This window comes from Apium graveolens, chromosome 5 (genome assembly GCF_009905375.1).
Source record: "Apium graveolens cultivar Ventura chromosome 5, ASM990537v1, whole genome shotgun sequence".
Classification (NCBI taxonomy): Eukaryota; Viridiplantae; Streptophyta; class Magnoliopsida; order Apiales; family Apiaceae; genus Apium; species Apium graveolens.
Genome location: NC_133651.1, coordinates 54,525,191 through 54,597,279, shown reverse-complemented (window position 1 = coordinate 54,597,279; position 72,089 = coordinate 54,525,191). Strand labels below are relative to the sequence as shown.

Here is a 72,089-nt window from a genome sequence, read left to right as displayed (position 1 = left end):
GAAATGGGAACATTTAGCGATGGATTTTGTGGTAGGATTACCGAGGATTAGGGCACATCATGATGCTATATGGGTGATCGTGGATAGACTCACGAAGTCAGCACATTTTCTACCGATTAACGAAAGATTTTCGCTCGACAAGCTAGTGCACTTGTATCTCAAGGAAATTGTGATGCGACATGGAGTTCCAATATCTATCGTGTCTGATCGAGATCCTCGTTTTAACTCAAGATTTTGAAGATAATTTCAAGAATGTCTTGAAACAAAGTTAAATATGAGTACCGCTTATCATCCGCAAACCGATGGACAAAGTGAAAGAACTATCCAAACGATTGAAGACATGCTACGAGTTTGTGCGATCGATTTCGAAGGCAGTTGGGATGAGCATTTACCTTTGGTGGAATTTTCTTATAATAACAGCTATCACGCAAGCATTGGAATGCCACCGTACGAAGCATTATACGGGAGAAAATGCAGATCACCAGTATATTGGGATGAAGTTGGGGAACGCAAGATTTTGGGTCCAGAAATAATCCAACAAACTAAAGAAAAGATTGAACTCATTCGGAAACGACTCGATGCAGCACAAAACCGGCAACGCAAATATGCAGACCAAGCAAGGAAGGATATGGACTATCAGGAAGGAGAAAACGTATTACTTAAAATATCGCCATGGAAAGGATTGACCAGATTTGGTAATAAGGGTAAATTGAAGCCACGATACGTCGGACCGTTTGAAATTTTGAAGAAAGTAGGAAAAGTTGCATACGAATTAGCTTTACCGCCTCATATGCAACATATTCACAATGTGTTTCACGTGTCGATGCTTAAGCGATATAATCCTGATTCTAGGCATATAATAGAGTATGAACCGATAGATATCCAACCTGATTTATCTTTTGTAGAACAGTCGGTAAGGATTTTAGATCGGCGAGAGAAAGTATTGAAAAATAAGTCTGTATATTTAGTGCGAGTGTTGTGGAGAAATCTTATGGTTGAAGAATCAACCTGGGAACTTGAAAGTGAAATGTTGGAGAAATACCCTCATTTGTTTTCGTAGAAGATTCTGAGGACAGAATCCTATTAAGGGGGGAAGGATGTAACGACTGGGAAATTTACGTTGTATAATATCATAGTTATAATAAATTATGTTTATTAATATGTCATTTATGTGTGGTTATCTGTTAAACCCTGATTGTTATGTGTAACGTGCATTCCGTGTCATTTCTGTATTTTTAAGGTATTTTCCAGATGTTTTATTTCGCATTCATAGGTTTCATTTCAAACGTTTTATGACCTAAACCATGATTTTAAAGCCAGTATTTCAAATAAAATAATGGGCCTTATTTTTCATCAAACGGCTTTTACCATCGCCTTATTCTGAACATCTAGATATTTTATAAATTTTTCTCGTTTTACGAAAAATAACTTTTCCGGGCCCCATTGGGTGTTAAAAACCCCACAAAAATCACATTTTTATTTTTATAAAATTATAGGACTTTTATTTATACCATTTCTTTGTATTTTTGCATTATTCACAATTTTTGGGAAATTTTGGCATATATATTGCATATATAAAATATTTATAAATTAAATTTTAATACTCAAAAATTATAAAAATTAGGGCCAAATATTTTTATTAGATGTATAATTGGCCCCTTAATTTTATTTAGGAGTATTAATTTTACTACTATAAATAGCCTAATTATTAATTAATTATAATTAATAAATCATTAAAAATCAGAATTTTCTCTGAAATTCGGATCGGGAAGAACTTGAATCGGGTCGAGAATCAAACCGTGATTTCCAGCTGATTTCTTTATCAAATCGTGTGATTCCAGTAACCAAATCAAAGGTTTTGATCTGTTCTTTCCATTTCTAGCATCAATTTCACGTTTTAATTCTTAGTTTTTGAATTTCGATTTCTAGGGTTTATGTTCGAATTAGGCCTTTTTGATTTCAAGGTTATTTTGATGTTTTGATGATTGATATAGCTTTGTTAGATGATTTACAGTCGATTCATGGTGCTTAATTGATTAAACGATGTCTGTATAGTGATTCACGATTTCTAGGGTTTATACTGAATTTTCAAATTACAACTCGATGTTTTCTGTGAATCTTTGGTTCTTGAAAGGTTAGGGCTTTGATTGTATATGTTCTTAGCTTTGATTTGCACTATAGAACGTTGGGTTTGGTTTACAGAATCAAAAGATAGGTTTTTGGCCGGAGTTGAAGTCGGTTTTGATCGGAGAATGATATCCAGGGATGTTTCCGATTGACTTTGGCCTGAATTAGGTTGGGGAAGTGATTTGCAGTGATTTGGGATTGAAAACGATTTCAGACGATGTGTTTTTGACCCCAAATCAGACTCGCCGGAGTCCGGTGAAGTCGCCGGATTCTGGGTTTAAACCCAGATTCCGGTGGTGTTCTTCACTGACCCGGAATCCAACCCGGTTGACCCGTTTGGTTAACCCGGTTTTGATCTGTTTTGTCAGATAGTTGGTTTCTGACAAATGTTTCTGGATTTTTAATTATTTAATTATATTTTTATAAAATAAAATTAGTTTTATTAATTCTGAAAATCAATTAAAAATTAGTTTTAAATTCTGTAAAATATTATTAGTAATTCCTAAATTATTTTCTTAATTTTTAAATTTGAATTTAGTGATTTAATTAAGTATTTAATTATTTATTTAATCATTTATCTATTTATTATTTAGTAATTAAGTAATTACTTAATAAATAAGAATTAAAAAAATTAATCGAATATTATGATTAAAGATTCGATAATTAGGGGAATAAAACGAATAACTCGTAATTATACGGATGATTGAACGATAAGTTCGATTATTATTATTATTATTATTATTATTATTATTATTATCATTCAGACGATAGTTAATTATTCGTAAAATATCGTAATAATTACTCGTAGCGGGTAATTAAATACAGATAATTAATTTAAGTCGCATAAATTGTAATAATAACCATAATGTTTCGATGATTATGCGAGAAATGCGGATAACTCGTAGAAATACGAGTAGTGGATCGTTGAGTTGAATTCTGATGCGGATAATAGTTTATTTATTCGATAGTTATCGTATCAGTTGATTGTATCGATTATTTATTTGTAAATAATCGATCTAATCAAATAAATTATAATAAATTGTAAATATTTGCAATAAATTGTGATTAATCCTAATAATTAGGGATTAATTATTTTAAATTATTAAATAATTACTTATTAATTATTTATTATATTTATTTATTAAATCTTTAAAAGTGATTAATTATTCCGATAATTAATCAAATAACTTTCAATAAATCATAACTTATTCATTTTAACTCCAAAAATTATAGAAAAATTATTTTTGACTTTGATTTTTCTTAAATAATTATTTTAAGATTTAAAACTTTGTAATAATTATTTATATTGAATAATAAATTGAATTAACAGTGTTTAATTGATAATAATTCAACCGTTAGTCCGATTCGAGTGAAACGAAAGCCCTTTGACTCAGAAAAATAAATTCTTTTCATTAAAAATAATATTAAAGCTTAATTTCTTCCAGAAATTAGTTGAATTTATTAATTGCCTAATTATCAATCGAAATGCGTACCGGGACGAGTCCGAAAAATTCCGGAAAAATGGGAAATGAGGCAGAAGGTGATCAGTGGAGCAATCAGCGAGTCGATTTTGATTCTAAAAATTATTTTAACTATAAAAAAATGATTATGTGCTTATGTGCTTATGAGTATTATGTGGTTAATCGAGTCTTACTTCTTATATGTAATATACGCGTCAGTCATAAGCGTATGGGTAGATAATAGGAACGAAATGAAGTCGATTCAAGATGCAATTGAAGTACAAAATGACTTAACCAGTCCATTTTGCTAACAGAAGCTAAGCCAGCAAGGCAGGTCGAGTAGGTGATAGACGAAAAGTGATTAATTGCAGTGAGTCACGCAGAAGGCAAGTTTCTCCCCTATTCTACTTTCAGAATAGTAATATTCATTTCAAATTCTTATTACGCTAGTACTCTTTTAATTCTCTTGTTCATATTTCATTTCAATTCTTGATTCATTCCTTTCATTTGAATTCATTGTTCATATTCCAATTATTACTCATAATTATTGATATATTCTGGCGATTAGAATATATCAAAGCATACCGATTGTTCCGGTTGCTATTCCAGGGACTGGATAATACTACTTTTGGGATTAAGTCTACTTAATCCTAAGGACCGGGACATAATCGGATCCTTGAGACGGGCCGTAGTGCCTGGGTGCCCGACGGGATCTATATAGTGAGATATAGATCTGCACTGTATTCTGGCTGATCAGCAGGGTATAGCTGCGAACTTGAGTCCAGTTTAGTTCATTTGTATTCGCCATTAATGGCCTTCTTTCTGGTCTCGTGGGATTATATCTTTGCAGATATACCCGGATTACGGATTCATTTATTTTGTCTTAACACTGTATATATTTTGCGGACTTGTTGAGAAATTTTTGGCTCACCTTTTTTGTTGTTATTCACCTTATTGTGTACAGTTAAGAAGAAATATGAAACCCATCAGGACTCGAGTGGTAAAGAAGCGGGTCAAGCCTCGGGATCCTCTCATACGCAAGGTGTTGATCCCAATTCAGGAAGAAAGCTTTGAGTTACCGAGCAGGTGGAGTGTTGATAAATAGTGTGTGTGTTTGAATAAAAGATGAACTTAGTTTAAAATGAATGAGACAATGGTTTGTAATAAAAGAGTTTGTGAAATTTTGAATGTTGGTTTGTAATAAAAGTAGTTAGTGGTTCTTGTTTTCATACTTCAATCTAAAAAGATCCTGATTATTGTTAAAGGGGTTTAGTTTCATTTCTTTATTATTTGTTAATCAGATTATACAAGTTTCGTGATTAGCTAGTAACCCCCAGACTTATACCCCGGGTTTGGAGGGCGTTACAGAAATAAAATAGAACCTCATTTTAACTTGTTGTTTTGGAACACAGTGACATTCGGTGGAGATTAAGTTCAGAGCTCTCAAAGTCAGTGTATCATCAAGGTTCTCAAGAAGGTTTCTGCTATCCAGGTTTTATTTTTTCTTCTCTCTTTATAGGTTCAATTTGTTGGGTTATTTTGCTTCAGTTTTACTGAAATTCTGTCAGCTTTGATGAATGCTTAATTAACTTGGTATCTGAAGAGTTTGGTTGAACTAAAAGGTCACCTGGTTTAGTTTTGTGCTACTAAGAAAAGCTTGTACTTGTTAATCCTGTATTGCTCTTTATGTTCAGCTTGTACTTTTTTGGATACCTTTTTGTTGGATCCGTTTAGCACTTTGCAGAACTGAAATTGTAACTCTTTTCTCATAGTGAAAACTTTATTGGACTATAGTGTCCCGTGGATGTTTCCCTTCACGTCGGAGGGTTTTACCACGTAAAATTCTGGTATGCTTATTTTTGTATTTTCTTTGTTTATTTATTGTTCTGGGTCTGGGATTAGTTTAGTTGTGTGTCTGCATTTGTATTATCAAAGACTAGGTTCAACTCTTGGCCATAGTTTAAGAGAAGGTGCTTTGCCACAAATTAACTTGGTTTTTTATGCTGCGAGGGCTTCTGGGGAAAGCTGGTGTTTTGAGGCATACACATATTTCTTTGAGGCATAAACATATTATTTTGATTTTATAAACATATATACTATAGCGATCCATGCTCCTAGTTATTATGATTCTTTTGTTTCGATCCATGCTTCTTATTTTAATTTATAATTATAGATTATATAGTATTAGATGACAACCTTAGTTATAAAATTAAGCCATCTCTGATGTGGCATGATTGGTTAAAATTGAACGATCATGGCCAATCAATATCAACTGAAATGGCTCTGTTTTTTTATATGTTCATATATTAGAACCTTCCTAAAACTGTTTCGTGTAATAATTAATCAAAAATATCGAATATTTGAATCTGATAAACTAAAACCTCGTACAAGCAGATTATAAATAGTTGGTTTAAACTATTGGACTTTAGCATTTGTCTTTGTGGTAAAGATCGTATTATGTATGAGTTAGAGAGGATCTAGGAACGGGAGACACAAAAATTTATGTTTTTTCTCTAATTTAATTTTTTAAAAATGTATGAAGGTGTCCCTAACAATTAAAAATATAAGAGTGTATTCACAAAAATATAATCGATGTCTTACGGGAAATTTATTTCTGAATCCGCCCATAGAGTCACTCCATTTTTCTCCATATTTACATATATTACGAGTTTAACCGACAATATGAAACGTATAAGAGCAACCATATAATAAAATTCTCTAATGTACTTGCTCGTTGATTCTCCATTGTTGATACTAGTGCACCCGAACGGGGATATCATGTCCATGTCCTTCTCCATTTCACGCGACTCGCGAAATTGCTTAACGTGTTTGCGGAATTTCTTGATGTTCTCTTTTTTGAATTCGAGTCGCAGCCAGATTGACACTTGGTACTCTCTATAATTTGCAGAACCATTCATCCATTCACGGATTTGTTGCAAGTATACCCCGAATACAGGCCAAACAGGTCCATGCCGCCATCCTTGTGCTCGTGGTAAAGCTTAAAGTCACCTATAATTATAACACACACTTTACAAATCTCATAAATTCCAAAACAACACACGCACAGCTTAAATATCAGACATGAGTTGTAAGGCAGTATCAGTTGAATGCTTAATTAAAGCTTTTTAAAGAGAGATACCATGACTACTTAATCGTTAAAATTGATATGCAAAGGACTCCGGGACATTTTTAGCACAGTTGAACCAAAATTTCAGTTTTATGGCACATCCACTCACAATCTTCCAAAAAGGGCAGAGAACGCCACTACTTTTGGGGTCCACCCCAGAGACCCAGAAGTAGTGGCGTTCGGGGGTTTATATTTTTTTTCCTTTTTTTTCTTCTCCCGATTTTTCACTTGTGTGTATTGTTTTGCAAGTAAGAAAAATTCTCCGGAGGTCATGTTTTGAACTCTACTATTAAATTATTAAAAAATTATTTTGCTTTAATTTTTTTTTTGTTGGTGAGTCATGTAAACCTATTTTTAGTGCACACTCGACTCGAATGACACCCTTTTCGAAGCTACAAAAGTCATATATTTACAACTTTTTAATTAAAATAAAAAATATACACTAAAAATAGGTTTACATGACTCACCAACAAAAAAAAATTAAACCAAAATAAAATATTTACAATTTAATATTAGAGCTCAAAACATGACCTTCAGAGAATTTTTCTTGCAAAATAATACACACAAGTGGAAAACAGGGAGGAAAAGAAAAAATATATATAAATATATATAGGGGGCTACTTCAATAGAAACCAATTTAGAATAGAAAATAGAAACCTAATAATTTTTAAAAAAAAATAATTCGAAATATAACACATATGTATGCAAATCGATCGTTGAGAGATGTAGAAAAATACAGTGAAATCAGATTTAAAAAAAACATACGGTTTGACGGGAAAAATCAAATTAAAAACGGAGGGGAAAAGCTGAAATTGGGTATGGGAGGGTGCGGAGTAGTATATATATATATATATATATATATATGAGAATGATCAAATACAAACTAAATTTAAAATAGAAATTAGGATCCAATCTAAACCATTAGATCTACCTAATCTAATATGTTAGATATATTTGATAATGCCATGTCTAATATGATTTGTGTTTAGTTTTCAGATCTTACTTAAACAGGATAAATCAGTACTTAACTGGAAATCAGCACTTATACTGAAGTCAGAACTTAAGTTATCAGGAGATATTTATCAGGATATCTGGACTTAAGGAGACTTTCCGATAAGGAAGGCGGCTGATTGAAAGGAAAGAAGATCAAGACAAACGTAAGAAGAGATATGCATGAAGAAGGAATTCTATGAAGAATGGAATACTTGGAAGAAAAGATATCTGATTGATATATTTTAGGAAGCAGAATTATATTCCATATCATTTAGCAATTATCTTGTAACTGTGTAGTATATAAACACAGACATAGGGTTTACACAATATGTGTTATCATTATCGAGAATAATATTCATTGTAACCCTAGCAGCTCTTGTGATAAGTTGTTCATCACTGAGAGAGGACAGTTCCATATTGTAATAGAGTTTAATAAAGTTTGTTTTCTGTTACTTGTGTTCTTTAATTCGATTTGATTGTGATAAACACTGTATTCAACCCCCTTCTACAGTGTGTGTGACCTAACAAGTGGTATCAGAACTGATCTGTTAACACACAAACAGTTTAAGATCCAAAATCAATCATGTCTGAAGCAGAAACTCCAACCAAGTCCACCAAAATTGAAGAACCTCCAAAGACCCAAATCCATAGTCGATATGAGACTATTAGAGTTCCCATACTAAAACCATCTGAATATCCCATATGGAAGGTGAGGATGTTTATATTTCTGAAAGCTATAGATCCAGAATATCTTGACAGAATCAATGAAGGACCTCACAAGCCAACCAAACTCGCTGTTGCAGTTGCAGGTGAACCAGCAAAGTCTGTACCAAAGGAGAAGAGTGATTACACTGCTGAAGATATCTCTTCAATTGCTAAGGATGCTAAGGTACGACACTTGCTGCATAGTGCCATTGATAATGTCATGTCAAACAGGGTAATTAACTGCAAGACTGCAAATGAGATATGGGAAGCCTTGGAGACAAGGTGCTAGGGAACCGATTTAATTAAGAAAAACAGGAAGACTATACTCACTCAAGAGTATGAGCACTTTGACTCAAAGTCTGATGAGTCATTAACTGGCTTATATAACAGATTTGTCAAACTCTTGAGATTTGCCACTAGTTGACAAGGAATATGATCTTGAAGATTCAAATCTTAAATTCCTGTTAGCTCTTCCTGAAAGTTGGGATTTGAAGGCCACAACTATAAGAGACAACTATAATCTTGAAGAAACAACTCTTGATGAAATTTATGGGATACTCAAGACTCATGAACTTGAGATGGAACAAAGAAGCAAGAGGAAAGGAGGAAAGTCAAGGACAATTGCTCTTAAGGCTGAGAAGGAATCTCCCAAAGCAGCTACCTCAAGGAAAGGCAAGGGAAAAGCTCTCATCACAAAGTCTGATACTGAGTCATCAAGTTCTGATAGTGATGATGACTCAGAAACTGAAAGCTTGCCTGAGATGGATGCTGATGAAGAGATGATGAAGCTGTGTGCTCTTATGGTGAAAGGAATCACAAGGATTGCATACAGAAAATTCAGGAAGGGAAAGAAGTTTTCCAAGAAAGGTGCAAGTTCTGATAAGAAGAGTTTCAGAAAATCTGAAGGCAAAGGAGGAAAGTCTGACAGAGGAGATTACTCAAATGTCAAATGCTACAACTGTGGTGAGAAAGGCCACATATGTCCTGATTGCAAGAAAGTGAAGAGTGACCAAGGCAAGGCTCTTATCACAAAGAAGAAAAACTGGACAGACACTTCAGATTCTGAAAGTGAGGAGAACTATGCCTTGATGGCAAATGCTGATAGCAGTTCTGATGCTGCTGAGTTAAAGGTACCTCAAACTACTTATGCCTTTCATACTGATGATATTAATGAGTTAAGAAGATATCTTAAAACCATGTTCATTAGTTATAGAGATCAAACTTTAACATGTGAAAGATTAACTTCTGAAAATCTTGCTTATAAGAAGAGGAATGATTATTTAGAAAAAAGAGTTAGTCATGTTCCATCAAACTCAGAAAGATAGAGATGATGCATTTTATGTTAGGGATGAAATACTTAAAATAAATGAATCTCTAAAAGCTGAATTAGAAAAGGAAAAAGAGATTATCAGGACTTGGACTAACTCTGGCAGAATAACTCAGAATTTGTTAAGTAGTGGAAACTGGAAATAAGGCTTAGGTTATGGAGATGATAAGAATGATAAGGGAACTGTAGAAATTGAGCCTGTAGTTAAACAAAAGCCTAAGGTAAATCCTGTTAAGTTTGTAGCTGTAAAATCTGATATTGATAAATCAGAAGTTAAAGAGAAATTAACTTCTGACAAACCAAAACAGGATAAGCCAACTGAAGTTAACATAGGCTTAATGACAAAGAAGCAGCTTAAGCATAAGCTGAAAGATGTTAAAAATATAAACAAGGTAAAGCCACCTAGGAAAAATAGGAATGGAAAGGAAGGTGCGAATAAAAGTAATGATTATAAGCCTGTTCCTAATGCTCCTAGAAAGAAATGTTATAACTGTGGAATTTTTAGCCATCTGGCTTCTTTTTGCAGGAAAAATAAGAACATAAACTCCTTACCTTCAAAGTCAGGATTTAAGAGTCAGTCTGTTAGATATAGGCCACAAAATCCTTGTTTTCATTGTGGTAGTTTATGGCATTCCATTTATACTTATAAGGAATATCATAGTTTGTACTTTGATTATTATCAAATAAAACCTTCTTTAAAGAAAGTTAGCATTGTTCCTTCTAGTGTAAGTTCTGATACAAAGTCTGATAGTGTAAATGCTGATAAGAAAAATGTTAACATAAACTCTGATGCTAAATCTGCTGCAAATGTTAACAAACTTAATAAGGCCAAAGGATCCAAGCAAGTCTGGGTCCTTAAAACTAATCATTAATGGTCTTTGTGATTGCAGGGCAACAGGAAAAACATCCTAGTTCTGGACAGTGGATGTTCAGGACATATGACTGGAAATAAAGCCCTGCTATCAGACTTTATGGAGAAAGCTGGCCCAAGTGTTTCTTATGGAGATGGCAACATTGGAAAAACACTGGGATATGGAAATATCAATCTTGGGAATGTCATCATTAAAAAAGTAGCTCTGGTCTCAGGACTTAAACACAATCTGCTGAGTGTGAGTCAAATCTGTGACAGAGGTTATCATGTGGATTTCTTTGAAGAACACTGTGAAGTTGTAAGCAAATCTAAAGGCAAAGTTGTTCTGAAATGATACAGGCATGGTAACATTTATGAAGCCAAGCTTTCAATAAGTACTGATGGTTCTGCAATCTGTCTGTTAAGTAGAGCATCAATTGAAGAAAGCTGTAATTGGCACAAGAAACTTTCTCATTTAACTTTCAACAATATAAATGAACTAGTCAGAAAGATCTTGTGAGAGAACTGCCAAAATCGGTATTTGCTCCTGATGGCCTTTGTGATTCATGTAAGAAGGAAAAACAAAGAAAATCTTCTTTCAACAGCAAGACTGAATCATCAATTCTTGAGCCTTATCACCTACTACATGTTGATCTATTTGGTCCAGTGAATGTCATGTCTATTGCAAAGAAGAAATATGATATGGTCATAGTGGATGAGTTCACCAGATACACATGGGTGAATTTCTTGCACACAAAAAGTGAAACTGCATCTATTTTGATTGATCATGTCAAGCAACTGGATAAATTAGTCAAAGATTCTGTGAAGATCATAAGAAGTGATAATGGCACTGAGTTCAAGAATTTGATCATGGAAGAGTTCTGCAAAGACCATGAAATCAAGCAGGAATTTTCTGCTCCTGGAACTCCACAGCAAAATGGAGTTGTTGAAAGAAAGAATAGAACTCTTATTGAAGCTGCACGAACTATGCTTGATGAAGCAAAGTTGCCAACCTACTTTTGGGCTGAAGCTGTGCATACTGCTTGTTTTACTAAGAATGCAACACTCATTAACAAGCATGGAAAAATACCATATGAGATGGTGAAGAAAAAGAAGCCAAATCTGAAGTATTTTCATGTATTTGGATGCAAGTATTTTGTTTTTAAGACTCATACTGAACAACTATCCAAATTTGATCTAAAAGCTGATGAAGGAATTTTTGTTGGATATCCACTTTCCACAAAAGCCTTCAGAGTCTACAATTTAAGAACAAGGGTTGTCATGGAATCTATCAATGTCTCTTTTGATGATAAGAAGATTACAGGACTTGAAGATTTCAATGATCATGATCAGCTGAGATTTGAGAATGAAGTTTTAAATTCTGATACTGTAAATCCTGACAGTCTAAATCCTGATACTGCAAATTCTGATGGATTAAATTCTGATGTTATTGAAACTATGGTGACTACGTCAAAGGGAGATGCACCTGTGCAGGGGGAGCATACTGAGATACAACCACATTTCAAGAAGCATCAGAACCTACAACAGGCTCTTCAAGTTCTGATTCATCAAGTTCTGATGGGCCAAGTTCTGATAATTCTGGAAACTCAAGTACTGATATTTCTGGAAACTTAAATTCTGAAGGATCCAACTCAGAGAGCATAATTTCAGGGGGAGCATCAGAAAATGTTGATGAAGACAGCATGGATCATGGGGGAGCATCCAGTTCTATAGAAAATCTTCCATCTGCAAGGAAGTGGACTAAAGCACATACACCTGACTTAATTATTGGAAATCCTGATGCAGGTGTCAAAACTAGAACAGCTACATCAAATGAATGTCTTTATCACTCTTTTCTCTCTCAGACTGAACCTAAGAAAGTGGAAGAAGCTCTTCAAGATGCTGATTGGGTGGAAGCAATGCATGAATAGTTAAATGAATTTGAAAGAAATAAAGTCTGGACCCTAGTGCCAAGACCAAAGAACAAATCTGTTGTTGGTACAAAGTGGGTGTTCAGAAACAAAACTGATAGTGATGGCATAATTACAAGGAATAAAGCAAGGCTTGTTGCAAAAGGATATTCTTAACAGGACGGAATTGATTATGATGAAACATTTGCACCAGTTGCTAGAATGGAAGCCATAAGGATATTTTTGGCTTATGCTGCTCACAAAAAGTTTATAGTCTTTCAAATGTTAGTGAAAAGTGCTTTTCTCAATGAAGAATTGGAAGAGGAAGTATATGTTGAACAACCTCCAGGTTTTGTAGATTCAAAATTTCCTAATCATGTCTATAGACTTGACAAAGCACTTTATGGCCTTAAGCAAGCTCCAAGAGCATGGTATGAGACTTTAGCTCAGTTTCTTCTGGAAAGTGGATTTAACAGAGGAACTATTGACAAAACACTGTTCTACCTCAACCATGGAAAGGACTTACTTTTGGTGTAAATATATGTTGATGATACCATTTTTGGTTTTACAAATGACAGACTTTGCAAGAAGTTTGCCAAACTGATGCAGTCAAGATATCAAATGAGTATGATGGGGGAACTTAGCTATTTTCTGGGCCTTCAAGTCAAGCAGAATGAAGAAGGCACTTTCATTTGTCAATCCAAGTACACCAGAAATTTGCTGAAGAAATTTGGAATGCAAGATTGTTCAAGTGCATCCACTCTCATGGCCACTGCAACAAAATTGGATAAGGATACTGATACATCAGTAGATATTACTGATTACAGAGGTATGATTGGCTCACTACTCTATCTAACTGCTAGTAGACCTGATATCATGTATGCTACCTGTCTTTATGCAAGATTTCAAGCAGATCCAAGAGAACCTCACTTAACAGCTGTGAAAAGAATTTTCAAGTACCTTAAGGGTACAGCTGATCTGGGATTATGGTATCCTAGAAAATCAGACTTTAAGCTAATAGGTTACTCAGATGCAGATTTTGCAGGATGCAAAATTGACAGGAAAAGCACAAGTGGAAGCTTCCAATTTCTTGGAGGCAGATTAGTTTCTTGGTTCAGCAAGAAACAGAAGTCAATTTCCACATCAACTGCAGAAGCAGAATACATTGCTGCAGGAAGCTATTGTGCACAGATTATTTGGATGAAGAATCAGTTACTGGATTATGGGTTAGAATTTTCTAAAATTCCTATTTACTGTGATAATCAAAGTGCTATTGCTATGACAGGAAATCCAGTTCAACACTCAATGACAAAGCACATCAGCATTAGGTACCACTTCATAAGGGAACATGTAGATGAAGGTACAGTGGAATTGCATTTTGTTCCAACAGATTAACAACTAGCAGATATCTTCACAAAACCACTGTGTGAAGCTAGTTTTACAAGATTGGTAAATAAACTTGGAATGGTTTCAGGTTCCTTCTCTAAATCTGCTTAGTTTATGTTCTAAAACATCAGATTTTATGATCAGTATTTACAGATATTACTATCTTTGTGTATTATGTGCTTAAATTGAAATTTTCTTAAGTGCTGATTGTTGTCTGATGTGAATTTCTAAACTCTGATAGTGATATGCTTGTCTCTGTGACTATTCAATCCAATGAGGATAATTGTGCTAGATGATGAACTAGTAGTCTTTAATATTCTAAAAATCCCATGTTTGAAGTAATTGTTTATGTGGAAATCTTTTAACACAAGCAAATTCTGATATTGAGCTTAGTTAAGTTTACTTTATGTATCATATTACTAAGCCAAAAACTAGAATAGTGTTTCTTATCTGTTAAGTTCTGATGTTAGTAAATCTGGTGAATGTACTAAGTGATGATAAGCCTCACTTATCAAAAGAAAAAGAAAAGAAAAGAAATAAAAATCAGGTACTCCTTTGAGATCTAGAGTAAAAATGTGGAAGGGAAGACCCAAGTGCATTGCTAGTATTAAGTTATATGCATTAGAAAAGCAAAATAAATATTTTCTTGGTGACTTTTCACATTCTATGATTACTGGAGAAATACTCTGATAATAGCATAAATTCTGATAAGCAGTCGTGACTCACTTACACTGAGAAGCCACTGTAAAATGAAATTTCAAAAGATACATAAAATGAGCACAAAACAGTTGAGGTGGACTCATGCATGAACTCATTCCATAGTAGACTTCAGAATAATGACAGATTTTGAACAAAGTTCTTAGTTATGTCTTATTTCTAAGATGTACTAAAGTGAATCAGACTTTAATCTTTATCTGATATTTAGCTTACTACACACATATACACTCCATATGAATAATGAAAATTACTGTGGTGATACATGTTATTTTAGATGAACAGGTTCAGTGTCAGTTGCATAAATTCTGAGGACAAGTTATGATGGAAATTCTGATGATTAAGTTCCGAAGAAATGAAATCAGTATTTGTGTGAAGAATTACAGAAATAGGCATTCACTTTCCGAGTTAAGGAGTCATGTTCTGATGACTGTTAAGTTCTGATATAAGTCTAAGTTCTGATATTAAATCCTGATTCTTTACTTGACTATTTGTGGTTCAATCTGAAACAGTCATATTTAAGATCAGAATATATTTGGGTGAGATATAAATAATCAACATAATTTGGGTTAGTGGTACTCGTATATGCACAGTAATTTTTACTTATTTCGTGTGCTCATTAACTCCTGTTTTAAGCTTCCAATGGCTGTCATTATTACTCATCGATCTAGGGAGACGAGGCTTTACTTCTATTCGTTTCACATTTCCTACATCCCTTGGTCTTCCCTTGTCTATATAATTGACCAATAATCCTTCAGTAAAAATCAATTCTTTCTTCTCTCAAACAATGGCTCAGTTTGGTTGGTTTTACAACTATGGCACTGAAACTGTGCATATTTTTCAAAATGGAATTCCGACTGCATATCCTATCAACAACATTCCTTATAATCTCTGGATTCAATTTCCAAAAATCATTCAAAATGACTTGTTGACTGTCCAAAGAAATCTTCATCTCCGTTCTCTTCGTCAGCAGGAGAGAATCATCCGTCTTGCAGTGCTTTTCGTCTCCAGCAACAGGAACTAGTCGATAGGATCTTCTTAGACTAGGACTAAACCTGTTGATGTTAGGAATCGTAGATTAGGACTGTCTTGCAACTTTTGCATGTAATTGCTAAATTTAATCGAATGTATTTGTTTGATATATTAATGAAATTTTACTTTATTGCAAGATTTTGTCTATGAGTCGTTTCATATTCTGATGACCTGTTAAATTCTGATAATAATCAAGTTCTGATGACCTATTAAATTCTGATAATAATCAAGTTCTGATGCTGACGTGGCACTATTTATTTACTTGGTTTATTTTTGGTCATTACCTCAACGGTCATATTTGTTTGAATATTGGTTTATGAGAGATAAAGCAGTAATAATCATTTATTTAATGGGATTACTTGGTTAGTGGGATGGTTTTTCTCCTTGAAAAACTGCATGTGATAAGTAATAATTGCTTATTTACCGTGCCCATTAATTTTTGCCTTAACTGCTGCATGTTTGACAGGTGTAAAGGTCTGTTTCACTACTTTTTAACTGCTGTCACGTGGGGTGTCTAAGTAAAAGTGATAAAAGACTTTTAAATCTTTTATTTTCAGTTTTATTCTACTCTCTCTTTTCTTATTCTCTCTCATTTTTTCTGACGGTTTCTTTACAGACATTTTATCAAACACCTTACAGGAAATTTTATCTCTCACTTATTTCTCATGGCACCCAAGGATTTAATTATTGATGGAGTCAAGTTTGTACCAAACAACTATGCTGCAATCTTGAACAAAGCTGAAGTTCCATAAGATTTGCACTTTGTGCAAAATTTCTTAGCAAATAGTGAGATTGGGTATGCTTTGACCCAACCTCAAACTATTTCAAGCCAACAAGTTCTGACGTTCTGGAGACTGGGCATTTTGATGATGGTGGTGCTACTGGTACTCCAAGCATCATTTTTGAAGTCAATGATGTTGAGCATGTGGTTACTCCTGGAGCAGTTCGTAAAGCTCTCCACTTACCAGAAGGCTGTACTTTTTAAACAGTGGAGGACCCTGTTCTACAGCAGCTCATGGCCAGTTTGGGCTATGAGAAAAGTTTGGGCAAGCTTGGATGTAACACCCCCAAATCCGGGGTCGGGGATCCGGGTTGTCACAAGTTCCATTTCCCTTAATAATACTTAATCTTAATAATCAACCAACTACTGCGTACTGTGACCCCATAATATACACACACACACCACAAGTTATAGTCTCAGAGATGAATACCCAAAAATAACACAAGTCATTTTATTCCACAATTATAAACCATTTCACCTTAAAAAGGGTTTCTGATTAATTTACATATTCCTTGCCATTATTACAATTCATAAATGTACATAAGTTTGGTACATCAAAAGTTGAAAGCCTAGCCTATTGGTAGTTCCTACCTCAGCTACAACGGCATCAACGCCTATAGGAAACTGCGGAACGTTTCCTATCCGCTCACGAATTGGGAGCTTGGTCTTGTTCATCTTGTCTATCTGTTGTTGTGTGATGAAAGAAGAAAGCAAAGGTGAGCAACAAGCCCACCAAAATAATATGTATAATAATTTACAATATGTGAGCATCCTCATAGTACTCATGAAAGTCTTGGTCAAAAAGGAATGAACCAAGTTTGATATCTTATCGCGACCAAGTCGCAAAATATTCAGTATATATGTATATATACTTTTCAAAATCTTGGAAGTCCTCTTCCATGCATAATATACACAGAGTTCCAGTTTATAACTGTATAAAAATATCGTTGCAAGGTGATCTCATATATCTAACCTTGTCTCAACGTTTTTGTGAAAATCTTTGTCATGCATAAGATAATAATTAACCAGATATAAGTTGAAAAGATGAAGTTACAAGATACTCCAATATAGTTATATCTTTTCTGAATACTACTTGAACTACCACCGTTCAAGGTATAATCAGTTTCAAAAGTTCATCACATAGATGAGACTACAAGATAAGACTTGAATAGATTCAATCTTTGAAATATTATTGAATGAAATGAAGTTATGAGATACTTCATTAAGTCTCGATATATATATATATATATATATATATATCTCATACATTTCCTGAAAACCTCTGTCATGTAAAGTATGAACAGAGTTGCAATATCCAATGAATTTGGAAAGAAAGGAATTTTGGCATAAACCCGATATCTTGCTGATTAGGCAAAGATACCAATAAGTAACATTTTCTACTAGTAGATGGATGAATCCCCCACCGGTCATCACCCTGGCATCATTAGGACCTTGTGCTGGACCGCCACCCGGCCTCTTACGCGTTGATGGGCTGTCACCCAGCCACTTACACTTTGATAGACCGTACCCCGGCATGTCGCTTATGCCGACTCAATTAGATGGACTTACTTCCCGAGCGTTGGGTAAGTAATCAATTCATTTATCAAAACAGCAACCTTGTTGCGAATATAAAATACACCACAGAGCCGGATCCCTCAGGTTTTAAGCGAGTATTTAAATCCCCTTCGAAAGGAGGATCTTAAATATAAAAAAAATGAGTTTTGGGATCCGCCCCAACTTTTAAAAATCATTTTGAAGACTCGAAAACATTTTTAAGAATGTTTGGAGTAATACTGATTTAATAAAATAAATCAGTCCCAATATATTAGAAAATATCTGAATATTATTATTTAAATAATATTCCCATAAAGAATAATCTTTATAAAAATAATTGAAGTAGAAGTTTTAAAACTCATACTTGAAATGAATATTAAATAACCAAAGATATATTTATACGAAAGTACGATCTTTATTTGAATAATCGAAAATAAGTTTGATTATCGAAACATTATTCTTTAATAAAATAACGAATATTATTTAGTAAATAAGCGGAGTCATAAGTCCTCGAATGAATATTCAAAATAATATTCATTAAATAGAATAAACAAAGTCATAAGTCCTCGAATAAATATTCAAGATAATATTCCTTAAATAAAATAAACCGAGTCATAAGTCCTCGAATGAATATTCAATGTAATATTCATTAATAAAAATAAAGTTATCGAATAAATCTTATTCGATTAATAGTTTTGAAAACTATATCTATATATATATATAAATATATATAATATACTCGGGAACATCGACTCCCGGTTTTAGAAAATGTTCGCCTTTGGGTTCCCTATACTAAGGGTATACGCAACTACTGCTTATCTCTAGCATCGGTATTATACAATTATAAGCATTGGAATCAACAATTAGATATCAATATTATGAAACAGGCATGCATATAAACCATATCAGCATGCTCCAATATATCGCAAAATTTTGCTAATAACAATAATGCATGTATCACAAGATAATGCATATACATATATACATCACAACAACAGTATAACGGGTAGAAAACTTACCTGAGCGACTGGGGGTGGTGAAAGGCTTGGGACGAGTCTGGTAACCGATGAACAACATATAAGTTGGAATTAAACCAAAGTCGCTTAAGAATCTATACTTTAACCAATTAGACCCTAACGTTCGCTTTTGCGCTTAACGATTCACTTAAGTCGCTCGAGTACCCTCGGCTCCACCATTTTTAATAAATTAACCATTAAGAATTTTAAGGCGATTCTTTCACGAGTACCCTACCAACTGCCTAATCCACTTTACATAATTGTTTCATACTCCAATTAGTCATTTAAGGGCCTTAACCAAGGTTTCAAAGTAAGGCGAGGGGTAATGGTTCGTTCGCGAAACGCCGTTACTTAAAATGGTCATTTCTCCTAAACCGTACATCGGATTCAAGCGAACCACATATCAAAACGAAGCTCGTAACATGAACTATCTAAAAATGGTAATGGTCAGTTCATGGCAGTGAGTGTTCGGGTGCAAAAGTTAAGCACAAAACAGTTTAAGGAAAATTGGGCATTACGACGGCTATAACTTAGAAATTCCCAAATTTTTACCAAATCAATTCAACATCAAACCACCACCAATGAACACCATTCCACCATAATTCAACCACAATACAAGATCATTTAACTATAACTCAAGATCTCAACTTATTCATCTAAACCAAGTCAAAATGTGACCAAGAACATCAAATCCAACAAGTATCACTCCTAACTCCAAAATCAACAAAACCACTTACTAAACAAAGCTCTAAACATGAGTACACACCCATTACATTAACCCATCATCTAAACATTATGAAATCCAAACCAAAAAAACTTAAGACTAAGGGTTTGAGAAGTTATACCTTCCTTGGAGAGTGGAGAATCACTTAGGAAGCCTTAAATAACCACTAACTATCTCTACTAAGCTTGGATCTTGAAGAAAACATAAGAAAACACAAAGTTAGTTTCTTGAAAACAATATTCACCAAGAAATTTGATGAATTGATTAGCTATGGTAAACATGGAATCTTGAGCTTAAACTTATGGCTCATCTAAGTTATGAATTATGGAAGCTAAAGAAACAAACCTCTTGAATTATGATTAAGTGGAGCTTGGGTTTTGGAATTTTCTTCCTTGCTTTTCTTCAAAAAGCCGAGGCAAAAAGATGGGGGAAGAAGAAAATATGTTTGTTTTGGTTGCTTTTGATTTTTGTGATTAATTGAATTGTTACCATGGTAAATTTTGTGTGGTTTATAATCAACCAACACTTCCTTCCCTTTTGGTCATGCTTATGTCATCCTCCTATGTCATCTTCCCACACTTGTCCTCTTCTTGTTGGTGTGATGACATCATCATCACTAACCTCTTTGATTAACTCCTAATTACTTGGCTAATGACCGCTGATCTGTTATACGGTTAGCTTAACTTTCGTTCTCGTTTATCGTTTGAGGGATCATACCCGGGATCTTATTACTTGGGTTTCCTTAACCTTTCTCAATACATTATATTCCTTTTATGATCCTCTCTTATACTCCTTGAATTTAAATCCTTTTTATCCTATTACCTTATACTCAATTCTTTCGGTATCTGGTGGATTTTTGGGAAAAATCAAAGTGTTCGAATTTGGATTCTGACGATCTTTACATACACTTATATACCATATAGAGTACTAATAAGATCTCAGAATAACAATAAAAGAACCTCTACAAAGCGTGGCATGAAAAGTTTTCTTATTCAGCATAATCAGCAAAATCACTTTTCATAAGGGTTACAAAAAAAGTTCAAAACTTTGGGGTTATTACAGTCCCCCCTCCTTAAAAGGATTCCGTCCCGGAATCAAATAGAAAACAAATGGGGGTACTTTTCTAGCATTGCACTCTCTAGTTCCCAAGTTGATTCTTCCACATTATGATTCTGCCATAGCACTCTGACTAGCTTGATCACTTTGTTCCGAAGCACCTGCTCATTCTTATCCATAATCTCTACTGGTCTCTCCACGTAAGTCAGATCTGGTTGCATATCCACCTGCTCGTACTCCACTATGTGTCTGGCATCCTGATGATACTTTCATAGCATTGACACATTGAACACATTATGAACTTGTTGTAGGTTCGGGGGTAAGGCTAGCTCGTAAGCCAACTTCCCAATCCGTCTTAATATCTCAAAAGGTCCAATGTATCTTGGGCTTAGTTTCCCTTTCTTTCCGAACCTCATTAACCCCTTCCAAGGGGATACTTTTAGTAGTACTAAGTCCCCTACTTCATACTCCTTGTCCTTTCGGGATAGGTCTGCATATTTCTTCTGTCTGTCTTGGGCTGCTACCAGCCGTCCCCTGATGAGATCCACTATGTCTTTGGTCCTTTGGACTACTTCGGGTCCGAGCATCTTCCGCTCTCCTACTTCATCCCAGTATAAGGGAGATCGACACCTTCTTACATACAGGGCCTCATAAGGCGGCATTCCGATGCTAGCATGAAAGCTATTGTTATAAGAAAACTCGATCAACGGCAAGTGATCATCCCAACTTCCTTTAAAGTCTATTGCACGGACTCTCAACATATCCTCTAGTGTCTGGATGGTCCTTTCACTCTGCCCATCCGTCTGGGGATGGTAAGCAATACTCATATTTAACTTGGTCCCCGCACATTCTTGAAAGCTCCTCCAAAATCTGGAGTTGAACCTGGGGTCTCGGTCTGAGACAATGGACGCTGGGACTCCATGTCGCTCACTATTTCCTTAAAGTAAATGTCCACCAGTCTATCGACTGTGTATCTCTCATTGATAGGAATGAAATGAGCTGACATTGTCAGTCGGTCTATAATCACCCATATGGCATCATGGTTGGCTTTCGTCCTTGGTAAACCGGCAACAAAATCCATGGCTATCTGTTCCCATTTCCATTCGGGAATCTCCAGGGGTCGTAAAAGTCCACTGGGTCTCTGGTGCTCTGCCTTTACTCTTTGGCAAGTCAAACATTTGCTTACCCATTCTGCTACGTCCCTCTTCATGTTGGGCCACCAGTAATACTCCTTCAAATCCCTATACATCTTGGTGCTTCCCGGGTGAATAGAATACCTTGAACTATGGCTTTCATCCAAAATCTCGTCTTTAAGCTCTTGAACGTTCGGAACCCAAATCCGGTAGGAGTACCTCATTATCCCTTTATCATCTCTCTCAGTATGGATCTCTTCTCCCGTCATTGACTCTCTGCCTTCATTCATTACTTTCTCTTGGCACAATCTAATCTTTTCCAATAACTCTGGCTGCATCGAGATCTCAAACAGCTTTTCAGTCCCGGCTCCAGTTACCTTTACTTTTATTTCCATTCTCTCGAAATCCCTTATCAATTCCTCCGAAGTCATTATCATTTTGAGTCTTTCCTTCCTGCTAAGGGCGTCAGCCACCACATTGGCTTTCCCTGGATGATAGAGAATCTCACAATCATAGTCCTTGATTAGTTCTAACCATCTCCTCTGGCGCATGTTGAGCTCTTTCTGCGTAAATATGTACTTGAGGCTCTTATGGTCTGTGAAAATCTCGCACTTCTGTCCGTAGAAGTAGTGCCTCCAAATTTTTAAGGCAAAAACTATTGCCGCGAGCTGAAGGTCATGAGTAGGATATCTAATCTTGTATTCCTTCAGTTGTCTTGACGCATACGCAATCACCTTACCATGCTGCATAAGCACACACCCTAATCCTTTGTGCATCGCGTCACTATATATCACAAAATCTCATTTTCCGTCTGGCAATGCCAACACCGGGGCCGTTACCAACCTTTTCTTTAATTCCTGAAAACTGTTCTCGCATTTTTCCGTCCATTCAAACTTCTCTATCTTACGAGTAAGTCATGTCAAAGGGGCTGCGATCTTCGCAAAGTCCTGTACAAATCTACGATAGTAGCCGACCAATCCTATGAAACTCCTTACCTCTGTGGGTGTGGTTGGCCTTTCCCAATTTGAGACTGCCTCTATCTTGGAGGGGTCGAGCAATACTCCTTCTTTATTGATCACATGTCCTAAAAACTGTACTTTATTCCGCCAGAATTCACACTTCGAGAATTTGGCATATAACTGTTCCTCTCTGAGTATTCCTAGAGCTATCCTCAAATGCTCTGCATGTTCTGCCTCAGTCCTTGAGTAGATTAAAATATCATCGATAAAAACTATCACACACTTGTCCAAGTACTTCTTAAATACTCTGTTCATTAAATCCATGAAAGTCGCTGGGGCGTTGGTTAATCCAAAGGACATTACCAAGAACTCATAGTGCCCATACCTGGTACGGAACGCGGTCTTGGGAATATCTTCGGGTTTAATCTTTAGTTGGTGATATCCAGTTCTCAGGTCAATTTTGGAAAAATAAACAGCATCCTTTAGCTGGTCGAACAGATCGTCTATTCTAGGTAACGGGTACCTGTTCTTTATGGTTAGCTTGTTCAACTCTCGGTAGTCGATGCACACCCTCATGCTCTCATCTTTCTTCTTAACAAATAACACTGGTGCTCCCTATGGAGATACACTGGGTCTTATCATACCCTTATCCAAAAGTTCCTACAATTGGGTAGCTAATTCCTTCATTTCTAATGGGGCTAACCGGTAAGGTGCTTTTGAAACTAGCGCCGTCCCCGGGGCCAACTCAATAGCAAATTCAATCACTCTATCGGGTGGTAATCCCAGAAGGTCTTGTGGGAATACATCTTCAAATTTGTTGACTACCGGAATATCTTGTAAGTTGGGCACCTCCTTCTGCGTGTTCACCACATAGGCTAGGTAAGCCTCATTTCCTTTCGTAGCATCCTTTTGGCATGGGCCATAGTCAAAAATTTATGCGTCTGCCTCTTTCCTCTAAATATGACTTGTTTCTTTCCTGGAATATTCAACTTAACTTTCTTCCCCTTACAGTCTATCTGAGCATCATTGCTAGATAGCCAGTCCATTCCCAAAATTACATCAAACTCCCCTAATTTAAAATGTAATAACCCCAATTTTTGGGAAATTTTTGAAACCCTTATGAATAGTATTTTTGCTGAATGAGAAAACTTTTCATGCCACACTATGTAGGGGTTCTGATATGGATATTCTGATATTTTATTAGTACTTTATATGGGATATAAGTGTATGTAAAGATCGTCAGAATCCAAATCCGAACACTTTGATTTTTCCCGGAAATACACTAGATACGGAAAGATTTGAGAAAAAGGTAATAGGATAAAAAGGATTTAAATTAAAGGATTATAGGAGAGGATCATAAAGGAATATAATATATTGAGAAAGGTTAAGGGAACCTAAGTAATAAGATCCCGGGTATGATCCTTCAAACGATAAACGAAAACGAAAGTTAAGCGAACCGTATAACAGATCAGCGGTCATTAGGCAAACAATTAGGAAGTTAATCAAAGGGATTAGAGAGGATGATGTCACCCAACCAATGAGAAGAGGACAAGGAGGGGAGGATGACATCATGAGGATGACACAAGCATGACATGGGAAGGAAGGAGATGTGGTGGCTTTTTAACCACACAAAATCAAGGGCAACTAGGTAATTTACTAAAACAAACACAAAAATCAAACCAACCAAGCCAAGCAAATCATTTTTCATCAAAATCAAAAAGAAACCAAGGCATTGTTCTTCATGCTCTCGGCCAAAACAGAACCAGAACACTAAAACTGTTGTATCTCCTTCATTTCTCAGTCAAATATTGTGTTCTATAGCTCATTGGAAAGGTATTGAGATGGCCTACAACTCTTGTTCACAAGTCTCGTCCAAATAATCATGGTAAGACCCTCATTTTTACAGTTCTTTAAATCGGACTTTTAGAAACTTCAAAGCCTAACTTTGTGTTCTTGATTTCTTTGGAAAGATCAAGCTTGTAGGAGGCTCCCTAAGGCTTCCTAGCAACTTAACACCTCCCAAGGAAGGTATAAACTTCAAACCCTAGCCTTTACTTTATTTGTTAGTAAGTTTAATGGTTGGTGTTGTGAAATGAGAAGCATGGATTGTGATTATTAGTAGTTTGGTTTGATTTGAAAGTGTTTTTGGTAATTGAAGCTTGATTATAGTTCATAGGTCTTGATTGTGGTTGTTTGAGTTGAAAACCTTGGAGATTATGGACTGATTTGGTATGGTTTAGGTGAAGTTTTGTTGTATTGATGGTTATGAGTTGGTTGGTGGTTAATTGGAGTAGTTTAAACATTGGTAATCGCGTAAACATAGCCGTCGTAACGTCCGATTTTCTTTGGACTGTTTTTGTGCATAACATTAGGACCCGAGAACCCCCTGCTAGATTATGACCACTGCCATGTTTAGATAGCTCATGTTACGAGCTTCGTTTTGATATGTAGTTCGTTCGATTCCAATGCACGGTTTAGGAGAAACGACCGTTTCAAGTAACGGCGTTTCGCGAACGAAACTTTTCCCCTCGCCTTACTTTGAAACATAGGTTAAAGACCAAAAAGGGTTAATTAATGCATGAAACATTTATGGTAAGTGTGTTAGGCAGTTGGTAAGACACTCGCGAAGGAATCGCCTTAAAACTCGTAAAGGTTAAATTATTAAAAATGGTGGAGCCGAGGGTACTCGAGTGACTTAAGAGAATCAATAAGCGCAAAACGAGCGTTAGAGTCTGAGTTGGTTAGAGTATAGATTTACAAGTGACTTTGGTTTAATTCCAACTTACTTGTTGTTTATAGGTTACCAGACTCGTCCCGAGCCATTCGTAACCCCCAGTCGCTCAGGCAAGTTTTCTACCCGATATACTGTTGTTGTGATGTAAATATATGTATATGCATTATCTTGTGATAGTGCATGATTGTTATTAGCAAATTTTGCGATATATTGGAGCATGCTGATATGGTATATATGCATGTCTGTTTCGTAATCTGGTTATCTATCTGTTGATTTCAATGCTTATAGTTGCATAATACCTATGCTAGAAATAAGCAAGTAGTTGCGTATACCCTTAGTATAGGGGATAAAAGGTGAACATATTTCTAAACCGGGAGTCGATGTTCCCGAGTATATTATATATATATATTTATATATATATATATGGATATAGTTTTTAAAACTATGGATCGAATAAGGTTTATTCGATACCTTTATTTTACTTAATTGAATATTAATTTGAGTATTCATTCGAGGGCTTATGACTCAATTTATTTTATTATTTGAATATTCATTCGAGGGCTTATGACTCAGTTTATATTATTATTGAATATTACTTGGATATTCATTTGAGGATGTATGACTCCTTTATTTTATGAATATTATTTATAGTATTCATTCGAGGTATTATGACTCCGCTTATTACTTAATAATATTCTTTATTGTATTAAAGAATAAGATGTCGATAATCAAACTTACTTTTGATTATTCAAATAAAGATATTACTTTCATATAAGTATATCTTTGATTATTTGCTATTCATTTCAAGTATAAGTTTTAATACTTCTACTTCAATTATTTTATAAAGATTATTCTTTATGGGTATATTATTTAAATAATAATATTCAGACATTTTCTAAATATTCTGGGGACTGATTTACTTCATTAAATCAGCTTCACTCCAAACATTCTTAAAAATGTTTTGCGAGTCTTCAAAATGATTTTTTTAAAAGTTAGAGTGGATCCCAAAACTCATTTTTTTTAAGATCCTCCTTTCGAAGGGGATTTAAATACTCGCTCAAAACCTGAGGGATCCGGCTCTGTGGTGTGTTTTATATTCGCAACAAGGTTGCTGTTTTGATAAATGAATTGATTACTTACCCAACACTCGGGAAGTAAAATTCTTGGAACAAGTTAATCCATTAACAGGCATCGCCTGGGAAATATCGGTGAGTTCTCCTTTCCAAATAGATACGACTTCTTGGTGGAGCCGTATCAACAAGTTTCTACTTGGGGAAAGTGGGGACAAGCTTTACGTTTCAGAGTCATGGATTTCATCTGAACTAGGAGTGGCGTAAGTGGCCGAGTAGCGCCGGCCCAGCCTTATTATATTGGCCCAAATGGCCTGGAAGTTCCGCTAAGGCGGTCCATTCCTTAGGAGTTCAGTGTTCGGTTGACAAGTAAATCCGACAGGTTCTCCTCTACATGTAGAAAATGGTGGGGTTGTACTACTACGACTGATCATCGTAAGTGGTCTTCCTGGCGCGGCAAACTCCCGTAATGAGTTCATCATCCAATTGGATAATTTCTGCAACACTACCCAGAGCACTTCGATAGAAAGGCTACGGTTGGGCGATTGTTGAGTGGTGGCAGGGTCAAGTTTTCAAAATGATGTTTACATCAAATGAAGTATCTCGTAACTTCATTTTATTTTGATAATATTTTAAAGATTTAATCTATTCAAATCTTGCCTTATAGTCTCATCTATGTGATGAACTTTTGAAGCTAATTATAACTTGAACGGTGGTAGTTCAAGTAGTATTTGGGAAAGATATAAGTATATTGGGGTATCTTGTAACTTCATCTTTTAAACTTATATCTAATTAATAATTGTCTTATGAATGACAAAGATTTTCAGAAAAACGTTGAGACAAGGTTAGATATATGAGATCACCTTGCAACGATATTTTTTTTATACAGTTATACACTGGGACTTTGTGTATATTGTGCATGGAAGAGGACTTCCAATATTTTGAAAAGTATATATGTATATATATATATACTGAATATTTTGCGACTTCATCGCATTAAGATATCAACTTGGTTCATTTCTTTTGACCAAGACTTTCATGAGTACTATGAGAAGGCTCATATATTGTTAATCATTATACATATTATTTTGGTGGGCTTGCTGCTCACCCTTGCTTTCTTCTTTCATCACACAACATCAGATAGACAAGATGAACCGGACCAAGCTCCCGATTCGCAAGAGGTTAGGAGACGTTCCGCAGTTTTCTAGAAGCACTGATGCCGCCATAGCTGAGGTAGGAACTACCAATAGGCTAGGCTTTCAACTTTTGATGTATCAGATTATGTATATTTATGAATTGTAATAATGGCAAAGAAATGTAAATTTATTCAGAAACCTGTTTAAGGTGTATTGGCATATAATTGTGGAATAAAATGACTTGTGATTATTTTTGGATATTCATCTCTGAGACTATAACTTGTGGTGTGTGTGTTTATTGTGGGGTCACAGTACAGAGTAGTTGATTATTTATTAAGATTGGGTGTTGTTAAGGGAAATGGAACTCGTGACAACCCGGATCCCCGACCCCGGATTTGGGGGTGTTACATAAAAGGAATCAGATCAACACAGAAGATTGTTCCCTTATGCCTAACTCACAGGCGGGGTGAATCTGGTTAACAGGAATAACTTCATGATTTGCTATTTCTACTTGTAAGGGTTCTATCAAGGGTTCAGCCCTAAGTCTTAATTTACGCGCAAAGTCTCTTGATATAAAAGATTTAGTTGCTCCCGAATCAAATAAAACATTTGCACTAGCTGAATTTAGAGAAAGGGTACCTGCTATGACATCTGAGTCTTTCATAGCATCCTGGACTGTCATGTTGAAAGTCCTCGCAGTAGGTGGCTTATTAGAAGCAGCCCTGCTTGCTCCTGAAGCTGCTGGTTTATTTCCTGGGCATTCCCTCCTCATGTGGCCTGGTCTTCCACACTGATAACAGATGGTGGTTGGGCTGACACTAGGGGGTTGCGAAGTACACTTGTTAGAATAGTGACCCTCTCAACCACACTTAAAGCAGGTTATTGGCTTCCCTTTACACTCCCCAGAATGCATCCTACCACAAGTGTTACAGGCTGGTAATGGGTGTCGAGACTGGTTGGAATATGACCTTCCTGACTTCTGGCCGCTCTGGCTCACATTCACACCCTAGAGGAAGCTGCTGCCACTGTAGATGATGATGCAGCTGGTCAATCTGGCCATGCACCTCTACAAGCTCCTTCAAAAGCTGATTTAGTTAAAAAGTTTGTTAGAGGAGATGCACCTGTACCTTGGAGTGAAACTCCTAGAGGAAGGGAGTGGATTAAGGAATGAAACAAAGTTACGTTTGTTCCTTCTTCAACTATACTTGCTGAGCACTTGGCAAAAACTGATGAGATGCTAGTCAATGATGATTTCAAGACACAACTAAAAGTTACTGCACTCAGTACAAGACACCTTCAAGGTCAACATTCGGTAACTCGGGACGAGGTGGACAAAATTCAAGAATCTATCAATCAACAAGATATGGTTGCCAAGCTGGACAAGAAAAGGTTTTTCAAACCTACCTTTGACAGAATTGAGTACATTGAGAAAACTCAAGAGAAGCAACATGCTCAGATTGATGATATTCTTAAGAATCAAGCTTCTCAGCAATCTCAACTCAATGAGATCCAATCCTTAGTGGAATTGCTTGTCTCTCTTCTTTTACCTGTTGATGCCAAAAAGGGGGAGAAAGTAATTAAGTTCAAATGCAAACCTATCAAGACACTGAAGGGAAAGGATGATGAAAAAGATGATCAGGGAAACTCTGGAATGGGTGGAGGTTATGGTCAAGGTAAAGGTCTTTCATCAAGTAAAACTGGAACTACAAGTCAAAGAACAAGTTTTGATACTCGAAGAAGAATAATTCTGATACTGGTAAAAGGAAAAGTTCTGATGAACATCTGGAACTTGATGAGGAAATTTCAAGACAGTTATTTCTGAAAGAAAATCCAGGAATGGACTTTGAGAGTCTAAAGGAAGAAGAAGCTAGACTTAAGTTAGAAAAAGTCAACTCCAAATCTGAAGCTTCTGTTATTGAAAAGAAAATTCATAAGGCTAAAGGCATTGTGATAAAAGAAAGGATAAATCTTGAGGCAACTAAGGCCAAATCACAAATGGAGATAGATCCAAGGTCCAAGGGTAAAGAAAAAGTTGGTGAACATGTAAAGGTTTATGTTCTTGCTATGGATGAAGAAATATCTGATGAAGATGCTAATCTTACTCTGATTTCAAGAAAGATTTCCCAAACAACCTCTGACATGGCTCAAGTTGTTCAGAGTCAAGAGATAGTAAGTTCTGATAAGACAATGAAGCAAGCAACCTCTGACATAGCTCAAGTTGGCTTGATATCAGAAGATAAGAAAAAGAAAACCTCTGACATTGCTCATTTTAAACCTTCAAAGTTACTCCTACCAGGATTCACTAAAGCTAAACAGACTCAACCTTTGAAGACTGCAACAAGTGGTTTTGAAGCAAGAACGGTTACAGGAAAATAAGCAAGAGATAAATCTGGATTGGGTAGTGCTGATGAAAGAAGAATACAGAACACAACCAATGATCCAACTTCTTTGAGTGAACCAGGTGTTGGAGTAACTCCTGAAAGATTGAATCAGCTTGAATCTGTACAGATGATTTACCATACCTTCTTGAAAGAACACATCTTGTTATATTTTATGAGAGATGGAAGGGTATACCATATTAGGCAGAATGTTGTACCACTGAAGTATTATGAGGAACTAGAACATGTTCTATTCTTATTTCAAGTGAAGAACAGACTAACAGATGGTGCTGCAAATTATTTGAAGACTCAAATTCAGAGACAGAAGAAGCTTTATTCTGTGAAGTCTGACATCACATACTATCCCAAGTACAGAGATCACAAAGGTGATATTGTCGAGATGAAGCCTAACTCTACTAAGATTATAACTACCTTTCTGGGTTATAAAGATGTGGAATTCAATCTTGAGTCTGACAAGGCATATTTGATCAGACTAGATCAGGACATAAGAAAAGCTAGAATAAATGATCTCAGGGCTGCTATATTTCAAATTGGTGAAGATACAGTTGAATTGAAGAATGCTAAAAGGAGGATGATTGATGAACTTAAATATGCTGAGAGATGTTTATTAAAGAACTATCTCAGAACAACTCCTGACATCAAAGAGATCAGTAATTGAACCCAAGTCAAGATCTACAACTGCTCAAATTCTGATGTGTATACAGACTGAAGCTGTTATCAGAAGTTAAAGATGGTAAAGCTGCAAGGACTGTAAGTTGTAGTTATCTAGTCAAATTCTCATTCATTTGTACTTAATATTTTTGACATTATCAAATATCAGTTAAACTTGTATATTATGCTAATTTACAAGTTGGGGGAGATTGTTAGATATATTTGATAATGTCATGTCTAATATGATTTGTGTTTAGTTTTCAGATCTTACTTAAACAGGACAAATCAGTACTTAACTGGAAATCAGCACTTATACTGAAGTCTGAACTTAAGTTGTCAGAACTTAAGTTATCAGGAGATATTTATCTGGAGATAATATCAGCACTTAAGGAGACTTTCAGATAAGGAAGGCGGCTGATTGAAAGGAAAGAAGATCAAGACAAACGCAAGAAGAGATATGCATGAAGAAGGAATTCTATGAAGAATAGAATACTTGGAAGAAAAGATAACTAGTTGATATATTTTAGGAAGCAGAATTATATTTCATATCAATTAGCAATTATCTTGTAACTGTGTAGTATATAAACATTGACATAGGGTTTACACTATATGTGTTATCATTATCGAGAATAATATTCATTGTAACCCTAGCAGCTCTCGTGATAAGTTTTTCATCACTGAGAGAGGACAGTTCCATATTGTAACAGAGTTTAATAAAGTTTGTTTTCTGTTACTTGTATTCTTTAATTCGATTTGATTGTGATAAATACTGTATTCAACCCCCTTCTACAGTGTGTGTGACCTAACATAATGGTCCCCCTAAATCACCCCACCCAACTACTCTGCACCCTCCCACGCCGAAATTCATCTTTTCCCTTCCGTTTTAAATTTGATTTTTCCCGTCAAACCGTAAGTTTTTTTAAATCCGATTTCACTGTATTTTTCTACATCTCTCAACGATCGATTTGCATACCATATATGTTATATTTCAAATTAGTTTTAAAAAAAATTGGTTTCTAATTTCTATTTTAAATTGGTTTATATTAGAGTAGCCTTCTATATATATGTATATATATATAAACCCCAGAACGCCACTACTTCTGGGTCTCTGGGGTAAATCCCAAAAATAGTGACGTCTAAAAATGTCCCGGAGCCTATGCAAAGCCTAGCCATTCAGAAATATTGATTATTTTGGATTTACCGGCCCAAAATTTTGGATTTTGATTTGAGTTATGTAACGATCACGTTTTTTTTTAAAAAATTAAGTATCGTTATTATCACTAATTCTCTTGTTATCAGTGTGCATATTTATTTCATTGTTTTTTTAGAATGTGATAATAATAACACTCGAGAATAATTGTAAGTTGTTGCTGGCTTCGTTTCGAAATAATAAAAATATGGTGATTTTTTTTCCGTTTCATGGTATTATTTTCTTAGGATTATATTTATATTTATTTTCTTTTCTTTTATGAAATAATTGGTATTAAATTATTAAAATAAAATATTTATTACAAAATATGCACAATTACAGAAAGAAAATTGTATGATACATGCACTTGAGGCAAAATAATAAATTAAAACAATATGTTCAGCTTTAAAAAACATTCTCTCAAATTTTCTAAAGAATGCTAGAAATTTATTGCTTAATCTTCACTATTGTTAACACGTTCCATTATATATAGATTAGAGATGCAAATATTGCATTAATGGAAGATCGCCATCCAAATATACTAAATTAAAAGTTTGCATAGGTCTTTGAAATACTTATAAATTAGGATCAAGATTTCTTCTTTAGCCAAACAAAATCTGAAAAACAAGTCTTGCATATATCTGTATTTCACCTCATTTGTCTCCATATATGCTCGTATACGAGGCCAATTCCTAATTCTCATCCAACCATAAGCTGACTAGTACAAAATATGTCATACGTGTCTCCTCATTTGAGTTTGTTGTATACAGACACATAAAATAGTTTTATACTTTTGTACGACTATTTTAACCTCCACAGACGCATATAAATGATTAGCATAATCATAATAGGATACATCTTTTAAAGTTGGACGTGAATGTGCGAATGAAAGCTTATACACGGACAAGATTGGAGTCTTCTCGGATATGTAACCTACATACAAGAAATAAATTGGTGACTGATGAGCATTGTTAAAAAAATTAATGAGACTATTGTCACATAGGGGTGGCAATTTCGGGTTTTGGTCGGGTTCGTGTCGGATTGGATGTACCTGATTTTTTTTTGTCTGACCCGACCCGACCCGAAACGGGTTCAAAAATTGTGATACGAACCCGACCTGGTAGGTACCCGAGTAACCCGAAATTGACCTGTTTGACCCGGAATAATCTAAAATTTAGAAAAAATTAATAAAATTAAAATTAAAAAAAATAATTAACATCATTACAAAATTAAAATGTTATGCCAAATTAATATAAAAAAAATATAATAAAACACAATATTAAAAATGATTTATAAAATATAACCTACCATTTATATACATATATAATACATATATTAATTATTTAAATAAACAGGTCGGATTCGGATATTTCGGGTCAACACGAAAATGACCCGATTTTTTCGAGTGAATTTTTACCCAATCCGAAACCGACCCGAAAGTCAAAATCATTTCGGGTCAATCATATAGTAATGAGACTATTGTCACAAATGAGACGAGAGCACAAGTTTCTAATGCAGTGACTACAATCAGTATGCAGCCACAGCACAAAGCTAATATACAGCTAGCAATATCAGCACAATTTAATAAAAGTTTGTTACATTCTATTTGGAGTTAGTTAGAAAGAGTTGACTTGGGTTGACCAAAGAGTACTTTTATAAATAGTTCATTTCTCTGTAATAGACTCTTAAGCTTTTGGTTAATAAGATTTCTTGTTCTTTACTTTCTTCTTCTTCCACATTTCGTTATACACACACATTACATACCCTTACAGGAATCTATTATGGTATCAGAGCTCATGACTATTCGTCATCAAATTCAGATCCTTATCTTCGTCTGTGTGATCTGATAAATAATTTTTGTTCGTTCTATATCTACAATTGATTGAGAGAAGAGATTGATTGAGATCGATCTCAAAACCCTAGATTTACGATTTTGTTGAGTTTTCTTCAATTTTTCTACATTTCTTTTTACTCAATTAGACTGTATTGATTCATCAATACAATTAGAAGTATTGTTGATTATCGATTGAGATCATTTTAATAGCTTCTTTGAAGATTGAGAAGCTAGTTTTTCGGATAATCATGATGCGTAACAGCTTTGCAAATGTTGTTCAAGGAATTAGTAACAATACTGGTGCTAATAGAGATAATCTCATTCTTGAGGATGATGATACAGCTAGAGATACTCAGGATGGAGTAGATTTACAGAATAATACTAATTTCATTGACAACAATTCTCATCCTCTGTACTTGCATAATAATGATCATCCAGACCTCGTTTTGATAGCTAAGAAACTAGTAGGTCCAGATAATTTTGGTTCATGGAGTCGGTCAATGCAAATAGCTTTAAATGCTAGGAACAAGTTTGTGATTGTGAATGGAGTTTTTGAGAAACCTTCAGAAGATTCTTCACTGTTGGCACAGTGGGAGAGAGTAAATGATTTAGTGATCACTTGGATCTTGAATTCAGTTGCTGATGAGATTAGTGATGGTTTGAACTATGTCACAACTGCTCGAGGAGTTTGGTTAGAATTGACAGAGAGATTTTCTGGAACTAATGGTCACAGGGTTTATCAGGTTTTAAAGGATATTCACAGTCTGGATCAAGGAAATAAGTCAGTAGAAGTTTATTTTCATAAGCTCAAGGCTCTGTGGGATGAATATGCTGTTTTAGAACCAAATGTGAGATGCACTTGTGGAGCGCACAAGGTACAGACTGAGAGAGATCAGAAGAGAAAGCTATTACAATTCTTGATGGGCCTTCATGATGGAAATGCAGCTGTGAGAGGCCAAATTCTGTTGATGAATCCTCTACCAACTGTATCTTAGGCATATGCTTTTGTAAAGTAAGATGAGAAAACTCGACAAGGATATCAAAATGTTGCCACAACAATTAATATGTTTGTTAATTCTGTTGTGACTGGTGGAACTACAAACTCAGCCAATAAAAAATTTACAAATAATAAGGGAAATTATCAGTCTGGTCTCAAATGCTCTTATTGCAATTTCAATGGTCACACTAGGGAGAATTGCTACAAACTAATTGGTTATCCACCAAATTGGAAGAAGAAAGAAAAGCCTAGTATGACTAATTCTTCAGGTGCAGGACAATTCAGAAACTTGCCTAAAGCTAATCTAGCAAGTGTTACTAGTTCTTCTGCAGTTGCACAGAATTTCCAGTCTGACTCTCAGTTCAATCAATTGCAACAACAAATCAACCAGGTGAGTCAAATGATGACTACATTTGTTGGTAATGGCAAGAAAATGTCCAGCCCCGAGGACCATATGGCAGGTATGGCTGTAGCTCATACTAATCTTGTGCAAACATCTCCTAGTTCTCATATATGGTTAATAGATACAGCGGCCACTGATCACATGTGTTGTTCACTTCAACTATTACATAACATAGTACATCTAAGTTCACTTGTTCATATAGTCTTGCCAAATGGATCTCATGTTATGGTTAAACATAAGGGATCTTACTCTTTTCATGACAAACTAACACTCCATATGTGTTATTTGTACCAACTTTTCACTACAATCTTCTTTCAGTTTCAAAATGGACATCAGACACTCATGGGACAGTGACTTTTTTCATTGATCACTGCATTTTTCAGGTCCAGAACCAGAAGGGTACTCTTGCACTTGGTAAAGTGAAATCAGGATTATACCATCTGGACCTATCTTCTTCATCTTCCGAGGATTCTTCCTTAATTCTGAATCATTGTTCTAGTCTTAATTCAGTGTCTAAACAACAATTGAATGCTTTATGGCATATGCGAATGGGGCATGTATCTACCCCTGTACTTTGTAAAATCTCAGCTATATCTGATGATATTTCAGCGGAATGTAATAAACTTTGTCCTATTTGTCCATTGTCTAAACAAACAAAACTTCCCTTTTCTTTGAGTTCTTCTCATGCTGCAAATTTGTTTGACCTTATACATGTCGATTTGTGGGGTTCATATGTACATGAAACTTCTTCAGGTCGTAAGTTTTTCCTTACAATTGTAGATGACCATTCAAGAGCTCTCTGGACTTTTCTCCTACCCACTAAGCAACATGTATATCAAAATTTGACCCATTTTTGTCCATATGTACAAAATCAGTTTCATACCACAGTTAAACAGTTTAGAAGTGATCATGGGACAGAGTTCTTTAATCATGATTTTCTATCATTTTTACTTGAAAAGGGAATTATCCAGCAAGTTTCTTGTGTCAATACACCTGCTTAGAATGGTAGGGTAGAAAGAAGGCATAGACAACTCTTGTCCATTGCCAAGGCTCTTAGATTTCAATCAGGGTTACCTATCAAATACTGTGGTGATTGCATTTTAGTAGCTACATTCTTAATCAATAGATTGCCTTCTCCAGTGTTAGACTATAAAACACCTTTTGATATTCTATACAAATCTCCTCCCACTTATGACACCATTAAGGTTTTTGGGTGCTTATGTTATGCATCAGTTCATAACTCTGATAAATTTTCACCAAGAGCAGTTAGATGTGTGTTTCTTAGTTATCCTCAAGGTCATAAAGGTTACAAGCTTCTTGATCTAAATACTAAACAAACTTTCATATCTAGACATGTGGTTTTTCATGAGAGTGTTTCCTTTTTTGAATAATACTCATACAGCAACATCCACTGATCCTCATTTTATTCAAAATTGGATTGATCATCCTCCTCCTGCACCACAATCTGTCTCTCAGCCTCTCTCAGATCGAGATGCTCAACCTCCATTAGAATCTGAAGATATACATTTTTCTGAATGTCTTAATGATTCTGCAGACTCTGATCAACAAGTTTCTAATGATAATCAGCTATCATCTTTGGATACTTGGACCAATTTACCACCTGACTGTGATACTCTATCTAGTCTACATTCAGATATTGAACAACCTGTTGGTAGACATTCCACTAGAGAAAAGAAAAGACCAAACTGGTGGTCAGATTATGAGACTGGTAAATCAAAGGCTTCGGCTGTAGTTAAATATCCTATGGCTAATTTTGTATCTTGTCATTCCTTTTCTCCTAAACATTCGGCATTTCTTGCTAAGCTTAGTCAAAATTCAGAACCTACAACATTTAATCAAGCCATTAAGGATCCACATTGGAATCTGCAATGAATAAGGAATTTGATGCTTTAGAGTCAAATAATACATGGGTTTTAGTTTCTTTGCCTCCTGGTAAGAAATCAATTGGATGCAAGTGGATTTATAAAATCAAGTACCGAGCTAATGGTGAAGTAGAAAGGTATAAGGCACGTTTGGTTGCAAAAGGGGAGGGAGTTGACTTCCATGATACTTTTGCTCCTGTGGCAAAAGGTGTTACGGTCAAATCAGTTTTTGCATTGGCAGCTTCTAAACACTGGCCAGTTTTCCAGCTTGACATAAATAATGCATTTTTGCATGGTTTCTTACATGAAGAAGTTTACATGGATTTGCCACTTGGTTATAAGGTATCTTCTTCAGAACCTAATATGGTCTGCAAATTGATAAAGTCGATTTATGGTCTCCGTCAAGCTTCTAGGGAATGACATACAGAATTGTCTACTTTTCTACTTGATTATGGTTTTATTTAATCCATGGCTGATTACTCCATGTTTACTCATTCAGAAGGATCTACTTTTACCATTGTTGTGGTTTATGTAGATGACATCTTGGTTACAGGCAATAATATCACCTTTATACAGTCTCATCAATTCAGCATTAAAGACTTAGGTGAGGCTAAATACTACTTAGGGTTGGAAGTTAGCAGAACTGATGCAGGTATTGTACTCAGTCAAAGGAAATTTATTCTTGACATGCTTGCTCTTGTTGGTTTATTAGATGCTAAGCCCCTTTCAATTCCTTTAGATCAACATATTAAGTTGTTTGATTATGATAAATCTGGCCCTTTAATTTCCAATCCTTGTATAGAATTCTAGTTGGGAAACTTCTGTACTTAACATTCACAAGACCTGATATTAGTTTTTCGGTACATTACCAAGTCAATTTATGCAAGCACCAAGAGAGAAACATATGAACACAGTATTTCGAGTTCTGAGATACTTGAAATGTTCTGCTGGTTTGGGATTATTTTTCCTTCTTCAAATGATCTTGTTTTAAAGGGGTATTGTGATAGTGACTGGGGAGGCTATACTACTACTCGAAGATCTGTTACTGGATATTGTGTTATGCTTGGTTCAACATTAATTTCTTCACTGTTACTTCAATGAGTACTGCTGAAGCAGAGTATAGGGCTTTAGCATCTATTACCACAGAATTGATGTGGCTCAAGTATTTGTTAGCTGATTTGAAGGTTCCTTTATCTGCTGATCCAATTTCCGTATTCTGTGATAATCAAGCAGCAATTGATATTGTGTCTAATCCTGTTCAACATGCTTGAACTAAACACATTGAGCTTGACTGCCATTTCATTCGTGAGAAAGTTCAGTCTGGTTTTATTTTGCCACAGAAGATTTCTACAAAATTTCAATAAGTCCTAGTACCTAAAAAAATTATATTTTGACATGATATGATAATAAGGTCTGCTATTCCTTGTTAGTTCCTAGGTTTATATTCTGTACATATATCAATTTCACATAATATATATACATACATGTATATCCTTAATTTCGAAGCTTTCCTTTCTTTTCAAATGGTTTAAAAACATAAGATAAAGTTTATGTGAATTAACCCTTACAACTTTATAACCTATTTAATAAGAAATAAATCTCATTATATGTCATAGTATATTCCGTATTCACTTGCATTGTCTCTGCACTAGGCCTGTATTTGTATCTCGTGGAGTTCATAGTTTAGAGTTCAAAACATACAAACCTCATTTCTCTCCAATATAGTAGAACATATCACTCAATAGTCTGGTAATTGGGACAATATTCACAGCAATGCCAAACTTCTAAGATAGCCAGACAGATTATTAAAAGCTGGAATACAAATGTATTTATGAACATAGATATCCAGATCCAAATCTAACAAGCGGAAGCAAAACTTGCAGAGGCTAATAAACTAGACAACAGCCTTGAATATAATCCACTGTTTCAAGAAACAATACAAACTCTATGACCAGAAAATCAGCACGCTGAGGCACAAGGATCTAAGGGGTGAGTATCAAAATGTTTCATCAAGTTTCCGTCAGAGGAATATTTCGGTTATGAAAATTAGATACTAGACAACAGCCTTGCATATATTCCACAGCTTCAAGAAACACTACAAACTCTTTGACCAAAAATTCAGCACGGCGAGGCACAAACCGTAGATATATGGATCTCTGTTTGGGGAGGGGGGAGGGATGCGTATCAGAATCTTTCATCACGTTGTTGTCAAAAGGGGGAATAATTTGGTAATGGAAATTAGACCATATGCATACTATCTTAACAGGGATCCATCAAAAAAATACCTTGTCTGATATCTCTTTCAATTAGAGGAGTTAGCAAGTTGGAGACTTGTCAAAGTAAATGGCTACATCCCCCCTTCTTCACATTTACCTCAAAAATAGGATGCCCTCAGACTAACATATTTTAGGCCTACTAAACTTATCAATTGCACAATCGAACTACTCCTACATATCCTGTCTAATAGGATTATGGATAGTCTTATCACTGGTTTCATCAGGAAAACAGTTTCAGAACTATAATAATCAATTCAGAAATCACCAGCGACCTTAAACATTACAAATAAAAAGCTGGTATCATCCTCAAATGGACCTTGAGTAGGTCTATTACAAAATCGAGTGGGGATTCCCCTCCCCCTGAGGGCCTGACCCACCTACAGCTATGCTACCTAAATTAAAATGGATCATGTGGTTACAAGGATTTTTGCAGTTTCAAAATTTTTATCTTAATCAATGGCTCACCTACAGGCTACAAATAAATTTTAAACCACTTGGAGGCCTGAGACAAGAGAACTGCTGCCCCCTCTGTACTTCTTAACATCATAGGCGAAGTATTGAATATGATACAAAGAGGTAAAAAAAACCTATATAAAGATATCAGGATAGGCAAGGAAGGTTCGGAATGCATACATCTGCAGTTTGTTTGTAAATGACATTATTTAATTCTCGAGGATACAAACTCTGTTACAGGGACCAAGAGAACCTCAAACTATTTGCAACAATAATGTGGTTAGAAGATTGATTGCCACAAAAAGTGAACTCTGCATAATTAAGTACACTACCCGACAGCCAAAAGAATGGATTGATATATTGGGATACTGGGTTGTAGAATTAGTACCTGGCCACTATTATACCTTGGTATCCAATTGAATACCTTTGTTTAATCGAGATCTTATTGTTACTCGATCTAGCATTCAGCATAATACACTGGGTCATGAATTAATCAGGTCGGGTGAATGGCGACTTCCACTGCCAAACTCCAGACATCACATACATCACTCATATACTACCTGGCTGGCTAAGTTTGACTATCCTGCTTTTGATTTCGAAAAGAACGACTTGTTACTTTGGAATGGTATGTTACTATCTAAACTTAGAATCTGCAATATTTGGGACACTATCCGCTTACGTTTGCTTGAAGTTCCCTGGCATCACTTTGTGTGGCACAGACTATCAATCAACAGGTACGCGCACCATGAATTGATTCTTTGCCATGATCGTTTGTACACTCTTTCCCGGCTGGCTTCGTTTGGTCTTCAGGTAGATCAGCACTGCTATCTCCGTGTTGGGGAGCATTGAGGATTCGAGTCACTTTTTCATCACATGTCCTTATTGCAGTTTTATTCTTCAAAAGCTAGCTTCCCTCCTTGGTGTCCAGCTGGTTAATACGTCCTGGACAGATTTTCTAGCAGCTCAGGTTTTTTGTTATCATTTGTGGAAAGAATGAAATGCAAGAGCTCACGATAAAGGCTGTTTAAGTCCTAGTAAATTGCTAGATGGTATTATTGTGAATATTAGAACATAATTGTCTAGTTCGAATTGGTTTATTAAGGATGCCAATTCATTTTTGTTTAGTATTTGGCTAGATGATTATGTGTAGGGTTCTTGGGGTTTAGGGTTGTTCTTCCCATTTTTTGCTTCCTATTTTCAATCTTCTAGTTGTAGAATGATCATAGATAGTCCTCTCTATGGCTTGTCATAAAACACGGATCAACCCCTGCATATTTTTTTCCCTTCTAATATATATACCATTTAGCAAAAAAAAAGATGAAAATTACACACAACAAAGAAAGTAAAATTCCATAATAAACTTCAAAAATGGAATAGCAAGCAACTTTTAATGGTCGGCAGAATGGTCCAACATACAAAATTTATCATCACTAATCTCATTCGTCCATATTTAAACAAGAAAAAGTTCCAACTAATAACATTTTTAACAAGGCAATATGATAATACCTACATCGAATGTGAACGGAAAACTAAGGAGTTTTTCAATCCTCAGACAAAGGAACATGGAACATACTTTTTTGGTAGTCCTCTGCTCAAGAAGAATCTTCCACCTTCTCTTGCATTTCCTGATGCAAGTTTTTCAAAAACTCTTCTTTATGTTTACCGAAAGCCAGGTAACTCCTCATCTAAATAAAAATTAAATTTTAAAGTCAGAATTGCACTCAAAATCATAACAAAATTAATAAATTAAGTGCATTTAAAGAAATGAAGATGACAACTACAACAGGTGACATACCTCACCATCGAGAAAATAAAGAATGATATGTAGATCAATAGCAATCACAAAAGAACTTAATTGACATAATAATGCAACAAAAAATAGTTATTATACATGATAATGGAGACTAAAGTACAATTAAATTTATCACCGCCCTTCGAAAAAATAAATAAGTTCTGTTCAGCACATACTTTGGGTGTAACTATATATTAGACAGAATCTCAAACATATTACCCCCGTTAGTTCCTAGAATTCATTAAAGTATACACCTCACATGAAATGATGATTAGGTCTAGTAGTCCTTGTTTTTTTTTTGACAAATGCAGAAAGTTCTCATTAAATTGAATATAGTACAGTCGGGACAAACCCCCAACTGTCGATACAACCAGGTGATAAAACAAATAACATACTAAAAACAATTAGATGATTTGTTTACTGATCGTTTAACACATAGAATTTAAAAATTCTTGAAATTAAAAACGAAATCAAAGACATCCCAAGCGATCCAAATTGCAGCAGCATCTCTGAAAATAGCAACATCGCAATTGACCATATCACATAATAACTATGGTTAACCCAGTGTTCAGAAACACCAATCGCATAAAATGAGATTGGAGAAGCTGCACCCAAGCTATTTACATGCCGGACACCAGCTATAGACATGTCGAAGGCACCCCAGCTATCTACATGCCGGACACCAGCTATAGACATGCCGAAAGTATAAACCCGTGAAAGATGAACAATCTTTAGTTGTGAAAGGTGAGCTCTTGCAATAATCACCACCGTCCCAGATCCGATGCAGGCTTTGCAGATCACCAAAAATATCAATAAATTCGTCCTCAACAGATCCATCACCAGATAAACCCAAGCATGACTAAATAAAAACATAACAAACATACCAAAAGGAGAGACAAAACACACACTCCAAAAGGAGAGACACACAAACACCCAAAAAAATGGGTTTTATTGAAAGGAAATAAACGAGAATAACAGAGAATGAAGGGGTTGGGGCTTTCCACCGGAGAAAACCAGTGGAAGCACCTCGATTTACTTGAAAATAGACAAACCCTAACAGAGAGGATGAAAGAAGGGAGGCGGCTGAGAGGGATGTAGGTCTAGTAGTCCTTGGTAGTTCCAAGGTTTTTATTACATACGGATATGTTTTCAGTTTTCTCTGTATATGTTCTAAATTTTCAAGAAGTTGTTTCTTCTCTAATGGTTTCAACATTTTGTTATTAAGTTTATATGAATGTATCCATAAAAATTTAATATATACGGAGTCAATACATCTTATTATATTTCATGGTACACATTATGCCCAATTTAAATTTACAAATTTGATTATCCTGATGAAGTGTGTCACGGAATCAAGTTAATTTCTCACAAAAAAACTTAAAAATATATTAATGTACAACACAGAGAGAAGCAGAAATGCATGATATTGAAGAATAGCATTTAAAATTGAAGCAAATTATATTAGGGTTACAATATTATCGTACGGATTTTTTCCAAACATAAGACAAGAAATCACCAAACTAAAATGTAAAATATGAAAATATATTAACATTTTTCCCGAATAAACACAATAACCAAACATCACTTATTATATATTTTTTTCTCGATACATCAAGTAAATATATAGGGATTGATGCTCTCAATAGATCTACAATCTTCATGAGTCTGTCAAGCTAGAGTCTAGCTAGAATCCGGAATTACAACCAATGAACATTGTATTGTTGTAAAAAACCATGATCAAAACCACATGTGCCATAATAACCAAGCTAATTAAACCAATGGTGAGAATAACAAACTTTAATTTGGATTTTGTAGAGATTATAAGAATATACTACCCAGAATTTTGTTTCAAATAGAATATAAAATTTAAGAATAAAAACACGTATCGTCCAATTTGCTTAAAACTCAAAATTGTCAAATAAGGAAGGAAACTAAGATTTTTGGATATTGATATATTCGTCGACTAAACCGCGCTTTGCCACGGCCTTATAATAGTTTTTTAGAAATTCCAAATCTAGATAAAAATATTGTACAAAATAAACTATTTAAATATTTTTTATGCCAATTTTGTGTCATATTTTCTTAGGATGACACCCGATATAATAAATATATACAGATAAAAATTACTAAAACTATGCAACAATAAAAATTTAAGTACTAACCACCGCCTCAAAGTTTAGCCATTACATTATCTTAAAAATTAATAAATATTTGGATACTAAACAACTTTCTAAAAGATCATAAATTTTGGATTAACATAGGTCATATTATGTCGTTTACTACTTGTTTTCGAACATTTTCATCATATTTTGAAGTTACTAGAATATATTTTACATTTACATATCAAAGGGTCTTATATTCTTTTATATCATGGTCGTAAGAATAAGTACTCAAGTCCTCAAATAAATTTCAGATGTCATTCCCAACTCTAGGAAGCCTCTAGTAAATAGAGCTCGTTCCGCTACTCGCGCTAATTAGCCTGGAAATATCACCGTGGAGAAGGCCGGATCGAGCCCGAGATCTTCTTGAAAATGGAAAGATCTAGGAAAGGTGGCCAACCTCCCGGAGAGAGCGATGTGCATGGACCAACTCTTTATAAGTTGGCCCATTAAGAGTGTCTTGCGAGTGGTACCATTACCATCCAAAGGATTGTGCAACTTTTTAAAGTATGATTAATATAATTCTTACAACTTATAAGATCGAATATCCACTAATAAAAAAAATGGTACTAAAAGCTTGGAATTACGATTCCATTATATAAATCTTTAGCATTCTTTTAAAGGTATTTTAAGCATTAAGTAAAGAAAATAAAGAAAGAGAATAAGTATATATTTCCAAAACAATTCTTTTAATAGAAGTATTACAATAAAAAAATCAACTTCTCGCTGAGAAAAAGAAAATACTATGAATGGGGTCCACCAGATTTGAGAAGATACACCAACATACTAATTTTTTTGAAATCTAGAGTCTTCAAGATTATAACACACGCCCCTTGTTTTCACAAAAAGTCGTACTTATTTCACCCCTCTCTAAAATATACATATAACATATTCACACACACAACCCTCGCCAAAAAGCTCTATTTCATCTCTCGAGTTCACAATCAGGTATATTTCTCTATCTATTCACTCAATTTTTTCGTCGTGATCTTGTATTAATGATTCATTTTATGTATCTATTTGTATATGTCGTGTTTTTTCTTGTTTTCACGGGTATTTGTACTTTTTTTTCATGTTTTTAGTGTCTTAAAGCTTAATTTATTTGTACATTTGTGGTTTTAGTGTTTATTTGTTGTTTATATACATGTTTTGTTGATTAAAGTGGTCTAGCGATTATATATGTTCAGGTTTATATTATGTAAAATGTTTTTATGTGCTTTTATTGTTTTTGTTGATGCGATTGTTGTTTTCGTGTGTCTAGTGAATATATACAACACCTAGACTTGTCTATTGTTTTTGGTATATTTGTTGTTATATTTTCGTATATTATCTTATTTTTTCGGCATTCCAACTATTATTTAGTCATTTTAAAGGGTTTTTAATCTTAATTTATGTCCAAATTTGTGTTTATCATGTTTATTAGTTGTTTATACACATTTTTTGTTGATTAAAATAAACCAGGGTTTATATTATCCTAGGTTTAAACACTATATAAGGTGTTTTTGTGAATTTTTTATGGTTTTTGTTAGTGCAACTGTTGTTTTCGTGGGTCAAATATGTGTATACGACATCTAGACTTTTCTATTATTTTTGTTATATATGTGATGTTATATTTCATATATTGTCTTTTTTTTGTGATTTTAAGTGTTTTAAGCTTAGTTTATGAATAAATTTGTGTTTTTAGTGGTGATTATTTGGTCATATACATGTTATACTGATTGCAATGATTTAGGGTACATAAATGTCGGGATTTTGATGTTGTAAGGTGTTCTTATGGTTTTTGTGTATTAAATATATGCAAACACTATATAGACTTGTTTAATGTTTTAATTTTATCCATGTTCTGTTTCTGTATATTATGCTATTTGTTTCTGTTCTTTGAACTTGTTTTTCACAATTTTTAGGATTTTGAGTGTAATTTATGTATACTTTAGTGCATTTAACTGTCTATTAGTAGTTTATATACATGTTCCAAAGATTAGAAGGTTAGAGTGTACATCTTATAAGACCCTTTCTGCACATTTGTGTTTTTTGTTCTAATTGTTGTTACTTGTTTGTTTACATGTTTTGAGCATATAGTTTTTTTAGAGCATGAACATACATATATAAATGGTTTTAGATTGTTTATTATGTGTTTGTAATGTTGTTGCTCTTGTTATATACATTGTACACCTGTTTGTGTATGCACCTTAAGTAATTAGTTCGTATATTTCATTGAATGAGTATTACATTGTTAGCTTCTGGGGATTTATGTTTGTTTAATATACTGACTTTTTTTGCGGTTCTATTCCCATATAATATCTGGTTATGCATTTTTAGAAGGGTCTTAAATGTATTTATTTTTAAAACATCTTTCTATAGGCATGGATGATCAAAATTTGGAGTAATCTTTGTGTGCAGATTATTGTGCTTTGATTGTGATAGTGTTGTAAGGTATAGGGTCTGAGCATGTCAGTTTTTTGTTTATGTTATTGTTATCGTTCCTTTTATGCTAAATGTATGCAGGGTATACCAAATTTTGGTGTAAATAGAAGTTCATAAAAGTTGAGACTTTCTGTCATTTAACATGTTTTTTATGATAGGTGTTGAACATCTATTGTCTCAGGAACTGTGTTTTGGGCATTTAAACGATGAGTTCAAGAAAAGGGGGAGGATCTGGTGCGAAGCTACCTACTGCTGGTTCAACTGAATCGGCCAAAGGAAAAAATGTCGCTCAAGTTTCGGATCGCTGGGCTGATCAAGTGGTTGATAGGGTGTCAGCCGCAAGTCTCGATTCTGAACAGGATGGAGGCTGGGAGGAGGTAGCTAGAAAGCCCAGAAATAGATTTGTAGGAAATGTGGGGAATCAGAACTCCAGTATGAAAGTTTCAGGCAATCCCTGGACAGGAGCTAAGGGGCCTTCTAATGCCTGGAAAGGAGCCAAGGGACCTGCTAATGCCTGGCCAAGAACTAGGCAGCCTGTCAATGCCTGGGCAGGAAAGGATTCGGCCAATTCCTTCGCAGCACCAGCAGGTGACAATAGAAGGCCTGCTGGCAGAGGTTGGAATCAATCTTCTAAAGAGTATGTGAACAATTATGATCAACCTGCTGTTTTACCTCCTCTTACGAAAGGGTGGCAATGGCGCAGGAACCCGTCTCAGGTAGAAAATGTGTATCATGTACCTGCATTCAATACTGCCGATGCTACAGATAACAAAGAGGACGAAAAATATATTGATAAAAGTGGTGACGAAGAGGATTTTAATACTGAAGATATCAATGATTCGGACGAATATGACTCTGATGAAAGCCAAAAGAGTCACGAGACTCTGAAGAAGAGTACATTACTCAAGAGTTTCTTTGACACCCTAGATGAGATGAAAGCAGAGGAAATTAACGAACCTGATAGGCAGTGGCACTGCCCAGCATGTCATGGAGGGCCCGGTGCTATTGACTGGTATCGTGGACTGCAGCCCCTGATCACCCATGCTAAAACTAAAGGAAAAAGAAGGGCAAAGGCCCACAGGCTACTTGCTAAACTGTTGGATGAGGAGCTGCGTGGGAGAGGAAGCTCTGTAATCCCTGCTGGTGAAGCCTTCGGAAAGTGGAAGGGTTTAAACCAGAGTGAAGTTAGAGATCAGAAAATAGTGTGGCCGCCTATGGTCATAATCACAAACACCCAACTAGAAAATGATGACAGTGGAAAGGTAAATTTTCTTTAATATGCTATTAGATAATGCACCCTTGCGTATTGAGTGACAAATATAGCTTCGAATGGGAAAGAGGCCTACCGTGTGGTGATCAATCCCTTTTTTTTCTGTTTGTTCCTTGTGCTTTACCTTTTAACTTAATATTGCATTTTCAGTGGATTGGAATGGGAAATCCCGAGCTTCTAGAGTACTTCAATAATTATGCAGCAGTGAGATCACGGCACTCATATGGCCCGCAAGGGCATCGAGGTATGAGTGTCCTCATCTTTGAGGCCTCAGCCGTTGGTTATTTTGAGGCTGAGCGATTAAGCAAGCATTTCGAGGAACAAGGAACAAACCGTGAAGCTTGGGATCGTCGACAGAAGCTGTTTCTCCCTGGCGGCCAGCGCCTACTGTATGGTTACATGGCAGAGAGGAGATATCGATAAATTTAATCAGCACTCTCAAGGTGCACTATTTTACCACCATTACTTGTGTTAAGAGTACCTCTTTCCTCATTTTCCTATTCTTTAGTTAAGTAGATTTTTCTTATCTTTGATTTGCTAGGAAAATCCAAACTCAAGTTTGAGATGAGATCTTACGAGGAGATGGTAGTTAACCCAATGAAGCAGATGAACGAGGAAAATCATCTCCTCCACTGGTACAAGAAAGAAGCTGTGAAGGAGAAAAAACATTCAAAAACACTTGAAGAGTCGTTTGGTGCTTTGACTGAGAAATTGGGCAAGACCCTGGAAGAGAATCGCATAGTGCGACAGAGGACCAAAATGCATCACGAGCAAATCAAGGAGGAGGTAATCAGTGATCCCCTATATAATAGATAGGGGATATATTTTATGATTGTTTGAAACTATGTGCAAGTGTATATTGTCTTCTTAGCACAATTCACTTACAATTGGTATCTCCAGTTGTTACATCTGAGTTGTATGCTTTATTTCTCTAATTGCAGAGAGTAAATTTAATTATTTTAGAAGAAAAGCACTTGGGTGCATTTTTAACTGATGTTGGGAATTTTATTTTTCTTTAGATGGACATTCAAGAAGAATTTTATAAGGAGCGACTTAGGCTTATTAACAAAGCCAGCAATGAGGGAGGATATCTTTGAGAAGATATAGCAAGAGAAGAGGGAGAAAATTAAGATCTATATGGAAAATTCTTCTTCAGAAGCCGATCGTCAATCCAGGTACAACCGTACAATACAAATAGTATGTGAACAGTGGTACTCGTGTATATGCATATCTTTTTTTTTATGCTTTAAAAAAACCACGGTTATATTTAGCTTATGTTTAACATGGGTATTGTAACAGTTTCTGCATGTTGGTTATGTTAATTAGCTACTACTTGTTGGACCTTTGGCGATGTGTGAATGTTAACTGTGAGCATGGTCATAATTTTTGTATTTTGTGAAGTATCAATCCCTTGGGTTTGTCTGCATGCCATGTTGTAGATTGATTTCATTTCTAAATTGTGTTACTGGTTTTGCTTACTAAGTTTTAGTTAGTATGTAGTTATCATCTTCCTCCGTTGATTCTTAATTGTATTATTTATAGATTGCATCTTGTGTAACCCTTTCCGACTGAGCTTGTAAGCCTCTTTATGTGTCATTGTGGATGCAGTTTATATTAGTGTAACTAACTGCTAGAACTTGTGCTAAATATGTTGTCTGCTAGCTGTATCGTGTGTAATTGTGTAAATGCATTAAAAAACTAAAAAGAAGGAGTCATTTTTTCGCTGTTATTTACTTGTTTTCTTACTGTTTGTATTCGTATTCATAATTGGTTATGGTCATTGTGTTTACACCTCTTCTATATTTGGGTTCGTGAAATAGGATCGAGCAAGGTGATATGTTGATTTTGACTCAGCAAAAAGATATGGACAACTTTGCTGAGGAAAGGGACAAACTTATGAAAGATCTGGAGGATAGGAAGGCAAAGCTAAAGAAGCAGAGATACGAAGAAGATGTAAAGTTGGAAAGAGAGTTTGATGAGAATTTGGCTCAGCTGATGGGGAGGTACAGCCGTAATAGTTGAAGGAAGAGCGCCGGATTTGTTATGGGGAGAGAATGATAGTGATGTCTTAAATAAATGAATTTTAGAATCATGAAACTATTAAGCTTTTGATGAAAACTTATGATATGGAGCTTCAGGCTTTAAATCGCAACTGCCTAGAACTAAAAGATTACAAAAAGCAAGTTTCAATTTTCTTTTTGTGGGTTTATGATAAAGGATTTTTTGAATGGTTCTCTTTACTTGGCCCCATTATAATATGGTTGCTGATCACTGGTACTTTTAATCGTTTCTCATGGTCTTGCACTTGACTATTCTATATATCTATGATTGTTTCTTTTGTACAACATTTGGCTGACCCTTGTGCATTTCAGGTTATAGAGATGCCCATTGCAAGGGCTTCTGCAACCCCCACAAGTGCCACAAACTCCCTTCTTAGGTTAGACATCTACCACATGTCATCAGCTTATGCTGATGTAGAGAACTGAAATACATGTGCTAGTCAAACGTGCCTACAGAAGATATTTCACAGCTGTTATACTATGTATTTAGTTAGTTTTGCAACTAGCCAAAGCTGCTCCGTTGTTTAAGCATTATGGTATTGCATGTATAAGTAGCTCAGGCGGTCAGGCATCATGGTATTCCATATATAACTAGCTTCTTCGTATTCCCAACTATTTTAAAAAAAGCATGCGAGATTTTTATTAGAATACTTGAGATGTAACATGCTTGTATAAAAATAGACCCGCCTGACCATGGAAATAGCTAGTTAGAGGTCGCAGAACATAAAAAGTCTTAAATTACTAAGCTTAAGTTTGCAACAACAGACTTTTCAATTTGGTACATCTTTCTCATAAGCTGTTGGTGCATAATTGAGGTTGATTATATCAAGGAGAAAAAGGCGGAATCAGAAAAGTTTTCCATGCATTATTAAGCTTAAGTTAGCTACATCAGACTTTTCACTTCGGTACATCTTTATTATAAGCTGTTGGTAGCATTATCGAGGTTGATTATATCGAGCTCATCATTCCAAAATACTTGGTACCTCCTTCGCTTGCAAGCAAACTCTTAAAGTTATTTGCACCTGAGTTGACGTTTCCAAATGGTGTGGTTTATGACTTCTATAAAGCTTGGTGTCAAGTTTTCTTCAAGAAGGGAAAAACGACGGAGAACGAAATTAAAAGGAATTTTTTATTTGTATTAGTAAATATTTTAATAATATGTAGTAGAGAAATTAGTGTATTTATTTTATGTGGGGCTAGTAGTTTACTATATTTGTACCTATACATAATAATCATAAGGCGTAGCTTTCTAGGTTCCTCCTGGTTGCTAGATGAGTCTAGGTTTTTTGTAGGCCTTATCTTTGGATACATGAAAAAGTTTTCTAAAACACATTAGATCACGAAATTTGGATTAACATAGGTCACGTTATGTCATCTACTACTGGTTTTGGAAAATTCTCATCAGATTTTCGAATTATTAGAAAATATTTTACTATTGCATAGCAAAGGGTCTTATATTCTTTTATATTCTGATCGTAAAAATAATTGCTTAATCCAAGTCCTAAGAGAAATTTCAGATGTCATTCCCAACTCTGGGCAGCCTCTACTGTTTGCAAGTTGGCCCATTAAGAGTCTCTTGCTAGTGGTACCGTTCATACCAACTAAAGGATTGTGCAACAATAGTAAACAATTTATTCCTATACTTACATAGATAAAGACCAATATAGTTCAGTACTAATTAATTATTTTTAGACCTTTCAATACTTCCCAACCGTGTAGACTTGCCAACCAAGTCTATACATACGTGTATAAAATGGCTGAAAGTTTTGTTTCTGATTGTTTATCCTTCAAGCCACTCAAAGCAATGATTTAAATGAGAAGACATCTAATTTCCCTAAAAGTGAAATCTAAGAAACAAGAAGCTATGAAACTCTGCTCTTAAGCAGAGCAATAATCGTGAGGATTGTCAATTTAGTTCAACTTGTACAATATGTTAAACTAGATGATTTCTAGAGTCTCGTAGACTTGTGACCTTTCATTGTGCACTGCTAAAATTTCTGGACTGAAGTGCTTATCTGGAGCATGAATGAACTTAAATAATTCCAGGCTATGAATGACAAATAACAATGAAGAACAAAGAAAATTATGAACATGTACATGCTAATTTTGAAACTCTTAGGGGTCGTTTGGTTCAAGATGTGGTATTGGGTTGGAATCAGGAATTGGGTGAAGATGGTATGGGGTTGAGGTATTATATCTGATATCATGTGTTTGGTTGAGTGCTGAAATGAACATTTTTAATTTTAAAATATTTTAAGTCAATAATTTTAATTTAATTATATATATAATTTCATTATTATTTTAATAAATTTTTTGTATATATATTAATTTTGGTATTAAACAATTACATTTAAATGCTTAAATAGAAATTAAAATAGTAGTTATAAAGTTGATTCCCATACTGCTCTCTCATACCCACCTCCACACTTGGGAATGAAAAACCCATATCTTGGGTTTGAGGAATGAGTATTAAACTTTTTTTTTCTGAACCAAACACCAGGTATGGGTCGGAATGACTGAAACTCATACCTAATTTTAGAATTTGGCAAACCAAACGACCCCTTAGAAAGCTGAATATAAAGGGCACGCTAACATGGCTTTCATCTGGTATGATTTCTATTAGAGTTGCAGCCAGGACAAGATAAAAGATGTAGCTAAATTAGCCAGATATAATTACTCAGTCAATGTTAGGACAAAAGATAGAAACAACTATTGTTAGGCACCCTCAAAAAATATGCAAATGAATACATATATGGCCCAGTTTAGTGACGATGTTATGAAGTAACTGATCCAACAACAAAAAACGCCTGGACTGGAAATGTTAAAAGGAATAAAGTGTGTTTTCTATATAGTTTCCATTTGTAATGGGGTATGTGACGGTGTTTCAAGGAGAGGTGTTTTGTAGCTGTTTGTCGAACGCCTCTCTTAGTCTTATAATGTTGCTTAGGTCAGAGGGGTTTGTTTATGGTATCTTGTTATTCCACTAAATTTGGAGTTGGCTGGAATTATAGGTATAGGAAATTTTGGGGGCTATTGTGCGATTTTATAATACAGCTCAGAGTTTCAGATTATGTAATTTTTGCTATGACGTCCGACATGATATGAATGAATATTATAGTAATAGTCCTAGGAGTAACTTTAAGAGTAAGCTACATAAACCCCTGCCCATGACATGCATTTCTACCAAAGAAGACACAACATTTGCATGAGTAACTAAAAACCTCACTCTCATTCAGTTTCAACAAATACTTGAACAGATATCCCCCTGGTGAAACATATGCAGGCATGTACGAGATTTTAAGTAAATAAATTCTAAATCTAACCTAACTATAGAAAAATATGAACTATAACATATGATGTAGACAGAGTTACTAGGAAAACCATGTACATGGTAGGTGATATTGTATGGTAGGTGATATTGTTGAGTATACAACAACGAAAACAAAACTCAAAGCGAATAAACAAGAACAAGAAAATAAACGACAATCACACAAGACAAAGATTTGCGTGGTTCGGAATATCCTACTCCACAAGCCCAACTAATTTTGTTTTGATCTCTCACAATTTGTTGTGTTATGATTTTACAATTACATGAGTATTTATAAGAGAAGAAACTAGGCATAAATTAAAATTATAGTCCAAATCTGAAAAGTAGACTAATCTATAAACTAATCTGAATCTGAATAGTCTATTTTCATGGGCTAAATTAATAGACTCCACAAACCCAACAATCTCCCACTTAGAGTCTGGCCAATCTTCACTTCATTCTTGTAAGTCTAGTAAAATCAATTCTTCAATCTATAACTCTAACTAGTGCAACGCCTTCTCATCAATCAATTCTGAAGGCCAGTTGAAACTACGCAAAGCTTCAACTTTTCATTCGTAACCATCTTAGTCAACATATCTGCAAGATTCTTTGAACCAAGGATTTTTTTTTCAAGGACAAAGTACCATTGCTTATCAACTCTCTTGTAAAGTGATATCTCAGATGAATATGCTACGTCCTAGCATGAAACACGGGATTCTTCGCAAGATGAATAACACTCTGACTATCGCTATACAAAGCACTGTCCGTCTATTTCTTGCCCTCCTCCTCAAGAAAATTCTTCAACCAAATTATCTCCTTGCTAGCTTCAGAGATAGCCATATATTCCGCTTCTGTGGTTGAAAGAGCAACATTCTTTTGAAGTCAAGACATCCAACTAACTACGGTGCCACCCAAAGTGAAAATATAACACGTTGTACTTTTTGTACTTTTTCTTGTATCCAAACATCCACCCAAATCTGCATCAGAGAACCCTTCCAAGATAACATCTTTCTTACTGAAACATAGTAGAACCTTGGATGTGCCTTTCAAGTAGCGTAACAACCACTTGACTGCTTCTCAATGCTCTCTTCCTGGATTAGACATAAATTTGCTAACAACTCCCACTGAATGATCAATGTCTGGCCTTGTACACACCATAGCATACATTAAACTGTCAAGTGCAGATGCATAAGGAACTTTAGCCATATCTTTCTTGCTTTTATCTGTTTTAGATGATTGCTTCTTTGTGAGATTAAAGTGACTCGCCAACGGTGTCCTTCTGGTCATCGCATCCTGAACACTGAATTTTTGCAACAATTTCTCAACATACTTTTCTTGAGATAATTTTAAAGTACCTTCAGCTTTATCCCTTATGATGCTCATACCAAGTATTTGTTTTGCTGCACCTATATCCTTCATCTCAAACTCCTCAGACATCTGTCTTTTTAACCTGTTGATTTCCCTCTTGTTTGATCCTGCTATCAACATGTCATCAACATACAACAATATGATATAAGATGAATCAAACTGTTTAAAGTAACAACAATGATCCATAGGACTTCTCGTGTATTCATTCTTCATCATAAAACTGTCAAACTTCAAGTACCATTATCTTGGTGCTTGCTTTAAACCATACAAGCTTTTTATAAGCTTGCAAACAAGGTTTTTTTTCCCAGCTACCTGAAATCCCTCTGGCTGAACCATGTAGATGTCTTCCTCAAGATCACCATGTAAGAACGCGGTCTTAACATTTAGTTGCTCTAGATGTAACTCCTCTGCAGTCACAATACTTAGCACAATTCTAACTGTAGTCATCTTAAAAACGGGAGATAATATATCGTTATAGTCAATACCCTTTTTCTGTTGATAACCCTTAACTACTATCCTCGCCTTGTATCTCTTGTTGCAATCATGTTCTTCTTTGATCCTGAATACCCACTTATTCTGTAAAACCTTCTTTCCTGCTGGTAACTCTGTTAAATACCAAGTCTCATTTTTCTCAAGAGAACTCATCTCTTCATCCATGGTTGATTTCCACTTGAATTGAATCATCCACTTGTACTGCCTCTAAATAACACCGAGGCTCCCCTTCCTCGGTTAATAACATATAATATGCTGAAGGAGAATATCTTTGTGGTGGCCTCACAATTCAGCTAGATTTTCTTACCTCAGTCTGTGGAGTTACTGGAACCCTATCATCAACATTCTCCGAACTCCCACTATTTCCTGCATGATCTGTTTCTGTAATATCTTCAAGCACTGCTTCCTCTTTCAGGTTGTTCCTTTGTAAACTCATAATCGACTACAAGCTTCTCCTTATACACTGCATTCTCATTAAAAGTAACATCTCTACTTATAACGACCTTCTTAGTCGGTTCATCCCAGAAACGGTAACCCATATCATCTAAGCCATAACCAATGAAGATACACTTCTTTGCTTTCGGATCAAGTTTGTCTCTGTCGGAATCCTTAACACGCACATAAGAAACACTACCAAAAACTCGCAAGTGTGAAAGATTTACCTCTTTTTCTTGCCACTCTTCTTCAGGAATATTGAATCCCAAAGGACTTGAAGGTCCTCTATTTATGAGATACGCTGTTGTGCTAACTGCATCTGCCCAAAACATCTTATGCAACCCTACATCTAATCTCATACTCTTGGCCCTCTCATTCAAGGTTCTTTCATGCGCTCTGCAACACCATTCTGTTGTGGTGTCTTTGGAATAGTTTTAATCATTCTAATCCCAAATTCCGCGCAGTAACTTTAAACTCATCAATACTGTATTCACCTCCATTATCTGACATCAAACTCTTCACCTTTAAACCGGTCTGATTTTCAATTTCAGTCTTCCACTTCTTGAAAGTAGAAAACACATTTGATGTATTCTTCAAAAAACAAACCCATACCTTTCTAGTAGAATCATCAATGAAAGTGACATATTAGCGAGATCCGCCTAATGACGCAACTGTTGTTGGACCATATACATCTGTATGAACTAGCTCTCATTTCTTAGCCTTGGGGGTCCTCTCTGATTTTGCAAAAGTAACACATTCCTGCTTTCCAAGAATACATGGCTCACAGAATCCAACTTCCACATTCTTCAACTCTGGAATCTTCCCCTTCGAAGTTAACAGCTTCATACTTTTTTCACTCATATGACCAAGCCTTTGGTGCCACAAAATTGAAGACTCAATCTCATCAGCAGCTGCATTTGCTTCATAGCTAGATTGTTCAACAATGTATAAAATCCCATTTTTTCTCTCCACGAGCAATAACTAAATTCCCCTTTATAACCTTCCACTGTCCGTCTTTAAAAGTAACTCAATACCCTTCCTTATCTAACTGACCCACATATAACAACATCTTCTTCAACCCAGGAATGTACCTTACATCTTTCAACGTCCAGCTAGTTCCCAAAGAGGTTATGAGATTAATATCTCCAATGCCCGCAATATTCAAAGTCTCATCATCAGCAAGACGAATTTTGCCAAAATTTCCAACTCTGAAATTTAACATTAAATCCTTGCAAGGGGTAGCATGAATGATGCACCAGAATCCATAACCCATGATTCAACCGAACATTCAACATAACAAATCAAAGCATCGTCATCCACCATTTCTTCAACTACGTTAGCTGAATTATCCTCTTTACATTTTCCTTTAGGAGCTGCAAGAGCCGTGCACTGATTCCTGAAGTGACCCTTCTTCTGACAATTCCAACAAACAATATCCTTGTGATCTTTGGATTGTCCTCTCTTCTATGACTTCGATCTGTTACACCCCTTATTCTGCCCATTTTTGAACTTTCTGCTCTCAGCACTAAACATGAAACCCGACGACTCTCCTGAGTTTCTCCTACGAATATCTTCTCCAAGAATCAAATCTCGAACTCCATCAAAAATCATCTTACCGCTCCCAGATGAATTATTTATAGCAGTGACAAATCCCGACCAACTGTCTGGTAATGAGATGCCAACAACAAGGTCTGTACTTCATCATCGAATTTAATATCCATCGATGTCAATCTTGCTAGAAGAGAATTAAATTCGTTCACATGATTAGCAACACAATCTCCTTCATTCAATCTCGTGGCAACTAACAAGCGAATCAAATACACCTTATTTGAAACAGACGGCTTCTCATACATGTTTGACAAAACCTTGATCAAACCATAAGGTGTCATTTCCTTGACGATATTATAAGTAACGTTCTTCGCCAAAGTCAACCTGACAACCCCTAGAGCCTGCTTGTCCAATAGCTTCCAGTCTTCCTCCTTCATTGAAGTTGGTTTCTTCTCTTCCAGCGGTTCATGTAGTTTTTTCTGATACAAATAATCCTCAATTCGCATCTTCCAAAACCCATAATCTTTGCCATCAAATTTGTCGATCTTTACCTTCTCATCTTCTGCCATCGCTCCCACTCTCCTGAAAATCTAGGCTCTGATACCAGTTGTTGAGTATACAACAACGAAAGTAAAACCCAAAGCGAATAAACAAGAATAAGAAAACAAACGACAATCACACAAGACAAAGATTTACGTGGTACAGAAATTCCTACTCCACAAGCTGCACTAATTTTGTATTGATCTCTCATAATTTGTTGTGTTATGATTTCACAATTACATGAGTATTTATAAGAGAAGAAATTAGGCCTAAATCAAAATTATAGTCCAAATCTGAAAAGTAGACTAATCCATATACTAATCTGAATCTGAATAGTCTATTTTATGGGCTTAATTAATAGACTCCACAAACCCAACAGATATATGATATTTGCTTATATCTCGTGCGATGCACAAATGGTTTTTAATATTTTTTATTTTTATATTATTCATATTTTATATATATCTTTTTCATTAGTAGGAAAACAAATCATAAAATATAATAGAAAACATAATAATACATGTTATATATTATATTATGTCAGGGTCCTTGTATCTAGAAAGTAGATAAATAAAGTCAAATTATAATGTCGTTACAGGGATTCAAACCTTGAATTTCGAGAATAGTTTAGAAAATAAATATTAAAATATTTTTAACTATAATATGTTGCTAACGAAGTTTGAACCTTGAACAGTTGAACCTATGGGAGTAGTTTAGATATCAAAACAAAATATATTCTTTTAACGGTTGAACCTATGGGAGTAGTTTAGATATCAAAACAAAGTATATTCTTTTATATTACATCTAACAATTCTCATTTATCTGCCTTAAGATCTAAGATTATTTATATAGTGTACCGTAGTGAGACCAACCAAATATACCTTGTTCCGCTTATAAGGGTGTAGTAAGATAGCACAAGCTGTTAATATTATTGAACTCTGCACTAACATAATTACAACTATATATTAGGGCCGGTCATCTATACCACATTGCAACAAATGCTTAAAAAAAAGATTGTACACATACTAGCAGAACTTAACATCTAACCTCTTAAGTGTGAGCAATACTCAAGTAGTTGCACATGTTTATGGTTGAATTTCTTAACTCTTAAGGGAGTTGGTTCCAGTACAGCTACCGCGTACCGTACCTGGTAAACACGTATTCAAAAATTAGCACCTCTCAAACAGAAACCAATTTCGCTACACATATAAGGCGTTCATTAAGATTTTGTGCTCCGTGTTAACCATATAACTCTTTTAAGTGCTTCACAGACATCACCTCTTAGGCGCCGAAGCAGTAGAGTTTCTACTAAAATATAATGCGTCCTAACACAATATACACAATATTTGGGAAGACTATAACGCCGAAAACTACGAAAGAAAACATTTATTAAAATTGGTGATACTGCAAAAAGCTTTAGAAAGATGCGGAAATCATATAATTTATAGAATTTTGAGATTTTTTTGTTACTTAAGTTTCACCCGTAAATATTAGACATCTATAACATTAAAATAGTTAATTGTATCCATTCTTTGTTTTCAATGATGCCTCATCTCCCTTCCTCCAAAATCACGTGTTCCATTATCCACTAAACATGATTAATTTAAAATTCTCAACAAATTCGAATCTTTGTATTTCTTAACTAATGTACTTAAAATCACAACGATCACCCCGTGAATAGTAAGTTGTTCCACTTTTACGAAATATAGTCCTTGTTCCATTATCCACTAAACATGCTTAAATTTGAATTCTCAACAAACTCAAACTTTCGTATTTCATAGCTAAGGCAATCAGAATTCAGAAACCTATTAAACTCCACATTCATCGATTTTTCGATGAACAAATACAAACTGTAGGTTTCATCAATACAATAAATCAGCATACAAATAAAACACACAAAGCAAGTGATTGATAAGATACATACAACTATACAAGCATAAATGATGTTTGTATATACATACAAGTGTGTTTATTGTACCGATTATCGAAGAGTTCCGGCGAGTTTGACCCTGATTAAGATCGATAACTGAGGTAATTGGCCGGAAATTGAAGCTTCATATCATATTACTCACCGGAGATATATACAGCAAGAGCGAGTGTACTGTACTATCGTATCCTATTTACTCACCGGAGATATTACTCACCGGAGATATATCATATTTCTCACGGGAGACATATCGTATCCTATTTACGTTTATTACGATCAAAACGTATAAAGAAAGGAAATGGGCTTTTCCCGGCAAAATAAAAAAGATATATGGGCTTCGATAACTGGTACTAAAATTTGGGCCCAAAGTTGTGTTATCTCAATTCCTGTAATTGGACTTATTGTACTAAGCCTCGGTAATTATAGGCCAGATATGTATGCTTCAATTTTTTTTTACTTGAGGTAAACTAATACGTAACTTGAAATTGTAATCTTGTATGCCTCATTTTAAAAAAATGATTAAAATAACATTTTAATTTTATGATGCCTCTTTGAAAAGTTGTACCTATTTGTCATAATGGACCAGTCAAGAGCAATGAAATACTTATTGAGCCCGGAAAAATTATTGGGCTTTAAGCTCATTTCATTAAAACCTAACTTTGTTCTGTAACTAACATAATGGATATACGTGTATTTTTTTTCTAAATAATGCGTGTATTTTTATAATTGATAAAATAATAAGTTTGTCAAATTAATATTTTTTCTTGATATGAACCCTATTATTTTAAAGAGATCTATCTGTACAACAACTTATTATTATTTCTTTGAGGGTCTTGACTTTACGGCAATTGGAAACCGAGAATGAGAATAAATGATTTGAAAATGGGGTAAATAAAAATGATATAAAATATCAAGAGATCGGGAGGGTGTGATATACCTTTTTGGGGAATAAGGTTCCATTACATATGCCAAAACTTCAAATTCAAATAACATTAAGATTCATGTTAACCGAATTCATTAAACATGAACAAAAACCCCCGAGACTCGAAATGAATGTTTAAGTTTTAACTTTACTTTTTGCACATTTTTCTTTTTTGTGATTATCTATTCTTAGTTTAAATTTTACAATATCCAAAAATGTTGTCAAAATCATGACATTGTTATTTTTTCTTTTACATTAATTTAATGAATGGATGCCGAATACAAAGATGGTGAATATAAAATTTCATATAAATTATAGAACTTATGTAAAAACCCGTGCGAGACACGGGCCTATATATATATAGAGAGAGAGTAAAGTTCTATGGAGTCCACTATTTCATTGGAGTCCTAAAGTTCATATATGTTCTGCAAATAATATATTACATAAAACATTGCAAAACTTATTATTTTGCGAATAATATTTTGCAAATATCATTATTTTACTCATAATCTTGCAAATCCCATATAATTTACAATTAAATATTGCAAAACATATTGTTCTGCAAAACACGCTTAATTTGCAGAACATTCATGTTCACGTTGCAGAACATAAATGTTAGAAATATTCTACTTAAAATATGCATGATATTTGCAAAATTTTATTAAAATAATGATGGTTGTAAAATATGCTTCACAAAATGAAAAGTTTTTGCAAAAAATTATTTGTATAAAAAAAAGGACTCCAGGACTCGAATGAAATGGTAGACTCCATTGAACTTAACTATATATATATAATTCCTCACACATAATTGTGATTATATATTAAATAATTTTATAATAAAATTACGTTCAATAATATTTTTTCTATTTTATGTTATATTTATTATTTTTTTATAAAATTGTTTTTTAATTTTCATAAAATAATTTTTTTAATTAATTTGATTAAGTTTCATATACTTTGGATAAATTCTCTACTATAAAAATCACACAATTATTTTTTAATTTTTAAAATATAAAATTTATAACATGAAATAAACTTTAGCCAATTAAATAATTGAGTATTATTAAATAATAATTTTTGCATAATCATCCACGTATAACATGAAGATTAATAAATTAACATGATTTTAACGTAGTATATTTGTAAAAATTGGTCGTGCACGTAAAATTAAATCTTAACACATATTATGAAATCTTATGGATCATGTTTTACGTATATAAACATACATGATACAATTTTAAATTTAATTTATTTATTTTTAGAGTTAATTTTTATGCAAACTACTATTCCATTTAACACCATGGTTGAAGAGTGTTACAATATGAGTAAATTTTAATAGTTTTTGCAACTAAATGCTTGTAACAATTTTTAAAAATTAGTGCAATAGCATACTAATAGCGTATATACATTTTGTATAAGCTCTATCTAGTGTCTCGTATTTGGTATCCACATTATAACATGATCTATGTTTTTATTATTATATTTCTTACATATATGGATGACAAGTAAAATGCCACACCCCCAACTTAACAACAAAATAAATATGACTATTACAATATTTAAAAGAAAGTAAACATAACCGAATCCAACATCTTACAGTTTAGGGTTTGGAACAGCCCAACACTACCATCTATTACAACTGATTTTAATATTGAGTCCTCACACAAAACTATCTCTTATTCTACCTGAGCTCGAACATACGCATCAGCGTCACAGGTCTTACGTGATGTCTGCTTGAATCTAACCATAGCTGCTAGCTGCAAGAATTGAGCCAAATGCTCAACAAATGCTAAACAATACGATACAAAACATAAATCGAGATATACATAAAAGAATGACAATGTTAAGACATAACCTATGATAACAAGAGATAAAACTTTGGGTGATGGCATCATTTGCTTGTATCAAAATAATTTCAAAATCATATCTTAATCAAAATCATTTTATGACGCTACGGATTACAGCCGGTGATCAGCCGCGAAGTAATCCCGAACCTCGCTGGGTTCTAAAACATTAATGGGATCCCTAGGCAACTTTTAAGCCTACCTAATAAGTGTGGAAAGGACTCGCGTCTCAGTCCAGATCCACTATTCAGAGAAAACATTTATCCCCATTTGGGACTAAAGATCCACATTTTAATCATTTTAAAAACTGATGCCGATTTATGACAAAATCTCTTTTGACTGTAAACATTTTTATCAAGGGATTATAGATCAACTTGAAACACTGGAAATATGTCACAAAATCTCAAGGTCATGATCCACTAGACTTTACTCTATTAGGGTAACTGAAAGGTTTCCATATACAAGAAATTGGACAAGGAAATTTAGCAAGGCTATTGGATATTATGAAAGAGTAATGCCAAACTAGGCTTAAAGCAATGGTTTTCGATAAGGTACAAGTACTAGAACATCAAGAAGATAAGCTTCATGAATACTAAGGGTGTTAAGGTATGAAGAAATGATCTTTAACTCAGGATATATCAGAATTATCAAGCTTTAGGATAGGAAAGAGGGGTATCAACCAATTAGGGACAACTTTGATAAATATCTGGCTTTTAGGTATCAAGGTAAGGTTCTATAGGTGTTCAAGTATCAGGATGAGATATCAATACTTAGGAATCATTAGCATGGTAATCAATAGGATCAACCAAGTGCTATAACAACTCTTTATTTTATCATGGCATTCAAATTACTTTAATATACCATCATGATAAGACTTTTGAACTACTTGCAATACGTACTCGAGGGTTCATGGCATTTCTATATGATTCAAAGATAAACATAAGATATGCTTGATTCAAATATATTGCATCAATATATATGAACTATTTGTAGTGAATACGAAAGACAAGTTGAATCACTTGCCTTGAGAAAGGCTGGTCTGGTCTGGCTGGTAGGAGCAACTGGAAGCTTCACTCAACCTTTATGGCAAGTTTACCCTCGTCTCGAGATCCTACATAATAATAATAATCCTCATTATAATATAATCTCACCAACTTAACCTATTTACAACACAAATGGCACTTAGGCCTATATGCACGCAATTTATATTCACCTTATAAATATAATCGTACACATAGCCACATATATTCATATATCATATTTTAATACCAAATAATACCACATACACCATAATGCAACACTAGGCTTGGATGATCTCGATCCCCAACTTAAGTCACATGGTCACTATACTTAGACAAAGTCTCCAAATTTTGGCTTCCTAACCCGATGTGCCTTTACTAAACTATCCAAGACCTATTGACCCTCACTTGAGCCTTTTGCTCTACTGACTTTATACTATCTTACCACCATAGTGGTCAACCTAGATCTCACTCCTAAGTGTTCTAAAACTATGTGATAAGTGAAAGTGCTCACTGGTGTAAATTTGAGAATGACATCTATGCTTTCTTGAGTGCATTAGACACCCTTAAACTACTATTTTTCCTCCAAAACTCTTACACAAGACTCTCCTGACCTTAGGGCATCTCTCAAACTTGATGTGGCTCAAGGGCCTAGCTTGGGCCTCCTTGGGCCTAAGCTTAAAGTCCATGGTTCCCCTGTTTTTCTGGGCAGAAAATGCCCTGACTTGAATTAACTTGTGACACATGGTTCTAACTCATATCCTATGAACTATGGTTGGAAAAACTTCTTTGACACTCCCTCTAACTAAGGCCCAACAGGGCCTAATGAGGGCCTACCCATGACATGGTCAAAACTTCCTATTTTTAAGTTGTAACAAAACTGTCCCCTGTTGGACAGATTTTGTGATTCCACTTGTGCACCTAACCAAACGACTTGGAAACCTCCAACCAACACGTAAAACCTTTCATATACTCCTAATGCTAGCTTCTGGTGGCTTGGGCCTTAAAGTGCACATCAATGACATGGTCAAAACTCACTCTAAACCTCAGGGTACTAAACTGATTTTCTACAAAAACTAAAACTCTCCTTTCTCCAAGATTTTTACTTGACAAACTCAACCACCAACAACCCAAATACCCAAACCAAGACTTAAACATGGTGATCTACTGAACCAACTTCCTTTCACTCAAAATAATCTTGGTGGAGATCATCCTTACCTAAGGTGCAACATGGCAAAACAAAGGAAATCACATTTCACAACTTACAAGTCATCAAGTTTTTGAAAATAACAAGTTATGTATTTTTATAAAATATATACACGAATTATTACCATACATCAAGAAGCACTAATCAAGATTAACACCTTATCCCTACTGAAATTAAAGCTTACTAACAAAATCTTTCCAAATGATCAAAATCTTCCAACATTCCAAGAGAAATCCACATGCATGCATAACTTCGAGTTTTACAAACCAAAATAACATATTTTCTAAATATAATCTATCATAAAATTGACATGCAAGCCTAGCGTAAGCTATATCTAGATGATCACTTAGCATGCAAAGAGTTTCATCAAGTTTTCACTACAAAATTCATGCCATTACCACATAAACATACAAGAATTGAACAAAGCAACAAGAATGATCTCAAGGACCATTCATTCGGCTCCCTTAAGGTCATGGCCGAATGAAATGGAAAGGAAATGGCCATTCAACATCAAGAGTTTACTTCTAAAGACTTGGCACTTCACCATTCCTTGTAGTCCTCTCAAAAACAACCTTAAATCCATAAGAATCAAGGTTGTACTTTGAGTCCCAACTAAAACCTTGACATGCAAACTTAAAACTTAAACTTTTTACTCAAAACTCTTTGAAGTATATATGATCATGATATGGGAAGTAGTATTTGCTTGTATAGAAGGTGATAACTTGAATGAGGAATGAAGAAAAGAGGAGGGGGTTGGTTCTCGGCTAAAACCCGAGAGGAGAGGGGGAGGGCCGAGAGTGAGTGGGAGGAGGGAGGGAGGAGAGAGTGAGGTGTGGGTGGAGTGTGAAATGATCATGACACTTTGCTTGTTTTATGGTTTTTGATTTGACAAAATATGAGTGGAAATGAGAATTGACAAAAATAACCTTCCAATTATACTTAGCTCATTTTGCATGCAAGGGCAAAGAAGGAATTTGGCTAGTAAAATGAGAGTTAGTGGGGTTGAAATTGTCTCTTTAGCCCTTTAAATTGAATAGAAAAGGATTTGCATGCAAGGGTAACCATGTAATTTGATAATTAATAAGCAACTTATTTTCAAAGATTTATTTTTATATAATAAAATAAAAGTTTAAAAATTATAAAATTTATACCATAAAATAATTTGGATTTTTAGAGATTTTATAAAATCACTTTCAAAATTTGTAAACAAAATATCTTTTAAAAGAAAATTTCTCCAAGGCTTAGAATATTCCTTATAAATCAAAAATAAAGGAAATAAATAAACTATTACTTTGAAAAATCATGTACTACACATAAAATATTATAATGCAGAAATTCTCACTAACACATCGTGAAATCATTGATCATATTTACTTTCGACTTTAATATTATACCAAAACCACAAATAATATTACATGAAAAATGTCGGTCGTAACATAAAATATTTCGTTAAATAGTGTTAGACGTATTATTTTACAAATCATGTTATTCAAGGATCATTATATTATTGAAAATCTCAAACATTTGGGAAATACACTAGGTAAAATGTATTGATGTAAAAAAACTATTTAGTTAAAAGAACGCATATTGTTTCAATTCTTAAATATTGTTTTGACCAATTATATATTTTTGTCGCTTTAATTCTAAATTACTGGTCGACCAAACATATCTAATTTGACTCACATATTAAAAAAAATCTAAAAATTATGTGATGTAATTGTATGATATTATTAAAGTTGGATTATATGACCAATCCTTTAGTGAAATATCCGATATAAGTATTTTACAACTCTTCATATAAGTATTAAGAAGTTTATATATGCTTGTCATGTGATCGTGTATTATTGAGTTTGAATTGAAATTTTAATTAGTATTAGGCTATATCTTTTTATAATATAGTTTACTATATTCATTCACACGTAGTTTGCTTATATATATATATTGTTAAATATTTGTGAAACTTTTCTATTGCTATTGCTAGTTAACGAAAAATTCAAAAACTTCAGGTTAATGTTTACAGAAATAGTCTAAATATATATGATAATATATTTTAGTTGATCACACTTGGCCGGTTAAATGGATCACAAACAATAAATTTAGGATAAAAAATATAATGTTGACTGATATTCGGTATAAACCTGAATTGTAATACATGAGATTGGTTTATATTCGAATGGTACTAAACTCAAATCTGGAAATAAAAAAAAATACTTTGATCCCAAACTTGAACCCAAGGGTGTTCAATTCTACCTCATTTACATCCTTTCCAATAATTTACTACGTCTAAAGTATAATAAGAAAAATAATACTATATAGAAAATAAAAATAAAATTTATATCTATTTGAACATAAAAAGTCAAGTGCAGTAACTTTTATGATGATTAAATTTATAATTATAAATAAAATTAAGGAAACAACAAAACGGAGTTACAAAAATAATATAAAGTAATTTTTTATTTACTCAAAAATTAAAATAATAATAAAGAATATAATGAAAAATGATATGATTTATCTAATGGGATTTTCAAAGTCAAAGCAATGATCTATGAAGCATAATTATAGTGACATACAATTCCTCCATAGGAGATATGGGGTTCAATTCTTTGTGTTTACACATTTTTACATATTTTTAGCATAAATTATATATGGGTGGCATTGTGGTAAAATTTCAAAATAAAAGGGCAAATTTTTAATTTCACAAATATTAAAAAAATTAATCTAAAAATTATGTAATGTAATTGTGTGATATAATCAAAAAATGAATTATATTACTAATCCTTTAGTAAAATATCCGATATAAGTATTTCATAACTCTTCATATAAGTACTAAGAAGTTTATATATGCTTGTCATGTGATCGTGGATCATTGATTTTTAAAATTGTGTTTTCTGTATCTTGGCTAATTCAAACAAAGTATAAGAGAAGCTGTAATGTTGCATAAAAATATAAAGTATAACAATTAATAAAATAATTGATATTTAATAAGAAAAATGCAAGTATGATAAAAAAATATTATAAAAATGATTGAATACACCATAAAACTACGACTATGAGAAGAAGTTATCTAAATAATATAAATCAAAATTTTATTTGCTAACAATTTAAAAATTAAAAAAGAAAATATGACAAGAACAATCATTGTCAGTTATCTAATAAGATTTATAAAAGAAACTTAAAATGGAATGTATTGCAATGGATATGATATGAGTTTTGTGGGAGGAGGTTAGGGGTTCAATTCTAAAAAACAAAACAATTTCATTAATTTCTTTAATAAATTATGAAAATGTTGTATTTTTGTATTTTTTTGATGTGTAAGAGTAAAATTTTAATTTTTAGACATTTTCTTGACAATATTTTCCCTTGTGTTGCCATTCGAGTTATCTAATAAAATTTATAGAAGAAACTTAAAATGAAATGTAATATAATGGATATGACATGAATTTTGCGTGAGGAGGTTAATAGTTTGATCCTAAAAAATAACACAATTTTATCTATTTTTTCAATAAATTATGATAGGGTGGCATTTTTCTAACACCCCCGACTTAAAAATATATAGTAGATGGAATGAATAGAATAAATATTCTAATTATGTGTTACTTGACATCTGTGTTCGATATTTATATGTGATAAAATTTGTGAATTTTAATTTTTATATATCTAAAATAAAGTATAGATAATTTTGATATTTTTTTAGCAATTTATATGTCATTATATGATTTTATAAACGATTTATAGATTTAATTACTTATTTTTCAAATTAGATATTAATTATTTTGAATAATCGTGAATCGTCCAACTTCAACGGTTATTACGTTTTCACCACCCAGAAGTTTCGGGAAAACTCATTTCTATCTTAATTTGATTATTTTGATCATTTTCCGTGTTTTGACTTTTTCAATCCGGAGTACGGTTTTACCCATACGGTTCCCGGTACTAATTTTACAATATTATTTTCGTTTCAGTAAACCGATAAACTAGATATTTTTAATATACGAGATATTTTGATTAAAATCCTATCTTATCTTTTTGTAGTACGTGCAATCCTATCTTATATTTTCGTAGTACGTGAAATTCTATCTTATCTTTTCGTAGTACGTGCAATCCTATCTTATCTTTTCGTAGTACGTGTAATCCTATTTTATCTTTTCGTAGTACGTGCAATCCTATTATATCTTTTCGTAGTACGGGAAATCCTATCTTATCTTTTCGTAGCACGTGCTATATTATCTTTCCGTAACTATAAATAGCCTTACAGTACCTTGTTCAGATAATGATAAACAAGGAGTAAATTCTTATAACTACCTAGAGAAAATACGTATATTCATAGTGTTCTTCATAATCAAACGAGGATTCGAAGGCGTTATTGAACTCCGAGTTTAGTGTGCAAGTAGTCGAATCGAAGCTCGTAACAAGTAGAATCAAGTTTTAGCAATTATATCACATCACTGTAGATTCAAGTGGACAAAAGATCGATAGTAAAATCAATTTGAAGTTCGGGATTCATAAAGAATAAATTAAGCGGTGCATTGTAAGTATATACTGTACTGTTTCACTGTTGATGTTTTGATCTTTAAATGATGGTTGATTTGATTTGACTGATGATTCACTGATGAAAAACGAGTATCCTTGCACTGATACTTGATGAACTTGATGAATTGATGAACCTATTGTGCTTGAATACTCCGTTTTAATCTTGTGAGAACTATTTTGATGAACTCTTGATGATTGTGATATCTTGTGATAATGCATACATGACTCTTAATGAATTATTTTTTCTTTCAAAATTTTGATATTTTTGGTGAACCGAAGAACTATGTTTTATTAAATAAGCCTTTGTTAAATTGTACAGTATATGCATACTGAGCTGTGTAGCTCACCCTTATATTTTACTAAATCTTACAAGAGATTTCTAAAATATGATGGAATCGAGAATAAGTATATTGGGTGAAGATATGTTGAACAATGTAGAGTTGATAGCACAATATTGATTGAGGTTTGTATCAGGGTTTGTAATATATTGAGATGTCGGATTTGCAGAAATGAAAGAAATTGTAGATATTATTATTTATATTAATTCAATTTTTGTGAGTATAATTTTGAGAAAATGTTTGGATTTGACGGACCCCGGGCACGTGCCCAAGTTAGGACTTTCAGGACAGGGGGCATCACAATTTTTGTATTTTCTTGACGTTCAGGGATAAAATTGTAATTTTTAGGCTTTTATTTTTTGCAATCTTTGCCCTTGTGTTGCCATTTAATATGCAATAGGTATAACAATTAATAAAATAATTGATATTTAATTAGAAAATTGCAATATGATAAAAAATTATAAAGATGATTGGATATACCATAAAATCGCGACTAAGAGAACAAGTTACATAAATAGAGAATTGGTAAATAAAATCCTTCTTTTACTATTTAAGCTCCAACTTTAATTTGTGGATATATTTTGTACACATTTGCCCATGAGTTCTCAATAGGGAATTCATTGAATTTGTATTTATCATGGATAATTGTGTCATTTACAAGTTAATTGGAGCTTAAATATCAATTTTTGGAGTTTATTTATCAATTTCCTATAGATAATATAAATCAAAATTTTATTTCCTAACAAGTTATAAATTAAAAAGGAAAATATGACAAGAACAGTTGTGAGTTATCTAATAAGATTAATAAAAGAAATTTAATATGGAATGTAGTATAATGGATATGACATAAGTTTTGTGGGAGGAGATTAGAGGTTCGATTCTCAAAAAACAACACAATTTCATCTCTTTTTTTCAATAAATTATGAAAGAGTGGCATTTTGGATTTTCTTGACTTGTAAGGGTAAAATTGTAAAATTTTAAGCATTTTTTTGACAATCTTTTCCCCTGTGTTGCAATTGGAGTTATCTAACAAGACTTATACATGAAACTTACAATGGAATGTATTATAATGGATATGACATGAATTTTGCGGGATGAGTTTAGGTGTTCGATCCTCAAAAACAATACAGTTTTATCTATTATTGCACAAACTTATGAAATGGTATCTTGGCAAAAAACAATCATGAAAGGGCGTCATTTTTGTATTTTCTTGACGTGCAGGGATAAAATTATAATTTTTAGGCATTTTCTTGGCAATCTTTGCCCTTGAGTTGCCATTTAATATATAGTATTAGAATACATAGATAGATTTTCTCGTGAAATAAACGATAACCTTTAGCTAATACTCCCTCTATTTTTGTAGTCGCTTTGACTTTTGCACACATTTCAATATGGTTTGACCGGTTAGTTAGAATTATCGTTTGTAAAATTTTATTTTTGTAAATAAAAATAGATAACTTATATATTAATTCACAAAAAGAAAAATTTTAAAATTATATTTCTAACTAGCCGGTCAAATTACACTGAAATGTGTGCAACAGTCAAATTGACAATTAAAAAACAGAGGGAGTAATTCCTAAGAATTCAACAATTATTATGAAAGACAGAAAACATTTATTAAAACTACGAAAATAATATTCAACAGCTTCATTTAGAAGATAATCTTCAACAACTTCATCACTGTCATCAAAATTTGACATTCAGTGTCAAAAATCCAAGAGTAAACACAAGGATTTTATTCTTTATATATCTAAAAGTATCACCACATTGGCATATCTACAAGTCACTTATGTGATAAACCCATAATAAGAAAAGTATGACTCCACATATAATTTTTTTTCTTGTAGAAGTTCAAGGTCTGATATAGCGTTTTATATCTTTTTTATACTCCAATGATGATCTCCAGTACTTCTTCTTCAAAGCGAATCATCTGTTTATTAGCATTTCCACGACTATCAAGTTGTCCTCAGTTCGGACTCGTAGAATTGCTAGATAATTTTTGCATTTTTTTCCGAGCCTGACAGCAACCGGATAGAAACCAAGTTTTTTTGGACTGGGATACTTAAGACTCATATTCGCAGAACCATTTTCATCCTTAATGTATTTCTTGATTTGATCATCAGAAGACAAACCAATTGGGTCCACGACATAACCATCCTTGTGCTCATATTTATAATAGAGCTTGACTCATCTATACCCAAAACAGAAATGTCAGAAAGCACAGAATATCCAAAAACAATATTTTTATAGAATGGTCAGCCTTTCTAGACATATATTAATGAAAAAGAGATGGACGATTAAGCACTAATGTAAGAAAGTGGTCATATTTGCATTAAATTGCTGCATAAATTAATGTGATAAAGCATTAAACTGTAAGGAGTGGATCTTGATTGAAGTTTATTAGAGGCATATGGCCTAAGTCATGAATAACACAAACAACTGAAAACCCGAAATTTTGTATAATCAGGCGCACGTTGAAAAAAAGACTAATATGGGGAGCGATGTGGATCATCTTGAGTAGGAAGACAATTTATAAGATAAGTAGCATGTGAACATGCGAATGACCAAAAGTTGGAAGGTAAGGACGCTTCATATAAAAATGTTTTGGAAGTTTCAATAATTTATCGATGACGACGCTCTGCCAGAGCCACTCTTTTTGGTGTATATGGTGGTGAGATTAAATGTTCAATCCCTTGTGAAGCAATATAGGAGGACATACCCTAAAATTCTCCACCACCATCAGTGTAAAATGAAAGTATTTTGGTTTAAAAATATTTTTCAACTAGAGGTTAATATTGTTGAAAAAGAGATTGCCTCGCATTTTTTTCTCTCTTCTTCCCGCCCTAGGAGTAGCATAAAAAGAAGGTAATACTTCATTTTTATGTTTAACTGTATACAACCACATGTATTTTGTATAGTGATCCACAAATATAACATAAAAAAACATTTTGTCAATGGATAAAACAAGTGAAGGACCCCATATATCACTATAGACAACTTGTTATGCTCTACAAGTTTGAATGAAGTT

At 34.2% G+C, this 72,089-nt stretch overlaps 1 protein-coding gene, 1 long non-coding RNA gene and 1 pseudogene across 6 annotated transcripts; 2 read left to right on the top strand and 1 right to left on the bottom strand.

The window, feature by feature from the left end:
- The first annotated feature begins 34,118 nt into the window (after positions 1–34,118).
- Positions 34,119–34,862, top strand: LOC141660076 (uncharacterized). The gene has a single exon (XM_074467035.1). It carries the CDS (start codon positions 34,119–34,121, stop codon positions 34,860–34,862), a length of 744 nt encoding a protein of 247 aa, XP_074323136.1.
- Positions 34,863–38,943: 4,081 nt separating this feature from the next.
- On the bottom strand, positions 38,944–59,521 carry LOC141724032 (uncharacterized). 5 transcript variants are annotated; one of them, XR_012576451.1, is made up of 6 exons: positions 59,253–59,521; positions 58,322–58,421; positions 41,453–41,564; positions 40,559–40,821; positions 39,436–40,465; positions 38,944–39,306 (listed from the first exon to the last, which is right to left on the bottom strand). It is a non-coding gene; the product is annotated as an uncharacterized LOC141724032 (long non-coding RNA). The 5 variants fall into 5 exon arrangements; XR_012576450.1 differs by having other exon boundaries at positions 38,945–39,306; positions 39,436–40,462; XR_012576448.1 differs by having other exon boundaries at positions 38,948–39,306; positions 39,436–40,821.
- Positions 44,285–49,849, top strand: LOC141724031 (protein SUPPRESSOR OF GENE SILENCING 3-like; annotated as a pseudogene).
- Positions 59,522–72,089: the final 12,568 nt, after the last annotated feature.

Coding starts and splice junctions, on each gene's coding strand:
- LOC141660076 (XM_074467035.1), top strand. CDS start 34,119: ATGCGTAACAGCTTTGCAAATGTTGTTCAAGGAATTAGTAACAATACT.